General features: G+C 44.5%; 1 protein-coding gene across 4 annotated transcripts; it reads right to left on the bottom strand.

Moving 5' to 3' along the window:
* Nucleotides 1-12,622: 12,622 nt before the first annotated feature.
* GPR62 (G protein-coupled receptor 62) lies at nt 12,623-32,949 on the bottom strand. Of its 4 annotated transcripts, XM_085625171.1 has the most exons (4): nt 32,720-32,949; nt 18,343-18,552; nt 17,831-17,895; nt 12,623-15,165 (listed from the first exon to the last, which is right to left on the bottom strand). In XM_085625171.1, exon 4 carries the CDS (start codon nt 15,031-15,033, stop codon nt 13,810-13,812), a length of 1,224 nt encoding a protein of 407 aa, XP_085481297.1. In that variant the 5' UTR covers nt 15,034-15,165; nt 17,831-17,895; nt 18,343-18,552; nt 32,720-32,949; the 3' UTR covers nt 12,623-13,809. The 4 variants fall into 4 exon arrangements, with proteins under 4 accessions (XP_085481297.1, XP_085481298.1, XP_085481296.1 ...); XM_085625172.1 differs by lacking the exon at nt 18,343-18,552; XM_085625173.1 differs by lacking the exon at nt 18,343-18,552 and having other exon boundaries at nt 15,031-15,165.
* Between the last annotated feature and the right edge of the window lie 26,467 nt (nt 32,950-59,416).

The following is a 59,416-nucleotide window of genomic DNA, read 5'->3' as shown; positions in this document are numbered from 1 at the left end:
CATGACTCTTTTGGGTGGCCCGAGAGGGCCGACCAAACAGTCATTGCACTACCACTCCTCCCCTGCAGCTCCGCCCCACCCGTTCACACACTGCTGCAGCAGGAGGAAGAAATAAAATGATAATAATATTCCGTTACTGTCATTTTATTATTTCCTTTCTTTGCTGCTCCTGGCAGGGGGCCACGCTCCTCCACCTTAGCGGAGGGGCCGCCCCTGCTGTGAGCACTATTTTCTTTCATGAGTTTCTCCTACTGCAGGCACAACATGATTTCTTGCAACATTCAGAGCGCCATGCGTGCTTTCATTTCCAAGCAGCCTGGCACAATGGCGACTGCTTTTTTGAAATAAAATAGGTCTTGCATTTACAAGAATGTAAGCTATTGGCACTGTAAATGACGCCGCCTTTTATTTATATGTTAATTATCACAACAAATCAATAAAAGGCATTGTCATTTACAATAGCTTAAACGTTTGCAAATGCAAGACCTATTGCATTGCAAATGCTTGTTCAATCAGGACGCCTGAGTGGAAGTAGAAAGCAGATGGTATGCATATTTCTTCTCAAAGAGAAAACAAGACTCTCTCTCTTTCTCTCTTGCTTTGTCTCTCTCTCTTACCTCACAAGACACCAGCTAAGGCACACCACACCCACACAGGCAAGACAGCTAAATGGTTAATACCTGGCAAGCAATGCAGTCAATCAGTACATCATGCTGGGCAATGGACAACCACTCAACACAGTTGTATAAATAATATGCCAATTTCCCACTGCACAAACACCCATGCACGTAGTACACCACCACTGAGCTATACATCGAACATCCTGATCCACAGTCTCTGACAAACCACAGTGACACCACACCACCATGACTCTGGGGAATGAGAAGTCACACAACCAATCAGAAACAAGGCGCAGATTCCAAAATCCCTGTGAAATCCCACAAACTGTAGAAATGTACTGCACATGCTAAGAACATAGCACTCTCATACACACACACACACACAATCAGCATCAGTGCCAGTTTTTCTCACACAGAGGAAGTAGAAGTGGTTAAAAGGAGTGCAAGTTTCCCTATTAGATATAACATGACAATCAAACCTGACAGTAATGCAAGCTTCCCTGGCATAAAATAAATAGAATGTGACATGAAGCGCTGCAAGTTTCCTTCACAGTAATTACATGACCAGCACAGCTAACAGCAGTTGCAAGCTTCCCTCACAGAGAAGAAGAAAGTGTCTGGAAGCGGTTCTGGATTACCGCTGAGGCATAACATAACCAGCACAGTTAACAGCAGTGCAAGCTTCCCTCATACAGGCAGAGCAGCTCCATCATGGTCGCCGTTGAAACGTTTCTCACACAGACAATAGGCAGCTTGGCAGGCAGAGTGGGCTGCAGGAAAGGACACATGCAGGAAGTGAAACAAGATACGGTTCAGTGGGGGGTGGACTCATGGAAACTGAGACAGTGGAAGCTGCCTTTTTATACACATATGTTATTTGTGGGAGATTACGCCTCTCCCCATCAACACATTTGCAGGAGGATTTCTAATTCGCATATGTTCCTTCCTCGCATAGGCAGGGGGTGTAGCTTCAGGGTGGGGGCGTTTGAGATGTGGCACACCCAAAATAAATGCATTCTTGACTCGGTGGTTGGTTCTGGCTGTCCAGAGACGGGTCTGCTATTTCTGAATCCGTTTTTCTCGCAGTGAGACAAGCATGAAAGACCTTTGATGAAAACTGGAGTTCAACAGAGAGACAGCGATAAGCCAGTCAGTCAGTCATAAGTCTTTATTTCGATTGTATCAATCATAAAAGACAAAAAGTTACAAAAAGTTTTTTAAAACAGGTCATATTTAAATTCCATGATTTAAAAAGTGTATAAAAGTCAACGACCAACATTTAGAAGTAAAGGGCCCTCAGTAAATAAAACACATGATAATTAAAAAATATGAAAATATAAAATAGTACATACATATATACACATACATAGACATATATATTTATATATACATATACATACATATATACATGAGAGCAATGGTGGCCATAAGACCACCAAAAATCATATATCTAAATACTTTACACACTAAGTAACACACAATTAGACACAGAAATATGTGTCGAAGCAAACATAATACTACTATGCTGGTCCCATGCCCAAACTTTAATATAATTATTAATATAAAACCTGACTAGAGTTATGGCCCCTCATATGTTTAGCGCGGATAACCCACATCCAGCTCAGAAATTTGGCAACTGCAATTTCAATTGAATCCTGCGTATTAGTCTTCAAAATCCTTAATGCCTCCATGCTTGATCTAGTGCCCATATTGAGGCAAACAGGTTTGAGCCATTTTATCCTAGGATGCTTGTAAGCAGGACATACAAACATTATATGGGCTATTGTTTCAATCTGTGCTGGGCATGTAGAGCATTTATCATCCAACGTTGAGTCCCAGCATTTTTTAAATGCTTTTAACGGGAGGGAACCCACCCTAAATTGATGATACCGCTTCCTATCATGGGGTTTAGGGATCACCTCCCAGTAAGTTTCGAGCTCGGTCTCATGTTTAAGTTCCAAAAAACGCCTAGACATAGTAGACCTTATTGTGGATGAAAAGCGATTGATCTTCACCATATTCCAGTATGCTGCTTTATACACTTTTTTAGGTGGAAATGGGTTATGGGCAGGATGCTTCCACCGGCTACTCATCCCCATATCAATCAGGATGGTTTTAATCTTGTATAGCCATGTAATTCTACTTGAACAGTCTTCCCCTCCTTACTTCGTGCAGTGCATTAGCATACAAGGACAACTCAGGGGTAGTCCAAAGCCTTCGCCAGAAAGCAACCGGCCGAAACCGCGCTATGTCCTCAATTGCTTGGCAACCCAAATCCAGATATAAGGGCAATAATGGCGTTGATTGCCGGAAGGCCTATTAAAGATCTCATGAATTTGTTTTGTGCAACCGTAAGGGATGACAAATCCTCAAAGCCCCATAGCTCAGCACCATACAATACCGAGGAGCAGATTTTTAAATTATAAATCTTTAGGGCAGGGGCAATGGGCTTTGTCTGTAATAATCTCTGTTCTTTGATAAGGACACCTGCTAATTGGACGTGTTTAAGGGCCAACAAATCTACCTGAGGCTTCCAATTTAATCTCCAGCCTAGAGTAATCCCCAGATATGTGAAAACTTCTGTCTGCTCAAGGAGGACATTATTCATAAAAACTCTCCCTTTAATTACTTTATGTTTGTGGAGGACCATAAACTTGTTTTTTTTCCACATTAACCTCTAGCTCGTTGTCATGGCAAAATACCTCGAAGCGGGATAGGGCGGACTGTAGCCCTATTTGAGTTTTTGACAATATCAAAGTATCGTCTGCAAACATGAGCAGGGGTTTCTTCATACCAGCCAGTGTAGGGGCATCCGTGTGATAAGTAGAAAAATACTAAAATGCCCTGTTGATAAATAAAGAAAACAAGGTGGGGGCCAGCACGCACCCTTGTCTTACCCCCTTTAAAACCGGGAACCTGTCCAGAGATAAGCATCTTGAGCCTGAATTTCAAAACGTGAAACAAAATAACCTGGAATTTCACAGATCCTACATTTTTTTATCATCACATATGAGCACACTTTTAAATACCTGTGTTCAGGATGTGGACTGTACAAGCACCTATTAGATTTAGTAGACTGTAATGTTGCACCATCTATAATAAGAACCTATTTGACGTTTAGGGTGCACATTACCACTACTCACTTGCCTCTTGGTACACTAATGGCATTGTCGTTGGAGGAGAGCCATGAATGTTTCTAAAAACTATCCCCTTTAATAAATGTGTGTCTATTCATTGATATAATGTAATGTACTATGTTGAAACACTTCTGCATGTTAAAGAACAACACTTTTTTTAAATTTCGAAGCGATTGCATCTCGTTTTTACATTATGTTTTTTGCACAATATACATGCCAAATGTTTTCATGGCTTGGCTCGTGCACGTAATCTTAGAGCAGAGCTAGACCCATGGTTTTGGTCTCTGCTCGACCTATTCATTTGCCTGTGAGCCCTCCTCTATTTGCGACTCAAGCTTAGTCTGTGGGCAATCAGTCACTAGATCGAATGATTTGTACATGGCGAGGACTGGGAACATGGAGCCCTGCCCACATGCACCAATTTAGCAACCTTACCATCAAGACTTCTGGTAGCAGAGACAAAGAAGAGTGCAAGCAGCGTAAATACATTTCAAATAAGTGATTTGAGGGCAGGTACTCCAGGCCATTGTGTTGTATGTGACCATAGTCATGAGTTCCCATGGAGAACTACCAGGCCCAGGTGGGACGGGTAGGAGTGTAACTTCAGTGGGGATGTTGCGGGTGTGACAACCCTCATATGCATTTTTGGTTTAGTAGTTGTGTCTGGTGGCCTTGAGTGGGTCTTCTATCTGTGTCGGTTTTTTTGTTGTTCTCATTTCACTAAGATGTTTTCCTTTGTTCATTTTTTGGATCAAAATCTTAAAACTATGGAGACCAGTTTACCAAAAGATAGTAAATCTGCACCCATAAAAGTACTCCTTGAATGGGTGAAAATGTATTACTTTTTGGAATTCACAAACATTGGCAGTAGTAGGCTTGGTAAGCTGCATTAGTCTCAAGTTTCCAAGCATCCTACAGGCAATCAAACACCCAAAAGGAGAGGGGATGAATGCTTGCAAATATTCTAACCAGTACCAATTGCTTGGGGTAGCATTCCAATCCATTGTTTTTCACCCACTTCACTACTCTACTCAGAGGCCCATCTAACACAGATCAGTACTGACCCTGTTCCTCATGGAAACAGTCTATCCTGAAGCTTTGCCATCTCACCCCTTCACCCTGCAGCCCACTGCTTTTTTAGTTGGGAAGTTTTAGATTCGCACCCGCTGAATCTCACTGACCAAGCTATGCCCTGGGGATAGGGTATGGGTACTATGGGTACGGCGGATCATGTGCTATTGGGAGCAAACTGGCAGATGTCCTTATTTTGATGTGGCTTCCAAGGCCACACTCAACATGGAGGCTGATCACCCAGGCCCTGTCACTGTCCATGAGACCAGTAATGATGCCATTCCTGCCAGTGTCACTATCAGCACTCCTGCCCTGTGCTACGCCGCAGTGCCGTTTTGTGGACAGGCAGAGAGACATCATACAGGAGCCTTGGTGAACATGCACAACAAGGGGAAGCGTGAGAAGGATAAGGAGGTCGATGGCAGAAGCTTAATTTACGAGATGACAAATTATTGATTAATGCTGCGCCCTTTCAATGCATTGATCTGAATCATTAAATTTACTGTCTCAGTATCAGTAATAGGCAATGCGTTATTATGCAGAGCAATGTAAGCCCTCTTTTATAGGTGACATAAAGTGATGATGGAATCAGTGCCTAATTTGAGCCAGTGGGTGTCCGTGGGGGCCACCAGCACTTATTTTTGTGAATCGGCACCTATTTTTCCGAATCAGTGGATAAACGCACATTTCAGGAAGATGGAGAATGAGCAAGACAACACAACCGTCACAAAAAGGAGAAAGCGGGGACCTGCAATAGTGAGATAAGAGGGCAGGGAGTGTCTGCTAGTGGATTAAAGAGGCATGAGGGGGATTTAATACTACTAGCCTTGGTATTTGGTGTGCAAACGTGCTCCAGCACGTTTTCTTTTATAAATAAGGCACAGGAAGAATACAGTTCTTCAATTCTCTGATCATTGCAATATGTTACACTGTCTAGGCCCTTATTACGGGCTGGACAGTACTGGTGTAAAATTCTTGCCATTACCATCTCCTTGTGAGGTAAATCTTCTTGGAAAGAGGAATTACCGTGTGGGATAGAAATTTCTGGTCATAATAATCCACATTTGTAAAGCGCGAACATTCACCCGTAAGGGTCTCTAGGCGCTGGGGGCCGTCGGGAAGATTAAGCAAGCTATTGCCCAGAGTCACATGGTGCTGGACTAATCTGCTGCCAGCGCCGGGGATTGAACCGTGATCCCCAGATTTTGGAGTCAGTCGCCCTGGCCGCGGCACCACACCTCTTCCATAGAACCACGTGGCATTACCACTTCTATGCAGTTTGACGTATACATTTACCACTTGCTCTAAGCAGGTGGTAAATGTATGCGTAGTCATCTAGGTGAACTGAGGGGAGTAGTGGAGGGATCAAAGAAGATATTTTCGGGCTAAGGGACCATTGCATTCTCCCCCATCATAAAAAAAAACGGGAAATGAGGCTTGCCTGTTGCTGAAGCCAAAATCTCATTTTATTTCTGATTTATCAGCTCCTAAAACTGGGAATAGCTTTCTCACACCTGGTGTGGATAAACCTACTAACTTAGAATCAGGTTGGGCCACTGCTTAATTTGAGCCCGTGGTTTTTCGGTGCTCGGCATTGGCACTTAATTGCCGGAAGCTGCACTTATGACAGCTGCCACATGGTGGCGCTGTTTGTGTAATGTAAACATGAGCAAAAAAAAATCTCCTTGTTAATTCAATATACATTAAAAACAACTAATATCCGCCACCCAAACCATTCTTAAAGATTTGCCAGCCTTGAACAGACTGAATTATCACACGTGTAGCACTGTGATGGTTAGTAGGTGTGTAAGTACAGTGGCAATGTGTGGTGCAAACTGCGGTGGCCTCCTGACGAGGGCCCCAGCACTTGTTTTGTTTATTACAAATTAAGCACTGGGCAGGGCAGAATTCCATGCTTTAATTCTGCTCATCCTGACTTGTAATCTGGGACCTCGCAGCACTGCCACTAGATGCCACAAGGTAAATACATTCATCAGCAGTAGAGAAAGCAACTATAGTGCCTCATTTCGGTGATAACAGGCACACACGACACCCATAGGGTAGAAATACTGGTCTGTATTTTTTACCTATTCCTTCGGCATCGTTGGGAAACAGGTGGCTGGGCTCTGTGATGGTGCATTAGCCGCCGCCATGGTTACAATGATACCCAGAGCACGACAGGAATCAACAATCAAACAATGGGCATCATGCAGAGGGGAGCTGAGATATCTGTTTGCCCAGAATAAACAGCTCCATCCTATCATGTAGGGTTGGACTTGGAGGCGCTCCAAGTATGAACACTGGGCTGGGCTGACATGAGCTTTCAAAGGTTTCAGAAAAACTGGTTTCACGCAATTAGATTGGTGGCTTTTAGGAACAGGGACTATTTATAAGATCTGGGTGACACACATCCTTGGATGTTTTGAAAGCAGATGAGTATGTGACGTCACACCCCATTTTCCTCCATCTGATACAGATTTATGTGTGACATTTTGGTCATGTGATATTCTTTGACAGAACCCTATTACTGAATCTGAGAAACGCCATCTTGTAGACATTTGTGTCTGACCTTGTTCTGGCCTCCTGCCGCCATAACAAGATGATCAGCTGCCTAAGGCTCCAGGCTCCTCTCAGGAGTGCTGATTATGGGAGAGAGGTTTACTCACCAGACATGGCCCCCGGTCAGTGGCGGGACTTACCAATAGAGCGCTCTGGGCAGCATGGCACTGGCGTGGGTTGTACTACTGAACAACAACACCAACAATATCGTGATACAAGAATATTGAGGACAGAATATCGAAGGGACAAAATATCGAAGGATTTGTGCATATAGGAAAGTATACATTTACCATTCCTAACTCCACATCTATGTACCTTGTATATGTACTGCACAGTTACATATATATGCGGTTAGGTGTAGAAAACCTAGGGGCATATTTACAAGCCCTATCGCCACCACAACTTCACTTTTTCTGACGTTGTGGTGGCAATCAGAGCTGTTTAATTTCTCCTCGTTTTTGCTGTTTCCATGTGTGCAGCACCCATAGAAACAGCTAAAGGCCATTGATTGTTAATGTGCAGGAAGGTGTCTCTTCCTGCACATAAACAATCATTAACAAAAATGACATTTTGCAACTTCTATGTGTGCTGCATTAAGCAGCACTCATAAAAGTTACAAAACGCCATTTCAGATTGTTTATGTGCAAGAAGGGGCACCTTCCTGCACATTAACAATGTTTCCCTACAAAGCAGGCACCCTTGCACTATGGTGCCAGAGTGGCTGCATTGGCGCTAGACGGCTAAATTAGCGCCAGTGCAGGAGGAAATGCAAGGCTGCACCGTATTCTTATAAATACAGTGCAGCCCTGCGTTTCAGAATTGGTGGAATGTGACGTTATGCCAACTAGGCTAACGCCGAACTCCGTCACTTCTATTGTAAATATGCCCCTTAGACTTTACCTATCAATATTTTATTACCGGTATTCTGTCATCAATATTGTATCTCACTGATACTGTTGTTTTGATATTCAGGGGGCATACCACAAGTATGGTGTCTCTGTGAGGTTCTACATATGTGCATGGATAGTGTCTGGCTTCTGTACATAGACCACTCTGTCTGCCAGCTGTCTAGCAGTGGGATGTGTGCATCATATCTACATGCCACATCAGCACCAACAGCACCAGAGAAGTGAAGTATTAACATATCAATGGTCTATGGACTTGGTGGCCTTTGATGCTCACCACTATTTGAGCCAGCCACACACAAGCTTTAGAATCCTTGTAGCTGATGCATCATGGATAGGTTCCAGGGCACGTAAAATGGCAATGAGAAAGGTGGCAGAGATACTATCGGAGAACTCTTCCTCCCACCAAGTCCATGGTGGTCCGAGTATGAATGTGAAGGATAGGGAAGGAGCCAGGCAACCATGTTGTGAATTCACTCCCCAGATCTCCTAAATTCACCATGTTACTTTTAGGTGCACCACGCCTATTTGTTGGGATTTCTGAGATCCTAGCATGCCACTCCCACATATCACAAAGGCTATATAAAATTGGACTTTGGATAAGACCCCTTGATACAGGTTTGGAACTGGAAAGAAAGTCTTAATTTGGTCTCCAACTTTTATTTTTTTATGGAGTTTTATATAGGCGAGCTCGACCCCGAGGAATCAGAGCGCTTTACATGAGCAGGTGCGCTACAGACGGGAACATTCATTTTTTCTTTTAAGCACAGGGAGATTAGGTGATGTTGAGCATCTCTGCCGAGACTCGAACCCGGTTCCTCAGCTTAGAGGTCGACTGCTCTAGCCGTTAGACCACATCCTCTCCCCACAACTTGCCACAGAATGTCCTCTTGGACTGAGCGGATACTCGAAAAAGCCTTCTTCAGGCAATAGATTGCAAGATCTGAAACACACGCCTTTTGCTGGGACCACAAGACTTGATCATCAAGAGTGAAGGATGCCTGCTAACCTCTCCTGGAAAGTTGACTTCCTCCTGCACTGGACAGAAGAGCAGAGTGCTGGAGACAGTTTCTCCCTGTAGTTGAGATGTGCAAATGGTAACTTGATGTGTCCTGCATGCTATGTTACAAAGTACTGAACTATTGCCTCGTTCAAGCTGATGCCCCCGAAGAGAAGAAGTCACACTAAAATCCCAACGGCTGGTTTCTCTCTTCCTGAGACCTTCATCCCATGTCAGCCAAATTCTGTAATCTCCAGATAAACTAGTGAGGGTGGATAGTGTAAGACTTGTGGATCCAGACAGCCCTGTTCCCAATTTGCTTTGCCGCTACACGAGTCTAAGGGCCTGATTATGAGTTTGACCGACAGGGTACTCCGCAACAAATGTGGAGGAGTACCCTGTCAAGCCGTCAGGTTATTTTAAGTTTGGCAGACTGTCAGGTTTTCAACGTCAGTGCAACAGCTGGCTCCACCATCAGAAATCTTACACTGACTGTCCTCTCTATGTTGGGGATTGCCAAAGAAAACCTGGCGGTCTTGAACAGAAAACAAAATAATAATGGCCCCTACACTCTGTAAGAAAACTCCCAAGATGAAAGGCTACTTAGTATTTTATTTTTCAAAAACAGACTCCCAATTTAGGGGATTGTGTTTGAAAAACAAAGCAATTTCGTGAATAGGCTGCCAGAAACATAGCAACGCTTACCAAACACTCTGTACTTTCTGAGATGACGGAAGGACCAGCATTGATCCTACAATATTTTGAGCGGTAGTTTGTCAGGGTGGCGGATGTAATGTCCTCCTGATGGGCAGTGGGCTCCCCACCCAACTTTAAATCAGGGACTAAATCATTTCATGAAGACGTTCAAGATGTCACCTCACTCACTCACTCACTCCAGCAGCTTGGAGTGCCTCCAAACCTGGTTGGTACCCTTGAATAGGTCGTGATTGCCTGCCACAGCCTTTAAAACTGACAAATGTGTATTTTATCGGCATGCAAGTCTTGAAATTAAATTTGTGTTAACCACATAGGTTACCTGCATATTTTAGGTATGCTCAAAATGTAGTTCTTTTTTTATATTTAGAGGTTACATGTACATAGTTCGAAGTTCTTTTTTAATTAAAATGATAGGATGTTGACTGTGTATTCTAGTTACTTGATTGTGTCACACTAACAGTTTCCAGATAATACACAACGGAGGCCAGAACAGTGTCTTTGATGTCCAAAGAAAGACTGAAAGAGGGATGAATTTGGCAAATAAATATCCTAAAGTAGGTATGAAATATGGGTATCAGTTCTACTCTATGACAAATGAAAACATATATGTTGTAGACCCCTGTACCTCTTATTGTGTGACAAAAAACATGCTAAAGTGTTGATCAAGTGAATATAGTTTTAAAGAGAGGGGGGTGCCCATCCTAGGGCCTCATTTACAAAACAATTGGCATAGGGCAGCACCGCAAGTCATTTTGCTGCGCTGCCCAAAGCCAATTTGAAAGGGCTGGACTGAACCGTATCTCCGAGATATGGCGCATTCCTGTCCTTTCAGCCAGTGCCCGTGCACAATTTGGTGCCTAGCGCTAAGACAAGCACCCTTGCACCAAGGTGCAAAGGTGTCTGCGTTGTTGCCAAGATTGTTTTTGTGCAGGAAGGTGCCCCTTTCTGCACAAAACCAATCCTACGAGGCGTTTTCTTCGTTCTATTCAGCACACATGGAAAGAAGAAAGAAGCTAGAAGAAATTAAAACATTTCTCCTTGTTACGCCTGTTCTGAGGAGGTGTAAGGTTTTGGCACCCCAGGTTTACGTGATTTTATCAATCTGGGGCAGCGACAAAATCCATGGGTGTTGTGTGGGAACACCTACTGCAACGCCCCTGGATTGCCTCCTAGATGCAGAATAAGGCAACACATCGCTTTGGCTGCCAAGCCTTACTTCATATCTATGCGGCCGTGCAAAGCCACGCAGGGTGGCTTTGCGTCGCCTCATAGATATGATTGAGAAGCCTGCGCCATCAGAGCATCAAAAAAAGGGATTCACCAGCGGTGCAAGCCTCTTCTAAATAAGCTCCCTAGTTTCTAAGCCTTGAAAAATCCTGATTTATTCATTTGAGATTTCAAGCCCTTGACTGTGTCTCTTCTTCACTGTATTAACGCTCTTGAACCAAACCATACATGAGGAGTTATAAATCTGACTCTTCCTCTATGTCACAGTGAGAAGGACCACACAGGCAGTGGTGCTTGAACAGTTTTTAGAGTGGGGGTGATGCCATCAATGTTTCATCACTGAAGTCAGAGAGACAGTGAAAAATCTAAGAGTCACACAAAGAACAAGTGTAGCAAATGAACCATTCGCATTCAGCAGGAGAGTGGTGGTAAGGGTGTAGTATGTGGCTGCTGGTGCATTTTGGAGCACACTGTCACCAATACTTTACCAAAGCATGGTGTGTTATGGCACTGTCATTTACAGAGAGCACATTTTTCATTGAAATGGGAACTAAGGGCCTCATTTATGAGGTTTTGCCGTAGGGCAGTGCAGCCGGCCTTCCTGCTGCGCTTCCCTACGGCAAAAGAAAAGGGCAGGAATGCGCCGTATCTATAAGATACGGTGCATTCCTGTCCTTTTCCCTTGCGCCGGTGCACAATGGGCTGCCGTGCGCCAACGCAGGTACCTTTGCACCATGGTGCAAGTGTGCCTGCATTGCGGGATGATTATTTTTGTACAGGAAGGAAAACCTTTCTGTACAAAAATAATCACAAGAGGCTTTTTTCTCTTTCTATGTGTGCAGCAGAATGTAGCGCACATAGAAAAAGGAAAAATTAGGAGAAATAAAGATATTTCTCCTCGTTGTGCCTCCCTTACGCCTCCCCTGGGAAGGCATAAGGGAGGCACAACGTCAGATTTACGATTTCTCGTAAATCTGGGGCAGTGTCAAAAGGCCATGTATATTGCTGGGAACGCCCCCCAGCAAACCCATTGCACGCCCCTTTAGCGCAGAACACTGCGGTAAAGGGACTGATATTTATCAGGCAGCATTAAGCCATAAAAGGTGGTTTAGTGCTGCCTGATAAATATCACGCATGCTTCTGCGCCACAAAATGTCACACAAAGTGACGTTCCGGAGGCGCAAGGAGTCTCCTAAATAAGGCCCCAAATTTGCACAGTCAGTTTTATTTTTCAAAAAATAGAGAGTGCAAATAATAATGTTTAGAAATCGGGCTTCGGTCAATAATTGGTTAGCATTTGCACATCACACAAGTAAACTGTTTAGATTAATTTCAAATCCATTTAAATCTTTGTTTCCATCACACGTCAGAATTACAATAAAGTGATTTATTTTTGCTTTCCTGACTGTTGTTATAATTTGAAATATTTACAGTTTATTTACATTTACTTCTGTGAGCATTTATTTAAATGTTATTGTGCTACAAAATTGACATCATATAACCTCTCCTTTCACACTCCCTGCACCCAAACAAGATTGTCACATAGTTTGCATTACAAAATCTCCCTTTCCCTCACAGTCAGAGATAGGAAATACCAGTTTCCATGCTAAAAAAATAACCAGCAAATTTTCAGAAGGCTTTGCCTGACATTTAATCTCTTTGAACACTCAGCAACTGTGACAAGATAAAAACAAAATGTAAAGGCCTCTTTATTACTCGTTCACATTTTGGATTCCAGCATTGTTATTATGGGGGTACTGCAGCACCTCCTGCACCCCGACTTCCAGCACCTATGCGCATGGGACAGCTCTGGAAATTAGCCATGGGGCACAAGGAACAAGTCTCACTTAGTGACATCACAGCGGATCACACTGCCAGCCACCCAGCTACGTACATTGCCCACTCTCATCGAGAGCTGCAGGGTCCCCCACAACTGAGGCCAAGTATGGGAACCAATAGAGTGTCTGTTACCAACTCATTCAGGGTCTCCAAAACCTCAGTCTGAATCCATTTGACTATTCGGTCAGCCATATTGAATCAACTAAGACTGCAAAGGTCTTCCTATAACCACTCTAAATGTCACTGAGGCCAAACAATAAAGCCAGAATGACACAGGGGCAGGTCCCTGCAGTGTGGATGAAGGAGAACTTGTCAGCAAATTAGGAAACTCTCAGGAAGGGGAATGGCATTGGGTGCTATTGCAGGCAAAGACTGAAAGACAATCTTTCAAGAGACCTAAATAAGAGAGAGAGAAAGAGAGAGAGAGAGAGAGAGAGAGAGAGAGATATTTTCAGGGTGTGTTTTTCAAAATGAACTGAACTGGAGGGGTTAAACTTTTTTATGATGGGGGTCCTTTAAGACAAGAAAGTTTTCTTGATGAGGAAAACCATCCATGTAATAGAAATACATTATGTAGGGAGTCTCTCTAAAAACAGGAGATTGCTAAAATCAATGTACATTTTTCAATGAGTAGTAAATATACCATATGCTTCACATTTGTTTGATATGAATGCCCTTGAGTTTATTGCTACACTCTCACCCACCCTTGTCATCTCCCCACCTAAGAATCCAGTTCAGAATGTATCCTCTGGGATCTGCCCTGGGATTCGTACGCCAGTGATTGTGTGATCGAGGGTGTTCCTGTGACTGTAGTCAATGTAGCTGGAGCCTGTTTCCATGGTGCAGTTAGTCCTCTGCAGGAACTGCAGGAAGTTCTCATGGACTGAGGCTTCCAGGCTAGAGACCTCCTGGTTTGTAGACCTACTAAAGAAGTGTTGACCCAACTTAGACAGCTCTTCCCTGATCTGGCGGTTCAGGAAGCCATACAAAAAAGGATTGATGGCAAAAGAGGAGTAGGCCAGCCATGTGACCACTGCTTCTCCTTGGCCTACGTCCATCGTGGGTGGATTGAATGAAAAGTGAAGATGGAAGGAGAAAAATGGGAGCCAACAGAACAGGAACTGCCCAACAATGATAATCAGAGTGACAGCAGCTTTCCCTCCTCCGAAGATCCGTTCTGGAGACAGCCGGGGTGGCTGATTCCTAGTGGTGATGATTGTTGCTTGACTATGCACAGAGTCGGACCTTCTACGGGAGTTTGATGACCAAGAGGGGACTGGTCCATGCTGGAGTGACGCTAATCGGGCTACCCTGTAAATACTGCCGTAGACAGCAATTATGATAATGGAGGGAAGCATGAAGCAAAAGATGCTGAAGACAATGATGAAAATGCTCTTGTATGTGCTAGGGCTCCAGTAAGCAGAGCACCGTCTGGGACCAGAGTCACTCAGGTGAGGTGACCACCCTAATAAGGAAAATCCAGCAAACAAGATGGCCTTCACCCAGATAAAAAAGATCACTGTGCCCACAAGTCCGAGCGTCATCCTGAGCTCATACCTCATTGGGTGTACAATGTAGTAGTACCTTTCAATGCTGATGGCGGAAACTGTCAGAATGGAGGCACTGATAAAACAGATGTTCATAAATATGAAGGATTGGCATTCTGTCACAGTGAAGTCATCCATATTGAAACATGTTGAGGTGGAAGCAATCCCAAGTGGCATGAGGAGGACAGCCGAAAGGAGATCCACCAGGCAGAGGTGACCCACAAACACAAACTTCCTCAACATTGGGTTCTTCAGAATGACTACAATGACCGAGAGGTTGGCCAATAAGGCTGTTAAGTTCAGTGCGACCATGAGGACAGTACAGAGTACACCTTGTAACATGAAGTCCCCTGAGACGGGAAGAAGTATGCCAACCTCCTCTGATCCATTGGGTCCAGTTCCGTTCGCCATTCACCTGATGGGCTTACGCCAAGTATCCAATACGCTACGAGCAAAAGCAGTCTTGAGTGGAAGATCATGCCAGCAGCATCCCAGGAACAGACACAGCTTCAGTGCCAAGGGCCAGGGACTCTTAGGATTGCACTAAAGAGAAAATAAGAAAAAATCAATGCTCAGAGCCTGACAGTATTATTTTGGTGGGGGTTGAGAGGGACATAGGATGCTGCTCTACCCCACATATACAGGAGATCATGGCTGTGTGTGCATAGTGTCTGAAATCTCTTCACACATTAAACAAGCATTTTCAATGCAATAGGTCTCACATTTGTGAGAGTTTAAGCTATTGGCCTTGTAAATGACGATGCCTTTTATTTATGCGTTTTTCAACCCAACACACATATAAAAGTTATTGTTATTTATAATGCCAATAGCTCAAACTCTCACAAATGCATGACCACTTTAATGGTGGCTGCGCCCCTATCTTTATACGCTGCTCACCGTATTCAGGTTACAGTGAGCAGCATCTAAAGAAGGGGCGGGCGCGGCCAACATTAAAGTGAAAGCGAGGTATGGGGCGCTTTCACTCCGAAATATAAATAAATAAAGGTTCTGTAGCGTGGCCGCTAATTTTAAAGCAGACAGTGCTGGAAAATTAATTAAATACAAAAGCGTTTCCGCCATACTACAGCAGAGTGTGCTGCAAATTAATTAAATAAATAAGCGTGGCCGCTATAGTTAAAGCAGACCGTGCTGTAAATTAAATAAATAAATTAGAGCAACCGCTATAGTTAAAGCGGACTCGAAGCTATTACTATTAAAAATATAAAAGTGCGCAGCGTGCTGCCTTGTAGGAAAGCACGTTGTGGGTTAAATACTGGAACATCATTCAAGAAAATAGTGCTCAAAGAGTAGATAAAGCAGACCGTGTTACAACACAAGTAAAAAGTCCAGTCCTTATGGGAGGTTACAAATGCAGACATGGCGGTACCAAGGAGGGACTATGAAGCCTATTCATGAAGGAAAAGCAACGATTTAGAAAGGACAGTAACAGGAGCCAATTGAAAAGATGGGTGGGAAACGGGCAGAGCTTCTATTCCATGCCTCAATACAGCATGCCTCGCAAAGCAGTGTATGCGCTGCCCAGGCTCGACCTAAAAATACACCACCTAAGAGAGAGGTATCAGTGTTTGCGACCTCTTTGCCCCAGTGCTGGATAGAATTGGGTCTATGTCGCTAGGTTGGAGGCTGCAGAACTAAGAGATCTAAGTTTGAATCCTGCTCTCCCACTTCAGAGCAAGAGCCCGGTCGAAAAACCTATTGCCCTGTGCTTTGAAACCCTTATCTGCCACAAGTGGGAATTCTTTGTGAAAAGCAGTATTATGGGCTACAAAAAATCAAATGGACATCAAGTAGACATATTCATTAATCTATTTGCAACCACCTCTACGTCCAATCTAAGGTCATGAAGCCCAACCACTTTCCTGTCCACTTTAGGTCAACCCTCAATATTTGAGTCTTAAAACATTGCCCAGGGCCTTTTTTCAAATACTTAGACTAGAGATAATGGCCATTTATTTGCCTTTAAATCGTTTTATTAAATGTTACTCAATACATTTTTTTAAATGTACAGTGATGTGACATTTTCTTTTTTGCAAAGCAGGAGTACACACTGAGGAATTCTGGGTACTAGTGGAAGGTGACACAGGAGCACAAGAAAGGGCAGCTAAGGGTTCAAGGCAAAACATCATATTGTTATATATTTTAGGAAAAAACTTAAAATTAGAAAACAGGTTTAATCAGGCGGCAGACCCTTCCACATTGTTGGAGCCAAAACAGGGATTGAGTAACTTTTCTTTCACTACTAGTCATTTCTCTTACGTTTGAACAAGAAAGATGGATGTAAATCTTCAGATGGAGCATTTTGGAGATGCTCGGCATAATGTGTCAAATGGTTTTTCCCATTCTGTGTCTATGTCTAAATGAGTTAGCACATATAAGCCATGTTCTTGTGGACTAAGATTAAGGCGTTCTTTCACAGATATAATGCCTCTATTTTTGGTGTAAATACAAAAAGAACTGTGATTCTATAGGGCTAGGTGACCTTTATACAGCTACACCATCATTTACTAAACGAAGAATGTGTTTCTACCAAAATATCTCTCTGGATATGTGCATGCATTTAAGATCTGAGAATGCATCAAAAGGTTCCCATCACCCACATACAGTGGCTTGCTTCATCATTTGGGAGACCAGGGACTTATCTGAGGACCGGATGCCACCAAGTTGACATGGGGCAGGGTTCCGAGTTCGTCCCGGATGCACCTATGGCGAGGTTGTTCCAATGAGAAGACCACTCTAGAGATTAGTGTGGGGTGATGTATGCAGTGCAATTGGGGTGAATGTGATATAGTAAAATTGGGAACAAGGCACAAAAAATCATTTATTAAAGTGCTACCTTGGTACCAAATTAAAACAGTGCTTTTAGCAGTTTTAACAAATAACTGCGATGGAAGTGGTCGACATGTTTCAGCCTTGGGTGGATGTACCCTAGCTTTCGTCAGGACCGTTATAAGCTACTGCATAGTGATTGTGAAAAAAAGGTAAATCATACGACCTGCACCTGGGATAGGTGTGGAAGAAATTACCTATACAGATAGAAATAAACATAATAAGACTTAGTGTATCAGAGGTGAAAACCTTGTAAATGATAGATCACACAATGCATAAAGTTTGTTATTCAATTAAGCCAAATACATATTAGTAAGAACACCCTTTCAAACAATGAAGGTGCTGCAGATTTTCCACTTACCCGAATGAATCTGGGTATTCGCCTCGCCTCACCTGGCACTTGCTCAGGCGTCAGGAGGCACCGCTCTAAGAAATGAATGAATAAAATAAAATGCATGGTCCAAGTTTAAGTGACACAATACCTTAAAAAGAAAAACGCTTATCCTTAAAAACACAGGCAGAAGAACAAAGGCGTGGTCCTAAAACGGGGCAAAGCCCTTTCTGAACAAGATATCAGGAAGTTTCTGATAGTTGTCTTACATTGGACAAAAAACTACTGTGATATTGTCTGATCGTGTGTAGACACAAAGAATTAATAATGTCTGCACTAGTCTTCAGACACATATGCGGTATCGTCTATTGAAATCAACAGTGTATATGAGGCCACAAAGGGAACAATGGTGTTCGCTACGTGAATAGCGGGTCTATCTCAAAGCCCCTATAATATAGCGCTAGTGACATAACAAACAAAAAGCTCGTATATACGATAAGGAGTGGCATGCAGATCATAGCGTGTGTACACACAGGGCTTACCTCTCCGTCGGTACCTCGGGCGGCTGCTGAGCCAGAGGGGAGGTAAGCACTCCTAATGGCATCGGTCTTTTATGCAACATAAATCCAGGATGTCGGGACAACGTGCAAGAAGAACGCCCAGAAGTGACGAAATCGCACGTGACACGAGTGTCATGGGAATTGTAGTTTTGAGATGCCAAGCAGTACTGCTAATCAAGTCAATAATGGTTCCTAAGGATACAAACATGTATTGGAACGGTGTCGTACCTCATTATCCAACCCAAAATACGTTATTGTATTGTCAGAAGTGATCAAAGTAGCGTGCGCATTCCTTATTTTAAGTAATTTTAATGTGGCGCGCGTTGATAAAGGACGCCCAGAAGTGACATAATAACACATAACCTGGGTATCCTGGGAGTTGTAGTTTTAAGGTGCCGGGCAACACTGTTACTCGAATCAGTAGTAGTTCTTACGGATGCGATAATATAATGGTGTCGTATCTCATTATGCAGCCCCAAACCCGTTTGTGTATTATTTGAAATGATCAAAGTAAGGCACACATTCAGTACTTTGAGTAACTTTAATTGAGGCGAGCATTGTTAACGGAACATCATAAGATGTACCCCAGACTGTGATGGGATTAGTAGTCATTAACAGATGGTATATCCATATTACTTAAAACCTAGTAAAGCAACTCAGATTGTGTGAGAAGTTTAACTGAAAATAACATTAGCACTCTTTGCTGCTGGTCATTATAGCGATGTCCATGGTATTTGGTCATTTAATCCCAGGATATCGCTCTTTAGTTTGAAAACCCATTTCTGCTCTTTTAGAAAAATAAATTTCTTAATGTCACTAATGTGTGATGGGATAAAAGGTTGTTCAAGAATAACCCATCTCAGATCTTCAGGTTTGTGATTAAGAGCAATAAAGTGACTGGTCAATCTAGTCGCTTGTTTATTGCGTCTTATAGTACTCTTGTGTTCACTGATACGGATTTTGATCTTTCGTGTCGTCATACCAATGTATCGAAGTGAGCAAGGGCATGTTATCTGGTAAATAACTTTATCAGAATTGCAATTTGTATGCTTGCGTAAGATCCAAGGTTTGGCCAGCCCTAGATCAATCGATTTGGCTTGTTGTGTCTGAGGACATACAGAACAGGAGCCACAAGGGTAGTGGCCCTGTACTGGTGGCAGATCCCACAATGCTGACGCTCCCAAGGTTGGTTTAGTTTTGGGTCTTGTATGAACAAGATTATCACGCAGACTAGTCCCTCGTTTAAAAGAAAACAGAGGGGGGTGGGATCTTGTCATTACCAACGTTTAGAATGTGCCAATGTTTTCGTACCGACTTCTTAACACTGTTTGAAAATGTACTAAAAGTGGTAACTAACGTCATCCTGGTTAGAGGTTCCTTAGGAACCGCAGGTTCAAGTAAGGCATCCCTGTTGTTATTAGACGCCCGTTTGTGGGCTTGTTTCACCAAACGAGATGGATATTGTCTGGCTTTGAGTTGTTTGGAAAGTTGATCAGCATGTACCAGAAAACTGTCCTTCGTGGAACAATTCCTACGGATCCGTAAGAACTGTCCCACTGGCAAATTCTGTCGGAGTGATTTGGGATGATGACTATGAAAACTCAGGAGAGAATTTTTTGTCTGAGGTTTCTTATACAATTCACTGGCCAGAGTACCTAGTGCAGGATAGATCGTGATATCCAAAAAAAGAAGTCTGGTCTTATCATATGTGACAGTGAAATTCAAAAAGTTATTCTGAGAGTTCAACCATGAATGAAAATCCAGGAGGGTGGCCGCAGTGCCGTGCCAGATTACCAAGATATCATCTATGTACCTTTTCCAGCAGGCAATTTGCCCGCGGAGGTTATTCTGGTCGGTGAGCACAATGTCTTGTTCGAAACAGTGAACATAGAGATTTGCCAGACTGGGAGCAAAAATGCTCCCCATTGATGTACCGGAGACTTGGAGAAAGATGGTTTCTTCGAATCTGAAGAAGTTCTCCATCATTGCCAGTCTGGCGCATTCCATAATGAAATATGTTGGTGTAATGGTATCGCAATCTCTATTATCCAAGAGACCCCTGATAGCTTCGAGGGTCTCCTCTTGAGGAATGCAGGTATATAGGGATTCCACATCGAAACTGACCAGTAGGTCAGTCTCGATGTTGAAGGCAATCTGTGGCAATAGTCTTAAGAGATCCTTGGTGTCTTGTAGGAAGGTAGGCATTTCCCTGACAATGGGTCTGAGAAAGAAGTCAACGAAAGTAGATAAGGGTTCCAAAAGTGATCCTATCCCAGATATGATGGGACGTCCCGGTGGTGGTCTTATAGTTTTGTGTATTTTAGGCAATACATAAAAATACGGCATGACGGGAAATTTGGTGGTAAGAAACTCGGATTCTTGTGAGGTGATCCAGCCTGATTCTCTAGCTTCACTGACCAGATCATGAATCTCAATAGAAAGTCTTGTGGTGGGGTCTTCAGTAAGAACCCGATATGATTTACTGTCATTCAGTTGTCTGAGACACTCGTTACGGTAAGAAACGGTGTCGAGAATGACTATGGCCCCACCTTTATCGGCGGGCTTTATGGTGATACTCTCGTCATTCTGAAGGGTTAGTAAAGCCTGTTTTTCAGTGTAGGATAGATTTTGATATACTCGGTCCTTCCTGGAATCAAGTGCAGTAATGTCGTGTATAACTGCTTGCTCAAACACTTTCACCTGTCAAATGGGCAGGAGAATTGAAATTGGAAGGAGGTTTTAAACCCGTATTGGAAAGATTCTCAAATTCGGGTGTACTTTCGTTCATTGTGTCTTTGTTCTTAAAGAAAAAATGCAAACGTATTTTTCTAAAAAACTTCTCAATCTCTTGTCTTAATTGAAAGGGATCGCCCATATTGGTGGGTACAAAGCCTAAACCCCTGTTGAGGACATTTAGTTCCGTTACAGTGAGTGTCCTTTGACTAAGGTTCACCACTAAATTGTCGTGTCCGTGCTCTGCCCTGCTTGTGGTGTGTTCCTCCTGTTGCGGGTACTCTGTTGGGGTAGATCTGGTTGCCAGTGTACATGTTGTTGTGTCTCTCCTCTCTTTCTGCCTCAGTTTCGTCCTCGGCCCTGTCCTAAAAAAGGCTGGCCAAAGAATGGTGGTTGACCCGGGAAAGGAGGCATAGGCTGTACAAAAGGCATTGGATGGTAACCCATGGAGAAGGTGGCCACCATGGATTTTGCTGTTCATAATGATTTTGTGTGCCTCGCCTACGATTCGGGCGAGAACGTGGAAAAAGAGTCCTGTTGGATGGTGCTGATGTATTGGACCCATCGGAATCAGTTGAATAGGTGTCTGAGCCTGATGAAGAATAATTAGACCCGTATTTTCTCCCTTTCTTGTTGAATTCTGGGGGAACATAATTATCATTGGTGTAAGGGTAAACTTTCTCAAAAGAAAAGCGAGCTAAATCTTTTTTGAGTTTATCAATTTTGGTTAACAAAATTGTGTCTTTATGATCTTTGTTAGATTTATTTGTTTCCTCTAAATTTCTTTTGTATAAGGCACTTGTGATTGATGCCTTAATTTGACCTTCTAATGTCTGTATCTCAATCAGTATGGTATCTGCTGCTTTCTTAGCGGTGCTGATGATTAGGATTAACCAATCGCGAGTACATCGCCACGCGATGAGCGACCAGTCCTTTAGAAACGTTTTGTCAGTGAGGAACAACCGGGGGGCATTTGTTACTATTAAGCCCATTGGTGCACAGTTGTTCCTCAAATATTCTGTCATTATAGCACCATGTATGAAAGTGCGAGAATGTCCTTTTTTCAAATTGAGTAAAGACTGCCAGTCATCTTGTGTATTGCTGGCAACTGTCGGTAAACTATCCAAGATGCTTGGATTAGTACTCAGAATGGACTGAAGCAACTCCTCATCGAAGGACAAGCCCGTGAGTTCTGCCATGATTAAAAGGAAAAAGCGTCTTTCAAAAAGCGGTATGAAGGGTCTGAAAAACTGTGGGAAGCAGAACCCTTAAGAAAAGAAAAAGACCCGCAGCCAAAAGACTGCTCAAGCAACAATAATAAACGAATCTCAAAGAAAGAGTGGAGGGTCTAAGGGATATAGGTTTAAAGACTCAAACAGTAAAAATCCCAATCCTAAATCTAAATACAAAAAGAACTGTGAGTCTATAGGGCTAGGTGACCTTTATACAGCTACACCATCATTTACTAAACGAAGAATGTGTTTCTACCAAAATATCTCTCTGGATATGTGCATGCATTTAAGATCTGAGAATGCATCAAAAGGTTCCCATCACCCACATACAGTGGCTTGCTTCATCATTTGGGAGACCAGGGACTTATCTGAGGACCGGATGCCACCAAGTTGACATGAGGCAGGGTTCCGAGTTCGTCCCGGATGCACCTATGGCGAGGTTGTTCCAATGAGAAGACCACTCTAGAGATTAGTGTGGGGTGATGTATGCAGTGCAATTGGGGTGAATGTGATATAGTAAAATTGGGAACAAGGCACAAAAAATCATTTATTAAAGTGCTACCTTGGTACCAAATTAAAACAGTGCTTTTAGCAGTTTTAACAAATAACTGCGATGGAAGTGGTCGACATGTTTCAGCCTTGGGTGGATGTACCCTAGCTTTCGTCAGGACCGTTATAAGCTACTGCATAGTGATTGTGAAAAAAAGGTAAATCATACGACCTGCACCTGGGATAGGTGTGGAAGAAATTACCTATACAGATAGAAATAAACATAATAAGACTTAGTGTATCAGAGGTGAAAACCTTGTAAATGATAGATCACACAATGCATAAAGTTTGTTATTCAATTAAGCCAAATACATATTAGTAAGAACACCCTTTCAAACGATGAAGGTGCTGCATATTTTCCACTTACCCGAATGAATCTGGGTATTCGCCTCGCCTCACCTGGCACTTGCTGAGGCGTCAGGAGGCACCGCTCTAAGAAATGAATGAATAAAATAAAAGGCGTGGTCCAAGTTTAAGTGACACAATACCTTAAAAAGAAAAACGCTTATCCTTAAAAACACAGGCAGAAGAACAAAGGCGTGGTCCTAAAACGGGGCAAAGCCCTTTCTGAACAAGATATCAGGAAGTTTCTGATAGTTGGCTTACATTGGACAAAAAACTACTGTGATGTTGTCTGATCGTGTGTAGACACAAAGAATTAATAATGTCTGCACTAGTCTGCCTTACTTTGATCATTTCAAATAATACACAAACGGGTTTGGGGCTGCATAATGAGATACGACACCATTATATTATCGCATCCGTAAGAACTACTACTGATTCGAGTAACAGTGTTGCCCGGCACCTTAAAACTACAACTCCCAGGATACCCAGGTTATGTGTTATTATGTCACTTCTGGGCGTCCTTTATCAACGCGCGCCACATTAAAATTACTTAAAATAAGGAATGCGCACGCTACTTTGATCACTTCTGACAATACAATAACGTATTTTGGGTTGGATAATGAGGTACGACACCGTTCCAATACATGTTTGTATCCTTAGGAACCATTATTGACTTGATTAGCAGTACTGCTTGGCATCTCAAAACTACAATTCCCATGACACTCGTGTCACGTGCGATTTCGTCACTTCTGGGCGTTCTTCTTGCACGTTGTCCCGACATCCTGGATTTATGTTGCATAAAAGACCGATGCCATTAGGAGTGCTTACCTCCCCTCTGGCTCAGCAGCCGCCCGAGGTACCGACGGAGAGGTAAGCCCTGTGTGTACACACGCTATGATCTGCATGCCACTCCTTATCGTATATACGAGCTTTTTGTTTGTTATGTCACTAGCGCTATATTATAGGGGCTTTGAGATAGACCCGCTATTCACGTAGCGAACACCATTGTTCCCTTTGTGGCCTCATATACACTGTTGATTTCAATAGACGATACCGCATATGTGTCTGAAGACTAGTGCAGACATTATTAATTCTTTGTGTCTACACACGATCAGACAACATCACAGTAGTTTTTTGTCCAATGTAAGACAACTATCAGAAACTTCCTGATATCTTGTTCAGAAAGGGCTTTGCCCCGTTTGAGGACCACGCCTTTGTTCTTCTGCCTGTGTTTTTAAGGATAAGCGTTTTTCTTTTTAAGGTATTGTGTCACTTAAACTTGGACCATGCCTTTTATTTTATTCATTCATTTCTTAGAGCGGTGCCTCCTGACGCCTGAGCAAGTGCCAGGTGAGGCGAGGCGAATACCCAGATTCATTCGGGTAAGTGGAAAATCTGCAGCACCTTCATCGTTTGAAAGGGTGTTCTTACTAATATGTATTTGGCTTAATTGAATAACAAACTTTATGCATTGTGTGATCTATCATTTACAAGGTTTTCACCTCTGATACACTAAGTCTTATTATGTTTATTTCTATCTGTATAGGTAATTTCTTCCACACCTATCCCAGGTGCAGGTCGTATGATTTACCTTTTTTTCACAATCACTTTGCAGTAGCTTATAACGGTCCTGACGAAAGCTAGGGTACATCCACCCAAGGCTGAAACATGTCGACCACTTCCATCGCAGTTATTTGTTAAAACTGCTAAAAGCACTGTTTTAATTTGGTACCAAGGTAGCACTTTAATAAATGATTTTTTGTGCCTTGTTCCCAATTTTACTATATCACATTCACCCCAATTGCACTGCATACATCACCCCACACTAATTTCTAGAGTGGTCTTCTCATTGGAACAACCTCGCCATAGGTGCATCCGGGACGAACTCGGAACCCTGCCCCATGTCAACTTGGTGGCATCCGGTCCTCAGATAAGTCCCTGGTCTCCCAAATGATGAAGCAAGCCACTGTATGTGGGTGATGGGAACCTTTTGATGCATTCTCAGATCTTAAATGCATGCACATATCCAGAGAGATATTTTGGTAGAAACACATTCTTCGTTTAGTAAATGATGGTGTAGCTGTATAAAGGTCACCTAGCCCTATAGACTCACAGTTCTTTTTGTATTTAGATTTAGGATTGGGATTTTTACTGTTTGAGTCTTTAAACCTATATCCCTTAGACCCTCCACTCTTTCTTTGAGATTCGTTTATTATTGTTGCTTGAGCAGTCTTTTGGCTGCGGGTCTTTTTCTTTTCTTAAGGGTTCTGCTTCCCACAGTTTTTCAGACCCTTCATACCGCTTTTTGAAAGACGCTTTTTCCTTTTAATCATGGCAGAACTCACGGGCTTGTCCTTCGATGAGGAGTTGCTTCAGTCCATTCTGAGTACTAATCCAAGCATCTTGGATAGTTTACCGACAGTTGCCAGCAATACACAAGATGACTGGCAGTCTTTACTCAATTTGAAAAAAGGACATTCTCGCACTTTCATACATGGTGCTATAATGACAGAATATTTGAGGAACAACTGTGCACCAATGGGCTTAATAGTAACAAATGCCCCCCGGTTGTTCCTCACTGACAAAACGTTTCTAAAGGACTGGTCGCTCATCGCGTGGCGATGTACTCGCGATTGGTTAATCCTAATCATCAGCACCGCTAAGAAAGCAGCAGATACCATACTGATTGAGATACAGACATTAGAAGGTCAAATTAAGGCATCAATCACAAGTGCCTTATACAAAAGAAATTTAGAGGAAACAAATAAATCTAACAAAGATCATAAAGACACAATTTTGTTAACCAAAATTGATAAATTCAAAAAAGATTTAGCTCGCTTTTCTTTTGAGAAAGTTTACCCTTACACCAATGATAATTATGTTCCCCCAGAATTCAACAAGAAAGGGAGAAAATACGGGTCTAATTATTCTTCATCAGGCTCAGACACCTATTCAACTGATTCCGATGGGTCCAATACATCAGCACCATCCAACAGGACTCTTTTTCCACGTTCTCGTCCGAATCGTAGGCGAGGCACACAAAATCATTATGAACAGCAAAATCCATGGTGGCCACCTTCTCCATGGGGTTACCATCCAATGCCTTTTGTACAGCCTATGCCTCCTTTCCCGGGTCAACCACCATTCTTTGGCCAGCCTTTTTTAGGACAGGGCCAAGGACGAAACAGAGGCAGAAAGAGAGGAGAGACACAACAACATGTACACTGGCAACCAGATCTACCCCAACAGAGTACCCGCAACAGGAGGAACACACCACAAGCAGGGCAGAGCACGGACACGACAATTTAATGGTGAACCTTAGTCAAAGGACACTCACTGTAACGGAACTAAATGTCCTCAACAGGGGTTTAGGCTTTGTACCCACCAATATGGGCGATCCCTTTCAATTAAGACAAGAGATTGAGAAGTTTTTTAGAAAAATACGTTTGCATTTTTTCTTTAAGAACAAAGACACAATGAACGAAAGTACACCCGAATTTGAGAATCTTTCCAATACGGGTTTAAAACCTCCTTCCAATTTCAATCCTCCTGCCCATTTGACACCGGACCAGGTGAAAGTGTTTGAGCAAGCAGTTATACACGACATTACTGCACTTGATTCCAGGAAGGACCGAGTATATCAAAATCTATCCTACACTGAAAAACAGGCTTTACTAACCCTTCAGAATGACGAGAGTATCACCATAAAGCCCGCCGATAAAGGTGGGGCCATAGTCATTCTCGACACCGTTTCTTACCGTAACGAGTGTCTCAGACAACTGAATGACAGTAAATCATATCGGGTTCTTACTGAAGACCCCACCACAAGACTTTCTATTGAGATTCATGATCTGGTCAGTGAAGCTAGAGAATCAGGCTGGATCACCTCACAAGAATCCGAGTTTCTTACCACCAAATTTCCCGTCATGCCGTATTTTTATGTATTGCCTAAAATACACAAAACTATAAGACCACCACCGGGACGTCCCATCATATCTGGGATAGGATCACTTTTGGAACCCTTATCTACTTTCGTTGACTTCTTTCTCAGACCCATTGTCAGGGAAATGCCTACCTTCCTACAAGACACCAAGGATGTCTTAAGACTATTGCCACAGATTGCCTTCAACATCGAGACTGACCTACTGGTCAGTTTCGATGTGGAATCCCTATATACCTACATTCCTCAAGAGGAGACCCTCGAAGCTATCAGGGGTCTCTTGGATAATAGAGATTGCGATACCATTACACCAACATATTTCATTATGGAATGCGCCAGACTGGCAATGATGGAGAACTTCTTCAGATTCGAAGAAACCATCTTTCTCCAAGTCTCCGGTACAGCAATGGGGAGCATTTTTGCTCCCAGTCTGGCAAATCTCTATGTTCACTGTTTCGAACAAGACATTGTGCTCACCGACCAGAATCCCTTCCGCGGGCAAATTGCCTGCTGGAAAAGGTACATAGATGATATCTTGGTAATCTGGCACGGCACTGCGGCCACCCTCCTGGATTTTCATGCATGGTTGAACTCTCAGAATAACTTTTTGAATTTCACTGTCACATATGCTAAGACCAGACTTCCTTTTTTGGATATCACGATCTATCCTGCACTAGGTACTCTGGCCAGTGAATTGTATAAGAAACCTCAGACGAAAAATTCTCTCCTGAGTTTTCATAGTCATCATCCCAAATCACTCCGACAGAATTTGCCAGTGGGACAGTTCTTACGGATCTGTAGGAATTGTTCCACGAAGGACAGTTTTCTGGTACATGCTGATCAACTTTCCAAACAACTCAAAGCCAGACAATATCCATCTCGTTTGGTGAAACAAGCCCACAAACGGGCGTCTAATAACAACAGGGATGCCTTACTTGAACCTGCAGTTCCTAAGGAACCTCTAACCAGGATGACGTTAGTTACCACTTTTAGTACATTTTCAAACAGTGTTCAGAAGTCGGTACGAAAACATTGGCACATTCTAAACGTTGGTAATGACAAGATCCCACCCTCTCTGTTTTCTTTTAAACGAGGGTCTAGTCTGCGTGATAATCTTGTTCATACAAGACCCAAAACTAAACCAACCTTGGGAGCATCAGCATTGTGGGATCTGCCACCAGTACAGGGCCACTACCCTTGTGGCTCCTGTTCTGTATGTCCTCAGACACAGCAAGCCAAATCGATTGATCTAGGGCTGGCCAAACCTTGGATCTTACGCAAGCATACAAATTGCAATTCTGATAAAGTTATTTACCAGATAACATGCCCTTGCTCACTTCGATACATTGGTATGACGACACGAAAGATCAAAATCCGTATCAGTGAACACAAGAGTACTATAAGACGCAATAAACAAGCGACTAGATTGACCAGTCACTTTCTTGCTCTTAATCACAAACCTGAAGATCTGAGATGGGTTATTCTTGAACAACCTTTTATCCCATCACACATTAGTGACATTAAGAAATTTCTTTTTCTAAAAGAGCAGAAATGGGTTTTCAAACTAAAGAGCGATATCCTGGGATTAAATGACCAAATACCATGGACATCGCTATAATGACCATCAGCAAAGAGTGCTAATGTTATTTTCAGTTAAACTTCTCACACAATCTGAGTTGCTTTACTAGGTTTTAAGTAATATGGTAATACCATCTGTTAATGACTACTAATCCCATCACAGTTTGGGGTACATCTTATGATGTTCCGTTAACAATGCGCGCCACAATTAAAGTTACTCAAAGTACTGAATGTGTGCCTTACTTTGATCATTTCAAATAATACACAAACGGGTTTGGGGCTGCATAATGAGATACGACACCATTATATTATCGCATCCGTAAGAACTACTACTGATTCGAGTAACAGTGTTGCCCGGCACCTTAAAACTACAACTCCCAGGATGCCCAGGTTATGTGTTATTATGTCACTTCTGGGCGTCCTTTATCAACGCGCGCCACATTAAAATTACTTAAAATAAGGAATGCGCACGCTACTTTGATCACTTCTGACAATACAATAACGGATTTTGGGTTGGATAATGAGGTACGACACCGTTCCAATACATGTTTGTATCCTTAGGAACCATTATTGACTTGATTAGCAGTACTGCTTGGCATCTCAAAACTACAATTCCCATGACACTCGTGTCACGTGCGATTTCGTCACTTCTGGGCGTTCTTCTTGCACGTTGTCCCGACATCCTGGATTTATGTTGCATAAAAGACCGATGCCATTAGGAGTGCTTACCTCCCCTCTGGCTCAGCAGCCGCCCGAGGAACCGACGGAGAGGTAAGCCCTGTGTGTACACACGCTATGTTCTGCATGCCACTCCTTATCGTATATACGAGCTTTTTGTTTGTTATGTCACTAGCGCTATATTATAGGGGCTTTGAGATAGACCCGCTATTCACGTAGCGAACACCATTGTTCCCTTTGTGGCCTCATATACACTGTTGATTTCAATAGACGATACCGCATATGTGTCTGAAGACTAGTGCAGACATTATTAATTCTTTGTGTCTACACACGATCAGACAACATCACAGTAGTTTTTTGTCCAATGTAAGACAACTATCAGAAACTTCCTGATATCTTGTTCAGAAAGGGCTTTGCCCCATTTTAGGACCACGCCTTTGTTCTTCTGCCTGTGTTTTTAAGGATAAGCGTTTTTCTTTTTAAGGTATTGTGTCACTTAAACTTGGACCATGCCTTTTATTTTATTCATTCATTTCTTAGAGCGGTGCCTCCTGACGCCTGAGCAAGTGCCAGGTGAGGCGAGGCGAATACCCAGATTCATTCGGGTAAGTGGAAAATCTGCAGCACCTTCATCGTTTGAAAGGGTGTTCTTACTAATATGTATTTGGCTTAATTGAATAACAAACTTTATGCATTGTGTGATCTATCATTTACAAGGTTTTCACCTCTGATACACTAAGTCTTATTATGTTTATTTCTATCTGTATAGGTAATTTCTTCCACACCTATCCCAGGTGCAGGTCGTATGATTTACCTTTTTTTCACAATCACTATGCAGTCGCTTATAACGGTCCTGACGAAAGCTAGGGTACATCCACCCAAGGCTGAAACATGTCGACCACTTCCATCGCAGTTATTTGTTAAAACTGCTAAAAGCACTGTTTTAATTTGGTACCCAGGTAGCACTTTAATAAATGATTTTTTGTGCCTTGTTCCCAATTTTACTATATCACATTCACCCCAATTGCACTGCATACATCACCCCACACTAATCTCTAGAGTGGTCTTCTCATTGGAACAACCTCGCCATAGGTGCATCCGGGACGAACTCGGAACCCTGCCCCATGTCAACTTGGTGGCATCCGGTCCTCAGATAAGTCCCTGGTCTCCCAAATGATGAAGCAAGCCACTGTATGTGGGTGATGGGAACCTTTTGATGCATTCTCAGATCTTAAATGCATGCACATATCCAGAGAGATATTTTGGTAGAAACACATTCTTCGTTTAGTAAATGATGGTGTAGCTGTATAAAGGTCACCTAGCCCTATAGACTCACAGTTCTTTTTGTATTTAGATTTAGGATTGGGATTTTTACTGTTTGAGTCTTTAAACCTATATCCCTTAGACCCTCCACTCTTTCTTTGAGATTCGTCTATTTTTGGTGTGCCATGCGTACAGTATTTGTGTAATCTTGGGAAAATCCCTTCATCCTCTTAATGCTCAGCTCCAAGATCCATCATTTGGGAGCACTCATTTTCTTAGTGCAATATAAGAAATTGGATGTCAAACTTATTGCTCGCTTTGCCACTGGATACAAGCTAGCCTGGCTGATGAGGGGTGTTACCCTGAAACTGGCTTCAGGATGCTTGTTTCCGGTCCAGGGAAGACCTGGCTTGGCAGTTCGGGCTGGACTGTTCCCATGAGGCACAAGGTCAAGAGTGATTTGCATATATATGAGTCTGAACTGGGGTGGCGAGGTGAGCAATTGAACAATGATGGATTCAGCCTAGATCTGTGACTGGGGGTGAGTGTCTGAGAAGTTTCAGCGCCCCGTCTATCGTCTCCTTGTGTTTGCTTTGCCGCCCTAAGTTGACAGCGTATGCCCAAACATGGGTCCCTTGATCAATTTGCGTCTGGATTCAAGCTAGCCTGGCTGATGAGGGGTGTTACCCATAAACCGATACCAGGTAAAAATACAATTTTAAAAAATGGTCCCAGGATGCTTGTTTCCAGTCCAGGGAAGACCTGGCTTGGCAGTTTGGACTGGACTGTTCCCATGAGGCACCAGGTCAAGACTGATTTGCATATAGCTGGGTCTGAACTGGGGTGGTGAAGTGAGCTAAAGAAAATGAGGATTTCACCCAGATCTGTGACTGGGGGTGAGTGTCTGAAAAGTTTCAGCGCTCAGTCCATTGTCTCCCTGTGTCACAAAACTATACATGGATTTGTGGGTATTAGAGCTCAATTTAAAGTGCACTGTGGTGGAGTCGGAAGCCTCCACCTGGATGACATTGACTTGTGGGGTGTGGGACCAAGCATCTGGATTCCATCCCTGGATTCCCTACTTAGACAAAGTAAGTTCCAATCCCGGCTTCCCCACATCGCCACACCGTATGATCCTAAGCACATCGTTTACTCCCCGGAGGCTACAACTCATATCTTTGCCAAAACTGACAGGGCTTAAAAGGGTGCTATTTAGATAGGGAATTAGACATTTGCCTGAAAATAACATCCCTTCCAATGTAAAGATGCTCGGGTGTTTTATGAGCGTCTCGCGCTTTCTCCTCGCGCCGACGCGCCCCACCATTGGCAAATAAAGCTTTGATTGTGGCATAGGAAGTGCGTGATCTCCAGACAATACACTAGCGACGTCTCGGCTGGGCAGCTTGTACTATGAAGGGAAACCGCAGAGTTTGTTCATAGAAAAGAACTCCTGGTACGTGGGCGCCAAGGGCAATTCAACATGTCGCCTGAGCTATAAAAAAAGTCAGTTATTAAGTCAAATATACTACTATGTTGTACTAGTTTTCTTGTTAAAATGAGTACTCCTATTAAGTGGGGTTAAACCGTATTTGCAGACTGCATTGGTAGAAGCTGTCTTGATCTGACTGACGCTCGCGTGAAATATTTTTTTCTGCCACTGACTTTTCTTTCTTTCATCTTCCACCTCGGGAGCCCTTTCTTCGTTGTATGGTTCTCCCTTCCCCTTTCTTCTCTTTGTTAGCGCTGTTAAACTGCGTTACGTGTTGTAAGCTCTACACTGCAACCAGCATGACCTGCCCTTCCTTTTTTTCTCCTGGACCTTCATACTCGCTTCCATGGGAGTCTTTTCTCTCGCACTTATCTCTCTTTCTCTTTTGTGCCCCCCCTTCGGCGCTTAGGATGAGCTTAAAACTGCGAAATAACTTCATACAAGCAACAGTCATGCAGCATCATCATGACATGAAAGAAATCCGTGCATAAATCTGCTAGATGGGGGGGGGGGGGGGTGGTAGCCTGGCTGGGAATTACCGACCCACCTTACCTGAGTTCTCCGTTTTCTCAAAGACCGACATCCCTGCATTCCCCGCTCCGGCTATTCTGCTCACTGCCCGCTGCCCCCCTACACCGGGTCACGGTGACCTCCCTCGCACCGGCCGTGCAGGGCCGAGAGCGGACAGCGCCTCTCTCACTGGTAACCAGTTTGACCCAGCGGGATCCCAGCTGTGGCTCTTCAAGGACCGCTCATCCGAGCACTGCCCTGGTGCTGTCAGAACTGCCCCTCCCGCGAGCTGCCGTCACGCCCCCTCCCTTGATATGCTCCTGTCTCCTTCCCGCCCCAGCCTGCTTCATCACCTCTACTTCTCGCTCGCTTTTCAATTTGTAGTTTCGCCTCAATTTCACATTTTCTTTCTGCAATTCCCACCACCCCTTTACCGAACCATTCTCCTGCACCCCTACCGCTTCCTCTCTCTCTCCCTTCACGCTCCCTCCGCTCCTATCCCCTTACTACCCCCCTTTCTCCACCCCATCTCATCCTCTTCCTCCGGTTCCCTACCTTGCACTGTCTATCCTCCGGTCTCCCCTTCCCGACCTTTTCTGTCTTCACGCCCGAAGTCATTCACACTCCCCCCCCCCCCTCCGTTTTAAACAGAGAGCGTCTATGGGGCGTGCATGGCACTTCCTATATCACTTGTTATCCTTGCTAACAGCCCGCCACTTATTTATTGTTTTGCACTTTTATATAGCGTGCACTCGACCCGAAGTTTTCAGAGCGCTTGATATGAGCACCAGTTGAAATACAGACGGACACGTTCATTTTATCATTTTAATGCACAGGGAGATTATTAAGGGATTGCCCAGAATCTCAGGATGTTTGAGCCTCCCGGCAGACTCGAATGTGGCTCCCCAGCTTCAAAGTCGGCCGCTCTGGCCTGACTAACAGCCCTCTCTGCCCGTGAACTCCCCTGAGTCCTAGCCCCAACACACCCGCTCTGTCCCTAAAGCCAGTGCTTTAAGTGGGGAAAAAAAACTGGGGGTGCTCTAAAAGGGGCGTGGTTACTGTCTTGAAGGGGCGTGGCCTACCCGAGTAGGGGCGTGGTCTAAATCAAAATAACTAGCACTGTGTGCTTAAGAAAATCATGAGTACCGGCACTTCTCCGTGTTCTCCCATTGAGTACCGGGACTTCTCCTTGTGTTAAGAGAGTACCGGTACTCCTAGTGGCATGCTGTGGTCAGTCTCTAGGTTATGGGTGCTTGACAGTTAATGTCGAGTGGATTCCGGCGCTAGGTTGCGGCTGCAGCCCTACACTCCGAGCCGGCATTTGATAAGATAGCGCCTTAGGCGGAGAGAAATTTGGCGCCCTTGCTAATAGAGACTGAAATGCGGCAGCAGGGGGTCCTTTTTGAGTTGAGCTAAGCAGTGACTGCCCCCTGAACCCAAACGCCTCGGGACCTCCCCAGCTCACCTAAATCACCGATAGTTTAGCTGCCTCACGGTGATGGGTCTGTTGGTGTGTGTATCAGCACGAAAATAGAGCCTGATAGAGACCCGTTTCGAGGGCCCCAAAAAAAACCTGCCGGTGCTCAGACCCGGACAGACCCGGCCCACTTAAAGCCCTGGTCACCCTTTCGCCCCCACTGGAAACATGATAGACAATAAGAGCTCATTTTAATACAGATAGAAATATAATCATGTTCTGACCTTCATTCATTGTCAAATGAACATACAGATAACAGTGGGACTGTACAAACAAGAATGATCAGTGGTGCTATTGGATAAAAGGTGATTTGGAGATTTGGAGCCAAGCTCAGGGAGAATATTGTAACAGCTACAATGGTTCAGGGGTTATTTAGTGCAAAACAACACAGCAATGCTGATATTTCTATATAGAAGACTCTGTGGTACGCTAACAGCACCTGGAGAGGATTAAAGAAAGACAGTGGCGTCTGTGGTCAGATCTGCAAGTAATGCATGTTTGAGGACATCTTGAAAACTCCGTCATCACATAGCCGCACCTGGAGATGTTTGAAGGAATCTGAAATAGGTCCCATGGAAAGCAGGTTGATCTCAGCATGTTGCAGGTGGGCAACTAGAGCCAAATTTCGGGGAGGGGGGGGGGGGGGCTGAAAAAGATTTCGGGGGGGGGGGGGCTAAGTCTTCCAGCCATAGGCAGAGTGGCTGTAAGAAGGGGTGAAAACACAACAAAAGCCTCATTAACGAGTAAATGGACTTTTAAAGACCTGTGAAGTACTCCGGTGCGGCTGCAATTAGACGGACGCCAGCCCGCGAGGCTGTCTCAGCGGCTGACACACATGACGGGGGAGGGGGGGGGCTGAAGCCCGGTTAGCCCAATTGGTGTTGTGCGCCTGGGCCATGTTGATATCACCAAGATGTTCTTTGCATTGCTAGAAAAGGGGTTTGAAGGCTTTCCTTGACTGGCCATGGAGAGGCTCCTCTTCTGGTACTGGTTGGCAGGGAATCCACATTTTCCACCCACTCCAGCTCCCCAACGAACTGACAACCATCCATCAGATTTGAAGACTCAGAGCTTGGCCATCAAACCATGTGGGGGGGGGGGGGGGGGGTTAGCAACCGTCAGGCACAATATAGTTGTGCCACCAAATTATGAAAAAAAGACATAAAGTTGTCTATGCCAGTGTATGGGGAGCACCACAGGTGGAAAAATGCCACTTTGCTTGGAGCTTTGGAATTGCTTGCACTTTTCCTAGGAGTCATACAAGGTAGGCCTGGGCAAAAATTTCGTTCCGTTCGCGGAAATTGCGATATTTTGACATTTTTGCGTTCCGCGGAGAGCGCGAAAATGTCAAAAATTCCGGTTTCCGCAGCTTGGCGATAATTTGTTTCTTGCTCGCGCTGTAAAATGATACATTCTCGCGCGCGCGCGATCGCCTTACCTGAATCCCTGCGTTCGCCGACAAGTTTTCTTGATCCGGTCGCGTTCTCCATGAGATGTTGTATTGTTTTTAGCCATTTGCGCTGTCTCGCGACAGTTCGCGCCCGCAGTGACGTCATGCGTCGCGCGATCACGTCTTTCTTCTCGCGATCATGCACCGCGAGAACAACTCAAAACAAGATGGCCGCGCCCGCAAGCAGCCACATGGGTAAGTTGGCGACCCGCAACCATGCAGAAAATCGCGCGAACATGCCGGAAAAAAACTTCCGCATCTTCGCGATATTTCTGCTTGTTTGCGATAATTTTAAACATTCTCGCGATAATTTGCGAAGGTTAATTCCGCAAATTCCGCCCACCCCTAATACAAGGCACAATTCACAACTACAGCGTTCCAGCAATACTTCAGGAAACCTTGTGAATTCCAAACAAAAAAGCCAGAAATGTCACATTTTGTGACTCGGACCTGCAGTATTTCTCCCAGTGACTTCTCTTCCCCTGAGACACCCTTCTCTTAGGAATGCTAGGAGCTAAAGTTACACCCGCAGTCTCAGAAGAGCTGCTGCCCCTGCCAGAGGCGCAACTAGAGCCAAATTTCGGGGGGGGGGGGCTGAGCAAAAATTTCGGGGGGGGCTGAACTTTAAGCAATAGGCAGAGTGGAGCTGCAGGGGCTCTTAGAAGGGGTGAAACAACAGCGAGGCCTCATTAACATGCAAATGGTCTTTTAAAGACCTGTGAAGAGATCAGGTGCGGCTGCTTTTTTGCCCGGGAAGGTGTCTCATCCCGGGCTGCCACACACGACGGGGGGGGGGGGGGGGGGGCTGAAGCCCTTTGAGTCCAATGGGTGTTGCACGCCTGGCCCCTGCCTATGGTCCACTCTAGAATAGCAAATCAGACCCGGGCCCAAAAATGGCCACAGTTTCCGTTCGCGTTCTCAGTAGAGTTTTAATGACATGGCACTTAGAGATCTCTTAAATTAGCATCCACAGAATAAGCTCCTTTATCTTAAGGCTTATGTTTGTTGCTCACATATCTTTCAATTATTTTGAACTGAGCTTGCACTTAGTAAAGTATGTTTTACATAATAAAGACTGTAATGGGTTGTTATTATTTGATCTCACATTGTGAACCTCAGAAACTGATCACCAATTAATGAATGAGCTGTTGCTATATGAATGCTGGCTGAATATATGGGTGCTGCATCTACACATGTTCCGAGCTCCCATAAAATAGGGCTAGAGATCTAAAAATCACACAAAATAAATAACTGGATAAGGATCAAATTGGATACGTTAAGTCTGAGCACCGGCAGTTTTTTTTTGGGCCCTCAAAACGGGTCCGAAAAAAAATAAAATAAAGAACAGACTACCTTTAGTAGTCACGAAAATAGAGCCCGATAGAGACCCGTTTCGAGGGCCCCAAAAAAAAACTGCCGGTGCTCAGACCCGGACAGACCCGGCCCACTTAAAGCCCTGCCTAAAGCCCCGTGTCATAAGGGTGATCCCACAACTTGTCCTCTGTAAGGCTGCCCGGGGGGGGGTCGCGCAGCGGCCCGCCCCTTGGAGGGCGGCCGCCTTAGTGCCACAGGAAGGCACAGGGGTGGGAGGTCGAGTCCCTGGGCTAGTCCGGGGGAGACCCCAACAGATAGCTGTTTCCGGCGAGGGCGGGCAGGAGACAGGGGTACTTATACTGTCTCCGCCCCCTCCTCGTCCTCTTGTCCGCTCGTTCGCCTTGGAAGTCGGTCGTCGCGGATCCGCGTAGTCGTGCTCCCCCCTTCTTCATCTCCGGGTGAGTCCTGCCGGCTACCTTCCTCTCGCCCCGGCCCTGTCCCTGGGCAGTTCCAGGAGACGGGGCCCTGTGGTCGGTGTACCACGGGCGGGGGGGAGGGCCGTGCGCGGAGGGCTGGTTGTGTTCTGCGTTATGGGGGCAGCAGGGGAACTGCGTGGTGGAGAGTTGACCCGGTCGCACACGGTTTGGGTGCGTTACTACGTTGTTGGTGGTTTGCCCCATCGTGCGATCAGCATCGGGCCTGTTTCGGGAGGTAGGCATGGTGCCCTTTCTATCTTAGGCCTCTGGCCGGTTACTTCCTGTCCTCCCATCCCCTTTGGTTCGTCGCGGGCTACGCGCCAGGAGAGAGCATACGGTCCTGTCCGGAGCTCCTAGTATCGGGCCCAGGCCTTGCTGGTGGCAGCGGGAACTAGAGATATCCGCTCCTCCCGCGGAACGGGCCGAAACTTAGGTGTTGTGTACAGCCGTTGTGTACAGCCACGCTCTGGGTGTGACACGGGAGCTGTTAGGGGCTGGGCCGAAGGTGCTTTCTGAGACTCGTTTCTGCACAGGGCGTGAGAGCACCGTGACATATGATTGGAAAAATAGGATGTACCTGGAAATATTATTCGTGATAAGGTTTTAATTATTCTGCGGGTCGCTGTGCATTGGGGAGGAGGGGCCTCGGGGTCGCGTCCCACGCAGCTCCCTTCCCGGGGCTGCCCTGTGCCCCCAACGCCCGAGACAGCGCCTAATGAACCCACTTCTAAGGGCCTTTCACAATGGGCATCTGAGGGCCCCTTGGATGTCGAAAGTCTGTCAGCCAAACACTATTCTTTCTGGGGGTTTGGCTGAGCCCGTGATGTGTGTAAGAGGCACGTAGGGTCAGGTGCAGCCGGCCCACCATTCGAGCCGGTTCCTTTTAATCCCAGATATCACCCTTTGTCACTAGTTTACTCTCTTTACTTCCTCCGTTTTACCAGACAAGCTGTGTACTTTGGTCTTGCAAAACATAAAAGTCAAAAGTGCTTAGATGAAACTTTAACCTGATTTCCTTATTATAGTACTCGTAATATCAGCAGGTCTCTCTCATTACAAAATGTATGAAGCCTGTGCAGAGGGTTAATATGCCTGCTGCAAAGAACGTGTCAAGTAGATTACAGAGTGCGTCGGATGTAAACAAGGCCACATCCTGTGTTTCTGGCAATACAATTTAATTTTCAAAGATGCTTATTAAATTATGGCCACTACTTCTCTGTCTCGCCTTGTGTGGTCATGCGTCGGCGCCGTGCAGGTTGCTGGCCTGTCTCGTGGTCGATGGCCGGCCTCTTCTGTATTGCGGTGAGTCGGGCCCCTGCCTCACGCATTGGGGGGCCCAGGGTCTGGCGGCGAGGACTGTCGTGCCCACGTCGGGGGCGATGGATCCCATGGGTTTGCGGGCATGGTGCGGTCGGGTTAACCGGTGTTGGTTGTGGCAGGAGTGTTGAGGCGGATTTGGGGTTCTCGCGCCTTGGAAGGGGCAGGGGGTGTGCCTGGGGGACTGGCTCGGAGCAAGTTTCGGATTGTTGTGGTGAGACGGGATCAGAAGGGGTGTGTGCCGGGGTGAGCGGCTCCCATTTGGTATTTGGCACGCCGACGTCATGTTTTCGGCTCAGTTAAACAAAATAATAAAAAAAAAAATAAATAAATAAATAAATAAATAAATAAATAAATAAAAAAACGGAGAACGAGAGCGGAGTAGGTCCGTAGTCGTCGGGGGTGGCTGCCGTGTCCGTGATGGTCTTCTGTCTTGGGTTGGGCTTGCCATTGCCCTCAGCAGCAGGGTAGCAATCCCGGCGGCCGCATATAGCAAAACAGCCTAAACAGCCTTGGGTGTGAGTTTGGGACCGCCTTGTGGGTGAGGTGGCTGTGGGATTAGCCCGGTTTGGCACGGTAGGATGTTGTTTGGCCGCTCAATTCTCAGGTGTTTCCCCGAGGGCCTCGTGCCCTCCTTAGTTTAATGGCATCCCTCCCCAAGGGCCTGGGGCGGACCGCCGTTCTGGCCAGTAGGGGCAGCGGACCTGCCTCGTCCGCCGGTGGGGTGGTGCCGGGCTGCCGCTCTGGTCTCGGCCTCTTGCCATTAGAGCAGCATGTGGGCTCGGCCCTGTTGTGGCACGCCGGTTTCCTAGTGTGGAAGGGGTTTCCCTTAACTAGTGAGGCTTGGATGCCGGAGTTACAGGGTGTGGTCACCAAGCTGCACGCGACCCGGAGGCGCTGGGGGTTGCCCCCCCCCGCACGCGACACTATTTTGAAATGCAGCCGCTCGCCAGGGGCATAGCGGCGGGGTCGGTGTTGGGGACACAGCAGGGGCCCCAGTTGGGGGACCCGCGGGTATTGGGAGGCTGCGTGTGTATTCTCAATGCGCCAATGGGTTGGTGAATAGCCGTAGTTCTTTATTTCGAGTGTCTCATCTATAGGCCGAATCCTATTTAGAGGCCGTCATATCTTGATTGCAGTAGAATGCCGCGGGTGGGTGCTCCATGGGGGACCTCATCAGCTCTGCGCGCTCGTCATGTTTGGGGGGGCCGGCTGGGCACCTGCTGCCACATTTGGGGATGGCGCGGTGTGCCGGGCCTTTGCTGGTTGTTTCTTGTTTATGAAGTACCAAGGGCCACTTCGTTCGACAGTGTTTACATACTTTTAAATAAAGTGCTGCGTTCTCTACTCCTTCCCCTATGTGCTCATAAGGGTATAATTATGACGAGTGGCCCTTGAGCTACCGGTTCGAGTCCTGTTTTTGGCTGTGCGGTGCGCAGGAACTGGGCCCCATCCTCCGGGCCATGGCGCGGTGGTCAGTGGGGACGGCATCTCGGCGACGTGGGCCGGGACAGATCCCCCACTTGTGCTGTGCTACTGGGAGGAGGGGCACAGGTGTAAATGGTTGTAAATTAGGGGTTGCCGCGCCACTGTAAGTCACAAATGACTGTAAGACCTGCTGGTCTGACCTTCGCCGTGAGGAATGAACTATTATGGCCCTGCTGAAGGGGTGTGAAATGATTTTCATCTGGCAAGGAAATATAGGGAAAGGGCTTTTAGGGAACAAGATAATCTGATTGGCACAAATTAGAAATAACTTTGGCAAGAAAGGTAGGGGCATGTTATCTCTGCCTTGCTTTGTGAAAGATGGTATATGGCTTAATGAAACATAGGGGCTCCACCGCACTAATTATGGGCTGAAGGAGTAGCAACTCAGCACAAACGGTGACCTGCAGCTATATGCAGGGGCTTTGTAGTGGAAGGCATTTGTTTAAATAGCTCACTGTTCAGATCCCTGGGAGAACCCAACATATTTGGAGAGGGAACCTTGTACAAACTTCCATAAAATCCTTACTACTGGGAGAGGGAGAAAGAAGGAGGGGAGGAACTTGTTTATATGCAGCAATAGCTGCAAAGAGAGCTAACAGTTGCACTCAATGAATTACTAAACATGGCCTAGTACTGTCTCTTTTGGGCCCTTTAGTGAATCACCTGACCTCTTGGCGAGCTTGATGCACAGCCTCTTCTATTTGCAGGTGGAGGATGGCCAGATGCTCTTGGGAATTATACGTCAACTATTATGCCCTAACCACTCTCCATAATGAAGGAACTGATTAAGTCCACAGTTTCTCTATTCTAAAATACTGTGCTGGTGGTCAGACTATCTTGTGTATTGCACACTGCATATAGCATTGATTGGAATGGTCACTCTATGAGGTGATTTATCCCATCATTAAAATACCTGAACTTGTTCATACTCTTATTCGTATCGCAGGATTCGTTGAACTGCATTTCCCTGCCTTCCTGCCTAGTTTCCCCTTAATGATTGACTTTGGAATACCTCTAATATCCATGGCTTCATACCCTGTGACATTGGAAGGCAGTGCCCCTTTTCTTTATCAGGATGCTGCATCTTAGCACAGCGACATTTGAAATGTTGGACATGTGTATGGGTATTTTGGCATCCTCTAAATGTTTGCCTCTGTGACAGAACCTGTTTCAGTCGGCCACTGGGCTCTGTTCACGTCAACTCCTGCTACCATAGTATAAGGCTTGTGCTCTCCCACTTAAACCTGGTGAATTCCAAACACCTATTTCGCACACTTAATTTACTATTATGTACTGATTATATGGTGCTATTTGTACCGAGGACCTGTAAATTAAATGCTCAAGTGGCCTGCAGGACGTATCGCGTCTCCCTACTTCGGAAACCTGAGCCAGTTGGGGAGCCCTGCAGACCAGTTTTTAATTCTTATCCAATACTTGTAGCTCGCGCTGTTGGTGCCTTTCCAAAGAATTGGCTGTTTACTGGTGTGGGGGGGCAGCCCAGCTGTCGTACACGCAGGCAGGCTGACATGAGGTAGAATAGCTCTGGGCGGGCCTTGCAACAACGCTCGGTGCTGAATTACTTCACTATATGCAACGAAAAGCACTGACCAGCCGATAGATGGGCTTGGGTAGGTAGTGCCCTTCGCGTTGTAAATATAGAGATGCGATGTTAGGGCGCGGTATGTCATGTAACTGGAGCTGCTCCCCACCACTATGGTCGGGAGCAGGGGGAGGTGTCACTTTGCATCCAGCACCTAGGCGAAGCAAAGAGTTGCGCCTAGTGTCGAGGAGTGTTAATGTTACCTGGTCGTTCTTGGCCTCCTGTGGGTAGGATGACCTAGCGGCAAGGAACAGCTAGGGTGGTTTCCGTGTGCTTCAGTGATAAAAAAAAAAAAAAAAAAAAAAAAAAAAAAAAAACGGGGGCCCCGGCTCACACGGTAGTGGGCAAACATCACACACGCCACTGGTGCCGAGGCCTGTCCTGATGCCTGGCGTTGGGCTCCCAGGTTACTTCTGTAGGGCTAGGCCTTCAGATGCTGAAAGGATGTCCGTTGTTATTTATTCGATTGTTAAACGATGGGTTATTTCCTGGGTCATCCGCGGTGTAGAGCGTTAGGCGCTTGTCTTTTCATTGTGTCGGTTTGTTGCAGGATGGTGATTTTGGGGCAGGTCACAGGCTGCTTCCTCTCGCTGTGTTTGTTCTTCTAGGTGGGGTCGGGTCAAGTGACGGAGGAGAGCTACCATCGCGTGGGATATCTGGGTCGACGCTGTTAGACCTGCTATTAGTTAGTACACTCTCTGTTGTGCCTTGGCCCGGTTTGTCTCGCATCAGGGCCAGTTGGGGGTTACTGGCGAGTTGTTTGCTCTACGGCTGAAGCGGGCGCTTCTAGAACAGGGCAAGATTGATTAGGCCAGACAGCATGACAAAGGTCTTTTCGGCACTGGCAGAATGGTGCAGGCTGCAAAGTAGTGCCAGTACAGAACATGGATTTGTCAACATTCAGCTAGGAGATGATTAGCGGCAGGAAGGTATGGAACCATGGTGAGCAATTTGTTTTGGGTTCGTGCGCAACAGGAGCAAGGGAATTGCATTCTGTTCCATCAGGTGTCAATGTCATCCAACTATGCAGCCAGACTCGGAGCAGGCAAAGCAAAGGCATACTTGCAATGGTGCAACAGGCACTCAGCAGTAGAGTTAAATGTGTCATCATACCCCGGTATGACGCAGTGATGAAACATATGTTGTGGCTACACACGACCAGGCACACGAGGGCAGCTGGGGCGGGGGTGTGCCAGTGCCAAGTAGGTGCGGGGTTTTGTTTCATAGTAGGCTGAATTGTTACTTTTATGGCATGGTGCCAGTTGCAGTAGTTATGCGCATGTTTCTTGGCAGTGCCAGAAACATTCTGAACGCAATGCTGGTGGTTAGCCTGTGGTCTTGCTGTTCAGAGGTATTTAGCTCAGGCAGGGCCAAGCATGGGTTATAGGCCGGTGGTCTGCCCTGGGTGTCCTGTTAACAGGCAGGTGAAGCAGCACAACTTGGAGGGGCTTGGGTTTGACCTCTGGATACTAGGGCGGAGCCTGGTTGCTCACTTAGCAGCCCGCCCGTGAGTTCGACGAAACTGGTACCTTTGATGCGAGTATCGTTCAGGGCAACTTCTCCCGCCCTTCAGCACTGGCTGGCAGCTACGCAGGGTGTGGAAGGGGCCTTCCAACAGGGGCGATGGTCCATATGATTAAGGGAAACACCGGGGTAACACTTTTGGGCTACAAATCAGCAGGAGAACAATTGGCTTTCCCAGTATTCAATTAGAGAAGAATTTTACACGTTGTTCTCCTCTGTGGTCACTCTGTCCTGTCTCTCCCTGGTATACTAGCAGAAGGTTGGGAGGGCAAGGCTGCACATTTGGTGGTGACTGATGGAATACGACGGGCGTACTCCAACGGAGTGAAAGAGGAAGTAAGGCGGGCCTGCCTACTCTTACCTCCTCCCGCGTAGGCACTGCCAGGCAGGAGTGTCCTGTCAAAGGGATTGTTCCATGCAAAGGCAACTTTGGACCATCGCCTATTATAGGTTTAAGGTCGTTTCAGTCAAATCCACGGGGGACTTTAGAAAGGATGGGGAATCTTGTCCTGATGGTGCATGCTGGCCGCCGGCCCGGTTGGGCGTAGACTTGTTTTTGGCTGGACCTGGGAGAAGCCCGGTATCAGTATACTGTAGGTATAAAAGGCCTACCGGGAGCCATGCGCAGTTGCGCAGAGCAAAGAGGTCTTAGCTTCATCAGGCATGGTCTTATACACGACAAGTGCACAGGGTGCCAGGAAGGAGATGGGGTGCACCTCTCTAGTTTAGGCATGGATCTTTTCCTAGTGGGCCAAGGGGAAGCTTTGGCTGCAGCAGGTTGTAAGGAAATAGGTCTACCTTGGTGGGGGGCCCTGGTAGTGACGGTGGCCACTCCCAAGGCTGTGGAGGAGTTACAGGGCGATCCAGGGTCTGCACTTACCAAGGGGTACAGCATGCAGCAGCACCATGGGGTGCTAAGCCAGGATACCCAGGGATGTTTAGCGGGTCCCCTGGAAGAACGACGGCGCCCCGTTAACCGAAAGGCGGTTGTGGGTCTGAGCAACCGGGGGCTGCCATTTATGCTCCGCCCACCCATCACGGGGGGGCGTGTGAAGCATGTGGACTGGTGGTCCACGGATGGGAGGGGTGGACCCTCCCAATATTTGGTATACACCAGCTGGCGTTGCCATGGTGACTCTAGGCTTATCAGACGGGCAGGCGGCATAGGGCTGGCCTGCCCTGGGATCGCCCGTAAGATAACCCACCTTGTTTGCATATTGGTTATGCTAATAAACCTGCAGCAATATTTCTCCACTTACATTACAGTGTCGTGTGTTTTTATTTATGCACTTATGTACTTATGTGCTTTGTGATAACTGTTGCCGATATTGGCACTATGTAAGGCTGCCCGGGGGGGGGGTCGCGCAGCGGCCCGCCCCTTGGAGGGCGGCCGCCTTAGTGCCACAGGAAGGCACAGGGGTGGGAGGTCGAGTCCCTGGGCTAGTCCGGGGGAGACCCCAACAGATAGCTGTTTCCGGCGAGGGCGGGCAGGAGACAGGGGTACTTATACTGTCTCCGCCCCCTCCTCGTCCTCTTGTCCGCTCGTTCGCCTTGCCCGCCCCTCCGCTTACCCGGCGTCCGGAGGGACAAAAGGGGGGGGCAGGTTTTTTCTAACAGTGTTACTTTGTGTTGCAGGAGGAGTTACAGGGCGATCCAGGGTCTGCACTTACCAAGGGGTACAGCATGCAGCAGCACCATGGGGTGCTAAGCCAGGATACCCAGGGATGTTTAGCGGGTCCCCTGGAAGAACGACGGCGCCCCGTTAACCGAAAGGCGGTTGTGGGTCTGAGCAACCGGGGGCTGCCATTTATGCTCCGCCCACCCATCACGGGGGGGCGTGTGAAGCATGTGGACTGGTGGTCCACGGATGGGAGGGGTGGACCCTCCCAATATTTGGTATACACCAGCTGGCGTTGCCATGGTGACTCTAGGCTTATCAGACGGGCAGGCGGCATAGGGCTGGCCTGCCCTGGGATCGCCCGTAAGATAACCCACCTTGTTTGCATATTGGTTATGCTAATAAACCTGCAGCAATATTTCTCCACTTACATTACAGTGTCGTGTGTTTTTATTTATGCACTTATGTACTTATGTGCTTTGTGATAACTGTTGCCGATATTGGCACTATTTTAGTCAGCAGTGAAAGGCGCGCAATGACGCATACTTCACTTTTCCAGTTATCTGTCTTGTCATTAAAATTTCGCCGTACAGCTTACTTGCGAGAATGATAGTTGCGTCCGAGCGCAGTGTGTAATAAACGTGTTGTCCAAGAGATGACGTTGCAACCACAAAACATCGAAAACTGTGCGTGAAGTCGAGTGACGGTCGTGCTGGCCTGGGTGCGGCGGTATTCACGGAGTGGCCTCAAACGGCCTCGGATTGTCTTTTTGCAAATTGGACGGGGCCGTAATCACTGAGTACGCCGAAGAAAAGCTGCTCACATAATTGGTTTCGGACCAGATATCTTGTGATGCATGTTTGGCCGCAGTGTAGCTTAATTATGGGAGGCCTAGATAGAGACGAGCCCAGATAAGACCGTCCAGCAGTTAGATCCCAGCCGGCAGCCGCGCTGGGCCCAGCCGCAAACAGGTCTGCGCGTTTCCTATCCAGAGCCAGCAGGTCTATAGGTTACACCGCTCCTCAATGCCTGAAGGGCTCAGTTTGCATAGGTGGTGGGCCTTGGCGCTCATCATGGGGGGCCAGAACTTACTTTTCAGCATAGGCTTTTGTTTGACCCAGAACAAGAGAGAGAGAAAAGCAGAAAGGGAGAATGAAGGAGTAAGGCAAATATAGGAACATTGGTGCTGGAACAGTTTTCAGAGTGGGGGTGCTGCCATGGGTGCTATGTCACTGAATTCATAGGAATTGTGAAAATCCAAGCTTGGCCCAAAAAAACAAGTGAGAGGATGTGGTCTGACGGCTAGACTGCCGACTTTGGTGCTGGAAACCAAGGTTCTGAGCCTCGGGGTCGCGTCCACATCCTGTGATTCTGGGCAAATCACTTAATCTCCCAGTGCCTACCAAAACAAGCATTTGCAATGCAATAGGTCTCGAATTTACACGAGTTTAAGCTATTGGCCTTGTAAATGACAATGCCTTTTATTTATGTTTAAAAAAAAGGCATTTTCATTTACAATGCCAATAGCTTAAACTTGCGTAAATGCGAGATCTATTGCATTGCAAATGCTTGTTATTTCTTTTATTCATTGTCTTCATTTTAAACACTGTTGCTCTACACCGTCCCCACTTTGATGGACTTGAGCATCTGAATAAAGTATTTTTAAACTCGAAAACTAAACATAGTATGGCTTATACATTTTAATATTCCTTCAGTATCCAACCCAGAAGATTGCACAATATTCACATTGAACACTGGTTTGTAGTCCCAATCAAAGGTAAAGCTCATTCTTAATTTTGAGTGCTCTAACAGTTTTCCAGCCTAATTGAAGATATGGATTTCGGGAAGCAATTAAGGTGGGATGAAATAAATTGAGTATGCAAATTATAAGCTGAGGCATGCTGTAGCAGTTTTCACTGTTGCTAGTTCAAGAGAAGACTCATTATCAATGTGATGACCTTCAAGAAAAAGCGTTGCTTGACTTTGAGTAGGCCTCCAGTCAATATATGTATTATTTTTATTTACAGCAGCCCATACCATTTCGGGTGTCCGAGTGCTGTTAAATATTCATATAAAGAATTGTACGTGGATTTGCATTATATCTCTGTCCTGAGCAATGCTTAATTTGAGCCAGTGGTACTTGTGACAGTCTTCCTCAAAGTGCGCTGTCTGGCTAATTTAGAGATTACCACAATCACAGGAAACTAGGAATTCAGTATACATTAAAAATCACTATTTAATGCCGCCTAAGCCAATCTTATCGCTTTGGAGGCCTGACATAGTTCGAATTGTCACACTTGTAGGAGTATATTGATTTGTAGTTGTGTTGCTACTATTATTGGCAGCGTGGAAATGATGCAATGTGTGGTTCAAGGTGCAGTGTCCTCCCGACGAGAACTCTGGCACTTAATTTTTTTTCCTTTACCAATTAAGCGCTGGCTCAGGATAACCACTATTATTGTTCGATACGCCAGAAGGATTAGATCTTTTTCGTGAAAATACGACCTAAAATTGAACTGAACGTAACTTCAAGGTTTATTGCCAATGCCAAATGCTAATGACTGTCCCCTAAAGGCCATTGAAGAACCATAAGTAACTGCCCCAATTATCAGCTGTTTACATTTTGTGAACCTTGTACTAATGTTACTGCTGTAGCAAGTGAGAAACACCTAAGTAAGGAGGAAGGAAAAGGGTACCCCTGAAAGACATTTTTGAAGTAATTGAACATGAAAGTGAATGTCCTCGCCTGGAATATAATTTTGACCTTCTTCATACAGTATACAGAGCCGTCTGGATCTGAAAAAGAAACTAAGTTGCAAGCCTTTCAAATGGTACTTGGAAAATGTCTATCCAGAGTTAAGGTAAGGATGAAAATGCACCTTTTTTGACGAATCACATTGAGTAAATGTTGACAATTTCCAGTGCATTATGTGGAAGTGGTCTGTTGCTGCTTGATATAGGGCACCAGTAAGGGATAGAGTTCATCGGTGCATCTTATACTAGTTTGTTGCGTATTTATATGAGTTTTTCCATAACACTTCATGCACAGGTGAAAAAATGGCTTTGTATGGATGGAAGTCGGTTCACTGTATTTTATATGAATTCAAAAGAAGCTCTCTATGATGCAACCAACAATTTGTATTGGAATGTAAACAATTTTACGGTCTGGTACTATTTTTGTATGCTTGTGCAAAGGTTTTGATCCTTTATCTAAATGTGATTTAACATTAATCCCTGACTCGATTCTGTAGTAATGTGTTCTACATTCTATCATGGAATGTGATGGTTTGACTTGATTGACAGTCAGTTTCTGGTGCTGCTCTGAGCAGGAAGTGATTAAAGTATCCTGTTTAATACTCCATGGTATTGTGGTGTGTACGCTTCCACAATTTGGCAGAGTCCTTTCTTCTAACAACCCACGTGTGCAATACCTATTCAAGCAGGAATCCTGTTGGTGTTTTATTTCTCTATTGGCATCAACTACACGGCAAGGAGCATTTGATAAGTTAATGAAAAGGATCGCGCAAGTCATCATTTTGGCCGATGAGCTGGAGGTATTTACTTTCTATTTAATTATAACCTTCCAAGAGTTGCATGGAGGTTACACGCATGTGCCACTCTCTGCATTCTACTCACTGCTCGTGGTTTCAACCTTTGCTTAATTTTTCAGCTCGACTCCATTTCAACAGATCCTTCGCGCTGTTTCTGAATGGCCACACTGTTAGGTGGGCGCTAGCTTGTTTGCATCATCATGCAACACGTTTGGCATCACCGCGGAGCCGCAATTTTGGTTTGGGAAATCACCGTCATCTGCCATTCATTTTTTACATTTCTATGCCTGTTGAGTGACCCGCATGCTTTTTGTACTTACAACGTGGCAACATGCATACATTTCATTGGAATTTTGTTTGTGTGTTCAGTGGTACACACACTATATGTTTGGGTTAGCAGAGTGTCAGTGACAATAGCACCAAGCACATTTACTTTGGTTAAGATCCTCTATGCATTTTCAGTGACCCATACAATGTTTGCCACTACTGCGTGTAAAACAAGCACGGTCCGCTTTCACTTTCGTCCGTTGTGAAAGCTTTCTTGTCTTTATGGGGCCATGTGTTTGAAACAGATGGCCCCATAAAGATAAGAAAGCTTTCACGACGCACGGAAGTCAGAAGAGCCCGTCCAAATGGGACGGCTCAAAAAGCCAAACAAAAACGTCACTACCAGCTTTTTTCCAATGGCTGACCACCGTTTAGCATAAATGGTGACGCCAGCCAATGGAAAAGAGGGGCGGGGCTTAACGCCCTTTACAGAAAATACTTAAAAACGTTAAGTCTCGCCAGCGAGACTGCGCATGTGCGCAGCCCACGCAGTCGAGACCTAAAACTGAATGTGTCCTTGTGTAACATAACCGGTGCTCATGTAAAGTTCTCCAATACCTTTGGGTCGAGTTCGCTCTTAAAAATCTGCAAAAAAAAGTGCAGCAATTGAGCCAATCCCGTTATTCGTCAGAGATGTGGTATATGACTGATGGTGCATTTTTGAGCACACTGTCAGAAATATATTACTAAAGCATGGTGTGGTAGCAAACTGTCATCATCAGACACACATTTGCTAGTGAAACGGCCACTAAATTTGCTCTGGAATGCAGTTTTACTCATAAGGCCATAAGTGCACAAACAACAACGTGTGGAAATCTGGTTCCAGCAAATATTTTTCCTCTGCACAGCACCAAGTGAAGGGTCTTGATTTGTTTTGATCCTATTCAGTCAGTCAGTCAAATTCACTTTATTCGGTTAATTAAAACCATAAAAGCATACTAAAAAATAAGTAAATACACAATAAAAATAATTCCTTGCTATTAGAGTGTCATATACATTACAAAATATCAAAGACAGGATCTAATTCATCAATTTACACATGATAAAAAGAGAAATGAAAATTTCATGCAATTTCTAACAGGGGTACTCATTTTCCTTTCCTCCTTAGTCTAACAGCTGCAGTTAAAAAACTATCTATATTAAAAGTTTCCCAGACATTGTTAAGCATTTGTAAATACATAAAAGCCGGTCTGGCCTGAGTAAAACCTTTCCCTTTTAAAATGGGTAATATAAACCGTTTTCTAATATGCAAAAAGTGATCACAAAATAAAACAAGGTACATCGAATCTTGAATAGAAAAATTGTCGCATGTACATACTGCCATATCCACCAGCTTTTTCCATTCCCTTGATTCAGAAAAAAATAAATGCAGTTGATTCAATCTGAATCGGACCAGGAGAAAACGATGATGCTAATTAGTTACGATAGTGAGATATGGCTCAATCGTTTGTGATGTACATAGCAATTGATGAGCACGCACAAGGGGTTTATTTAATTCCTTGGCCTCTCTTTCAGATTGTGATATAATAAGATAAGCACTTTTAACCCAAACAATATCTGCTTATAGGAGCTTTTCTGGGGCAGTAAATAGTTCGGGTCGCCCCAAATAAATTGCAGATTTTTTAACATAGTTTAACCACGGTATGCTGCTTGCTCGATCAAGTGTAAGATAATCGCGAATAATGACACAGTTCATTTCAAGATCTGGATTTATCCAGATACTGATCCATTTAAGTAAAGGGGCCATACCTATGATGTCTGAGATAAAACCTAAACCCATCTCTTGATGTATGATATAGGTGGAAGTTTATGATGGTACAGATAGCAGATTTCTTAAGAATTTATTTTCGACTACCTGGACCTCACCAACGTCCCTATAACCCCAAAGATCAGAACCATATCCTGTGATAGCAAGACATTTCGCCTTGTAAATGTTTAACATGGCACATATCGGTCTAGCTCCCAATCTGCGGGAAAAATCTAAAACTGCAATGGTAGATCTAGCCATTAAATTTCTTTTAGCTTTCATTTGAGGGATCCATGTGCCCCTTTTATCAAATAATACTCCTAGGTATGAGAATGATGCCACCAGTTTGTTGCCCTCACAAGAATAGGTTTTACATTTCTTTGCCTTTACCCCCATGTTCCTGACATGGGACTTAAAAAAATTTACATCCAGGTCCTGAGATTTCATAAAAGATGCAAACATTGTTAAAAGATGCTGTAGGCCATTCGCCATTCTGGCTATTAAAGAAGCATCATCTGCGTATAGGAGAGCTGGAATTAATTTCTCACCAACGCGGGGAATGTCCATACTAGCACCTAATAAAACCGTTTCAATATCATTAATATATAAAGTAAATAAATTTGGAGACAGAATTCAACCCTGCCTCACCCCTTTGATAATGTGGATGCTGCGTGTTAGGTTGCCTGTTTGGTCAAATCTGACTGTTGCTTCAAGATCCTGGTGCAAATCCGCCGAAAAGTATACAATATTTTCATCCAGCCCTGACTTTAGTAATAGTTGCCACAACTTAGATCTATTTACACGATCGAAGGCCGAAGAAAGGTCCATAAAAGCCAAGTGAAGTGAACCCTTCTTCGAGATCGTGTATTTACCAGACAATAGAAGTAAGTTAGGCACTAATCAATAGTGCCTCTCCCCTTCCTAAAGCCATACTGAATGTTTGAGAGGATGTTGGCGTCATTCACCCACTCTGTAAGTTTGGCCAAAATTACTCTACCTAAGACCTTCACAGAAGAGTCTATCAAAGAAATTGGCCTATAGCAGCGAGGGTCACTTCTATTACCTTTTTTAAAAACCAGCACTATTATTGACTGCGACCAGGAGTTTGGTAAACCCATCTTAAAAGCGGTATTAAAAACGTTAGCTAGCAATTTAGACCAATGAGGTATATTAGTAATAAAAAGGTCAGCAGGTACCCCAGTTGGGGCCTGGAGCTTTATTTCTTGTCATTTGGGCTATGGCAAGTCCTATTTTCTTATCTGAAATAGTTAGTGAATATTTCTTTCTTACATAGAGGGGACCACTGGGTTCAGTATCTCCCTGGTCCCCATAAATAACTTTGAAATGGTTGAACCAATCCTCCTCTGGGATATTACACTCCAACATGCTACCTTTATTTTCAGAGAAAAGAGGTCTGTTCACCACATTTCAAAATTTGGCACTATTCTTTAATACATCAGTCGACAATAATTCGCAGAAAGCGTCATTTTGGATTTCTTCCTTGCAAGTGTTAGTGGCCAATTTGTATTCTTTCCTGCAGACAGAAATCAAGCTCTTGTCTTGTGGTCCAATTTTTAGAGTGCCCATTAGATTTTGATGTGCCACTGAGCATCTATGGTCAAACCACCTTTCACCTTTATTTACATATTCTTTGTTTGAGTACGAAAGATCATGTGCTACCTGCATACAAATTTTCTTTTATGGACAATTAAAACCCCGGTATCTCTGGCCTCACTATCACAACACAACTCTATTTCTGGCCCTATTGTGTCAACTAATCTAATACAAAAATCTTCTGGAATGACCATACACCATTTCAAGCTACGTCCCTGATCTATATTTTTAACCACTCCTATTGTTGCCCATTTTTTATCTTCAGAGTTAAGACCAATACCCCCCCCCCCCTAAATCAAATGTATGGGATTGTGGTCGCTAAAATGTGACCACAGTACTGCGTAGACTTTACCATAAGGCTCAAGGGCAGTATTTATAAATATATAGTCAATGGTCGTGTGGTTTCCCCTTCCTTTCAAATTTGGGATATCATCCATATCAAGTGGGTTAATTGGATATGAAAGACCCAAATCAGCTATAGTTTGCTCCAGAAATTCACCTTGTGCAGTATGTTCAAAGTGTGTCTCTGGATACCTGTCGAGCCCTAAACTATCAGAGATACAGCATTGCTCATAACATAGGTGTATAATAAAATCCCCTAAAATAATGACCAAATAAGGTGTAAGATTATTTTCCTTATAACCCTCTAGGTAGGTTTTGAGGCTAAATAAGTGTTCAATGACTGTGTTTCTTTCAAAAGAATTATACAAATTAACAATTAATACTCTATTTAAATTTACAGGTACTATCTCTACAACTAGGCAATTTGCTAGTCCTGTATCTAATTTACGATGACTCCCAGAGACCTTTAGGGCAATCAGGGTAATCAAGCCCCCTTTCGCTCTTCCCATATTAGATGGTCTAGCAGGTTCAAAATAGGAAGTAAAGCCATCTATCCATAGTGAGCTATCTACTTCCCAAGATTCTTGGAGTCAAACAATATCATAATCTTTTAAGAAAGTGATCCAGTTCGCATCCTCCATTTTGTTTCCTAACCCCGCAATACTCCAGTTAAGAATTTTTATTAGGCCTACTTCTTGTGAAATACGTGGTTGTGGTACATCAGTTGATTGATCCTGCTGTTTATCATCCTCATGGATCAGGGCATGTGGAATACTGATTAGTCAGTCATTACAGTCTAAATGAGATAATGAGTCAAATCTATTTGATATTTCCACCCCACTAATTTTAGGGCCATCTCCCCTGACCCCCCCTACTATTAAGGGGTTTATAGAAATTCCGTTAGCTAAGTTGTTTGCCTCAATGGATCTTGGTCTACCAGCCTGACTTTGTCCGTTCCCTCTTTGATGTTGCTCGGGGGATGTCGATAAGCTGTTAGACCTTTCAAGAGTTTTAGGCGGGTAAAACACCTCCAACGGGAGTGCTCTAATTCCCTCCTTATCACTAGACTGATTTTCCCCAAAAAGCCAACCTGCCACATCCTTCTTACCAAAGTTGACCACCACACAGTCTCCCTCAACATTTTTGGGACAGCGGCCAACCCAGTCAACACGTCTTGCCATGATAATATGGGGTGACGCCATTAAACCTCCCTCAGAGTATTTTGAACACCAAAATTTGACTTCGCGGATTAACTCTTCTGTGGTTTCCCTAATGTTTGCCTTAAGAGGGGGTACCCCAGTAAGAACTGTGACTAATGGAGTAGCTTCCGGGGGCAAATGAAGCCCAACTAGACACGCTGGGCCACTTAACTTAACCAAATTGGCCGTCTGGTTAATATCTATTCTTCTACGGGAGTCCATATTAGCCTGCTGATTAGAATTTCTGCTACTTCCCTGGGGAGACTCACCATGTTACCAGGGGACCAACCCTGAGTTACAGTCACCTCCTGCCGCTGACCCTCTTCCCTTAATTACAATACTGTAGCTACAAGATGGTTCACAATGTCGTTTTCTACCCTCACCCTCACCCCTACCATCACCATTCTCATTCTTCTTAGAACTTGTGTTCATGCTAGCTACACCAGTCCCACCCCCTGTCCATTTGTTCTCAAGATATGACAATTTCTTCATAATTTCACCTAGACCAGATTTCATTCTGTTAATTAATTCCAGTCTTAATGACTCAAATAGAGTGTCAATATGAGTCAGAATGGTCTCCATAGAAATATCAGGGGATGAGGTTCCAGGACGAACGGGTAACCTGCAGGTGACATTTGAATGAGATCCAAGCACCGATTGAGTGGCGAGGACTTTTTTTATGACTCCTCCCTTAATTCCTTTCTTTCTTTTTTTCTTCATAGATGTTGCTAGGAGTTCCGTTAAAGAAATCATGGGAGTGTTATTAGTGGTAACCAAAGGTTGTTCCTGATGAGGGTTTAATACAATGGCTTTCCCATGATTAGAGTCTTGGGCTCTTGCTACGGCGTCAATGGCATGGTCAGTTCCAGAAATACAAGGGGCTGACAATGGGGGGGGGGGCACTAATTTCCTCATTCCCTTCACCCATCCCCAATTGAGCTTCTACATTGTGAATTTCCATTGTGATCGCCCCAACAGCGCTAGTCAAATAGGACATAATTGAGGAACAATTACGAGGAATTTTAGCTTTAGTCTTAGGCAAGTCATTTGAACATGTTGTTTTACGCTTACCCATATTAATGTCCACACGTCAGAGGGGTTGCTGCCCAGCCCAGCCTCTGTCAGACGCTGACGGGCGCAGATGGGCCTGCCCTTGGCACGGGCTTTGCCCGGGCGCGACCCGCATGCGTCCCACGCCGCCGTGATGTTTGGCGCGATTTAAGCGTGCTGGTGGCAACAAGCACCTCCCTCCAGGGGGTGAAGGGTGTCCTGGGACTGGTAGTCCCTCCGGTAGCAGCAGCAGTGGCCAGAGCAGTCCTGACAGCGCTATCCTATTAAAATATTTGTTTCCATCACACTTCAGAATTACAAAAGAAGGAGATTCATTTGTGCTTTCCTAACTGTTGATATATTTTGAAATATTTGTTTAGTTCGAGTTTTGTTGTGTGAAAAAGCGTAACATTCTACAGCCTTTCCTTTCACACTAAGCAAGATTGTCACTTAGTTCACATTACAAAATCCGCCCACTTTGCCATCAGAAAGAAAAGTCAATATCAATCTGCATGCTAAAAGATTAAGCTCCAATTTATCAGAAGACAGAGACTAACATTTGACCTCTACAGCAAGATAACATTTAAAGGCATCTTTATTGCTCATTCATTTTCCGAACTTCAGCATGGTTATTTTGGGGGTGCTGCTCAATAGAATCAACTAGTTGTGATAGAATCTCAACAGGAGCTAACAGTTTAGAAGAGGAAGTAGAACCCCAAACAAGTTCCTCTTTTCTAGAGGAACTGAAGAGAATGCGTTTTGTGGACAGAAAGCAGAATTTTCAAACAAGATCCAATCTCAGACAAGATACACAAGACAAAGAACACAAAGAGGTAGAAGAAGAACCGAAAGGTGGATGAGAAATAAAAGGCAGAGTCAAAACAAGATCTCAAAACCCGATGCCTGGAACTACACCTGGTGGCCACCCCGCAACCTGGGAATCATCCTGGACTCAGAGCTCAAAATGGACCGCCAGATCAACTCCGTCTCATCCTCCTGCTTCCACACCCTCCGCATCCTGCGTAAGACCTTCAAATGGATCCCCCTCGAACTTAGAAAGACCGTCACTCACGCCCTGGTCACCAGCAGGCTCGACTACAGCAACGCACTCTATGCCGGAATAAACAAAAACCTCACCTTCAAGCTACAGATCATCCAAAACGCAGCCGCAAGGCTGGTCCTCAACCTGCCAAGACACTGAAACATCTCCCAGCACTCCACTGGCTCCCCATCGAAGCTAGAGTCACCTTCAAGATGCTAACCCACGCTCACAAGACCCTCTACGACACCGGACCAGCATACCTGAACATCCAACTCAAATTCCACGCACCCCAAAGGACCCTACGATCAACCCAGCTCTCCTATGCCGTGGTCCCCTGCACCAGAAAGACCAGATCGGGAGGCCGCTCCTTCTCCTTCTGCGCGGCCAGAGCCTTGAATGACCTTCTGCTCCACCTCAGACAGATAACATCGCTCCCCATCTTCGCAAGAAACCTCAAAACCTGGCTCTTCGACAGACCCCCTGCTTGATGGACTGGAACCTGCGACCCCCCTCACCCCCAGCGCCTTGAGACGCTTACGGGTGAGTAGTCGCGCTTAAAAAACACCTGATTGATTGATTGATTGATTGATTACAGAAGAAAATAAGAACCTTGTAACACACCTATTGAGTAGTGCATTAAGAAAATCTGAATTGGAACGCCTAAATAAAGTGTATTCTTTGCACCAAGAAGACATGAAATACTCTGGGGGTTAAAGTAGATTTATTTAGGTTTGTTCATAAGATTAAGTCGAAAAAAGCTTTTGAGAACAACGCTACCAAATATAAATCAGTATCACAAATTTCCACTGTAACAATAGGTGCTCTGGAGGATATATAATTGCTTTGAGGTTCAGAAAAAAGGAGAGACTTCTGATTTGCATTGTTTAGCGACTTTATTGAATGTGGAAGAGACCAACATTACTGATAGTGGCTTAAAAGAAAAATCAACATTTATGTCACAACTGCCTAATGATAATTTAATTGATGTTTTTCATAAATGCATGTTACAAGATTTGAGTAAAATCAAATGGAATAGATATCATGAGAACTTGACAAATAAAAATGGGACTTATAGCTTTGCAACCTGATTTATCGATCATTAGTAGACAAGCTGACAAAGGTGGTAAAGTGGTGGTGATGGACTTTGAACGTTATAACTGTGAAGCTTTAAGGCAATTGAACCCTAAGTCAGACTATAATATTAATATGATGGCAGTGGTAGTTACAAGAACAGTCAGCACCTCTGTTGATGTATTGCACACGTATTATCTATGTTGTCTTATGGTGTGCTCAGTGTTAAACACTGTGCCATCCACAGTGTCCCCCTGTGCAGAGAGGAAGAAAACCTTATGCACATACAATCTAAAACATCAAACAACAGAGCACAGCACCAATGTAAGAACGACTTTCTCAAGGCTTAAAGTAGTAAATCCGTATTTGCTGGGTCCACCAACACAAACTACCGTCTCTGAACTCATCGGGACCAGTCTGGCACACAGTACGGATGTTGGGGAATGGATCAATGTATTTACTAAGGAGCCTTTGCTGATGATTATTTTGAACCGAACACCTTTACGGACAATCTTTTTGACTCCTGTCTCATTTATCAAAATGACATAGCTATTGCTTTCACAAATCATTAATCAGAGAGAGAGTTCGGAAGGAGTGCCTATGTGGACTTCTCGACCTCAAGATACTTTTAAAGATCGTTACTTATACGGATTAATAGAGACTGTCCAGTACTATTGAGAAAACTTTGACTGCAACCAAATAGTTCGTGTTGGTGGACTCAGCAAACACGGATTTACTACTTTAAGCCTTGAGAAAGCCATTCTTACGACGAAACACGTGTCGGCCGTGGATGTTCGACAACAATGTGTCAATTTGTACAAACAAATATATTCTGTTGACTTTTTTTGTCATTTGAATTGGAGTATGCTATGATATGCTGTATTTGGGAAATTAAAATACAACACTGACCTGTGTTGGTCAGATAGTACTTATATTGGTGCTGTGCTCTGTTGTTTGATGTACTGAGTCAGACTACTGTGCAACCAATATTCAGAAGATAAAAGCAGCGCAGGTTGAGTTACATACATTGCTGACAAAATGGTTCAGCTGGACTGTACAAGACATTGAAGAGTACAATTATCTGGACCTAAAGACACCAAAGATTTCAGTAGTCAATTTTCTTCAAAAGGTACATATAGGGGAAACATTTTCTCCATGTAGGCCCATAATCTCAGGCATTGGTGCTTTAACAGAAAGCGTGTCTGAATACATAGATATTTGTCTTGTACCAATGGTTGTAGAGGTTCCATCTCATGTGTACGGCACAAAATATATCCTCAGGAGACTCTATGATGTGACATAGGAAAAGGATTATCTTCTTGTAACGCTGGATGTCAAAAGCCTTTATACCATTATGGATCATAATAGAGGCATCAATGCTTTGAAAAGATTGTTTGCAGGGAAATCAACCATTTATTTACAACAATTAAACATGATTGTTGAATTCATTGAATTCACTTTGAATAATAACTTTTTTTTACCACCAATTAGAATTGTTTCAACAAATAAGAGGAACAGCAATGGGGTCCAGGTTTGCTCTCTCTTATGCCAACCTTTTCGTGAGTTGGTATGAGAGGGAGCATGCCTGGATCAAAAATCTTACAAATCAGTATCAATCCATAATATTATGGATTAGATTAATTGATTACATCTTTATGATATGGCAAGGTCATGCAGAACATCTAAAAGATAATGTTCGCTTTCTAAATGCTAATTACTATATAATTAAACTTATACTAGAATACAGTGATACTTGCATCCATTTTTGAAACCTGGATGTGCATATTAAGGACAACAAAAACTTATGTAAACCATTTAGAAAACATACTGCCTTAAATAGTACTCTTCACTAGAATTCGGATCATCCTTATAGTCAGAAGAAAGATATACCATATGGGGAACTTTTAAGATTAAAAAGGAACTGTAGTCAACCAGTAATAAATATGGAGGAAGAGAATCTTGCTACTAATCATTTTATTAGAGAGCCTATCCAATGAGAATTCTAAAGTCAACATGTCAGAAAGTCAAGCAAATGGGGAAAGAGAGACTTTTATGAGATAAACCTAACATTGGTTAAAAAGATAATATAGGTAAAATTAGATTCATCACCACAAAAAATAAGGAACATAAGGAGAAAGTAAAGATTTTTAAACAACATTACAGTACCCTTAAACATGATGAGGGTATTAATCAAGGTATAGGATACTACCCCCTGATCACATATCATAGAGCAAAACCTTTGCAAACTCTTTTGAGTCTGAGTGATACTAGCCATTATGGTTAAGAAATTGACAGTAAAAACTGGCTCCCAAAGGAACCGAAAGATATTACAGATGTTTGGGTTGCATATGTTGTAAATATGTGTTGGATGGAATTCAATAACTTAATGTCAATATTATTTTAAAAGAATATAGGATAGAATCTTTTATGAATTGTAAAAACAAAGATTGTGTCTGTTTTTTCAAAACATTTGTGAGACATTTTACACTGGTGCAACCACTTGGATGGCAGGAAGACGTGAGAGCAATTAAA

Source organism: Triturus cristatus, chromosome 9 (genome assembly GCF_964204655.1).
Source record: "Triturus cristatus chromosome 9, aTriCri1.1, whole genome shotgun sequence".
Lineage (NCBI taxonomy): Eukaryota > Metazoa > Chordata > Amphibia > Caudata > Salamandridae > Triturus > Triturus cristatus.
Note: the sequence above shows the minus strand (reverse complement) of the source record. Positions and strands in the feature narration are given on the sequence as shown.

Coding starts and splice junctions, on each gene's coding strand:
- GPR62 (XM_085625171.1), bottom strand. CDS start 15,033: ATGGCGAACGGAACTGGACCCAATGGATCAGAGGAGGTTGGCATACTT.